We start from the raw sequence: 72,089 nt of genomic DNA, 5'->3' as shown, positions 1-72,089 counted from the left end.
TTCATATATTTATAAAAACTTTTGCTATCCGTTTTTTATATTTTGTGCTTATTTACTTTCATAGTCTATCTTCCCTTTCCTTATTTCTTGTTTAGTTTTTCTTTGTTGCTTTTTAAAGTTTTCCCAATCCTCCAGTGTCCCACAACTCTTTGCAACTTTGTACACATGAGCCTTTAATTTGATCTTTTATTCCCTTAGTTATCCAAGGCTGGCTCTCCCCACCCTTATTGTCCTTCCTTTTGACTGGAATATGCTTTTTTTGAGCACTGTGAAAAATCTCTTTGAAAGTATTCCACTGTTCCTCAACTGTCCTACCAAATAGCCTCTCATAATCTTATAAACCTCTATCCGATCTCCACTCCAGAGAAAACAACCCAAGTTTGTCAAAGCTCTCGATATAACACACACCCGCTAATCCAGGTAGCATCTGGTTAACCTCTTTTGCACTCTCTCCAAAGCCTCAACGTCCTTCCTACAACGGGGCAACCAGAACTAAATCTCCTTTCTGCACGCTTTTCGAGTGCTTAAGGCAACGTGAGTTGATTATTAACCCTGCTAAATGCCAGTTTCAGTTGTCAACCACTGACTGTTTCAGCCATCACATCTCCCAGAAGGTGTGCAACCCCTCCCATCAAAAGTAGCTACTATTATGGATTTCCCACTCTCCTGCACTACAGGAGTTTTTAGGCACGGTGAATTTCTATCATCGCTTCATACCGCGAGCTGCTGAATTTATGCTCCCCCTGTATAGTGCAGTTAAAGGCAATACCCCAATCAAGTGCTTGACTGGTTAGCGGACATGACCAGGGCATCTGATGATACAAAACGTGACTTTCTAACGTGACCCTACTGGTGCACCCACTCCCCAACGCACCCATAGCCATTAGGGTTTGACCGTGAGCTTCTCGGTCTCTATCTGGCTGTCCACCATTTTTGTTTTCTTCTAAATGGTTGACATTTCACAGCGTTCATTGACCACAAACCCCTCGTGCAGACAATGGCCAAAATATCAGAACTTTGGTCTGCCCGGCAGCAACGCCACCTGGCCTACATACCTGAGTTCAGAACTGATACACAACATATCGATGGGAAAAATAATGCCATGGCTGATTGCCTCTCATGGCCAGCCGTTGAGGCCATACACATAGGGGTTGACTATGCTGGCGTGCCAGCAACCAAGATACTGACCCAGAGGTCCAGACTTACCGAACAGCAGTCACGGGCCTGTGGTTGGCTGACATTATGTTCAGGGAAGCTGGGTTTCTCTCTTGTGCAATGTCTCAACCTGTCGCCCTCGCCCCAACATGCCTGCCAACTGGAGATGGACTGTTTTCAACTCCATACATGGCCTCTTGCACCCAGGCCCAAAGGCCTCACAGAAACTGACTGCACTAAAGTTTGTGTGGCACGGCCTCAGAAAGGACTGCATGATTGGACTGCAGCTTGTGTGGAGTGTCAGCGGGCAAAAATTAACCAACATGTTCGGATGCCATTGGCACCTTTTGAAGTCCCTGAGTGATGGTTTGACCGTGTCAATATGGACTTTATTTGTCCTCTTCCCCACCCCCGCAGCGGTTTCTCACACCTTCTTACCATGGTGGACCGTACCTCCAGGTGGCCAGAGGTCATCCCCCAGCATCGACGATGGCTGCAGACGTTGCTCGGGCGTACATCAGCACCTGGGTTGCTTAGTTTGATATTTCCCCTTACCACAGTCCCCTGTTCATATCAGATCTCTGGGCTGTGACGGCCCAGAACCTTGATGCTTGGCTACATCACATCACGGCATATCACCCACAGTCCGATGGCCTATGCGAGCAATTTCACCGTTCCTTAAAGGCTGCTCTGAGGGCTTCCCTGACTGATGAGTGTTGGCATGATCAGCTCCCATGGGTCCTGTTGGGGCTCAGAACACCTCCAAAAGAGGACCTGAAGTTGTTCGCAGCTGAGTGGGTATACAGGTAGCCATTATAAGTTCGAGGTGATTTCATTCCTGGTCCCTGAGAGGCTGCCTGTTTGGCCTCTCAACAGCATTCCACTCTCCTCAGTAAATTCAATTCCTTTTCACCCATTCCTACCTCCCAAAAATGACGTGAAGCACCCTTGGGTTCCTGTTGACCTATGTTCCTGCTTGTTTGTTTTCGTCCACCATAACACACAGCTTAGGCCCCCTTATGATGGCCCATTACATGTTTTGGAACGAGGAGAAAAGATAAGAGATAAAAGCTGTAAACCTGAATGTATTTCGGTAGATCATGTTAAACCAACCCACCAGGTTTGGAGTATTCCACGGCCATGCCCCTGGCATCACAACATGACCATGAGTGTGTTAACTTACCGTTGGACGAGCCAGAGGCACCTGCGGTTCCTCCACCCATGGAACACAGGACTAGAGCTGAGCAATTTGGCCAGGCTCCAGACAGGCTCACAATGCCAGTTTTAGTGAATTCTGAGGGGGACCTATGTAGGGTAACGTAATTGGGAGAAATGTACATAATTCACAAGCATTAACATTGAGCTGGGGTTTCGCTTTAAGAGGCTGGTCTGACATGGTGATATTGTTACCTAAAAGATTTTTTGTATGCTTTTCTGCTTAGGTTTTGGAGTTCAATAAAATTTGCAACGTGTTTCATTAAACATAAAATGCCTCACTTTGTTTTATTTGCAAAAACTTATAATATTATCAGATATACAGGCAAGTTGTTTGAATTGATTATGCTGAAGAGTTCCACCTTGCCAACCATTTTGCTAAGGTCATCTCCCTTCTTTCTTGCTTTCTTCTCTTATCCAAGGTCCAGTAACTGTTACTAAGCTTTGCTGCATTGTATTAGCGGCAGCTGAGACTCCACAGGAATGCTTTTGAGTACCAGCCAAACTGAATTTCATATTTCTGAACATCTTTGACCAAATGTACTTACCTTTTATTGGTAGCTCTGTAAATCAATGAACCATTTGCAAAAGATAAGTATATTTTGATCCATTATAATTTAGCAAGGCTAAGAGATGCTCCACCATTCAGCTCTAGTAGATCCCACGTACTGAAGGCACTGAAAGACTGCATTCTTGTCTTCAGACAAATGCTCCAAAACTATGCACAATGTTGGACACAGCCAGCTTCTGCTCATAAATATAGTGATACTAGGCTATCTATGTAAAGAGAACTCCCTCTCTCCTTGGGCATTTCTGGATGTATACCAAGCTTTCAAACAACCAAAATTATTCATTTTCCTTCCACTCTTCCTCTATTCCTCACTCTGATCTGTCACTTCATCTCACCTACCTATCACTTCCTCCTTCGCTTTTTCCTGTTGTGCACTTTCCCTTCCTCTCCAGCCCTTTACCTTTCCCATCCACCTGGCTTCACCTATCACCTTCCAGCTAGCCTCCTTCCCCTTCCCTCCTCCACCTTTTCATTCTGGCATCTTCTCCCCTTCCTTTCCAGTCCTAAAGACGGATCTCAGCCCAAAACATCAGCTGTTTATTCATTTCCATGGATGCTGCCTGACCTGCTGAGTTTGTCCAGCATTTTGTGTGTGTTGCTTTGGATTTTCAGCACCTCCAGACTTCCTCTTGTCTAAAATTATTTCTTGCTTGAAGAAGCTCATCCACAGGGGTCGTAAGAATGATAGCAAATTTCTCATTAACATTCACAACTATAATTATGGGCACCCTCATCAAACAAGGATTATTGCTTCATGGTAATCGTCAGAGTATAAGAGACAGAAGGAGAAGGAGGTTAATTGATCCCTTGTGCCTCCTCGGCCATTTAGTAAAATCATTGTTGATCTAATCTTCGCATCAGCTTTATTTTCCTGTACTCGCTACATTATACTTGAAAACCCTTCCCCCACTTCCCCGTAGCTTAAATGTCTATCAATCTCTGCCTTGAGTTAGTTGAATCATTTGATCCCATTAAGATTCCTACAGGATTTCCACAAAACATATTCATTAAAGATATTTGGATGCACCTGCCCTTTTATAAATATCTCTAGAGCTGCAATTTCCATTGTCATGTAATTGCCAATAGGAAGAACCATGATATTTTTTATAATTTTTTAATTTTAATGTCACCTCTCCCTAAAAAGAGCAACTACTTAACTAAGTATTGACTAATAACTGTATTGACCACCAATTTTGCATAAAGCAGATGGAATACTGAGTTGATGAACATGATGGGAAAAACATTTTGCCTTTACAGGTTCTGGCATAGAGCTGCAAGCTGAACTAAAGTACTGAACATTAATACAAGTGCAAACAGCGGCTCGCATTCATCAAGGCTCTGAACAACAACTCTTCCGAGAGTGATCTTACTCATGCGGATGGGGCACAAATGTTGGAATCACATAACAGGCTGGAGGAGTAATAGGAACGAAAACAATTACTGATCATTTGACACACAAGGAATCATGAGGCTTCAAGTGAATTTTTTTGCAATTTGATTATGATGGCCGTTGCAACTCCATGATAGTACTTCATCTTAACCAAACACAAATTCTTTTTAAGTCAAGCTCTAGAATGTAAAAGCTGCACCAGCCTAGAATATGGGAACCCATCGATTTACTTCATTTATTCAGATTGGTCATCTCTGATTTCAAGGTCAAGGTGAGAGGCCTAAGGGTCTTATCAAATGATGTGGTCTATAACCATAAGGGTTAATTTTACATCTCACTATCATTTGTAGAAAGAACAAGCAATAAAACTGAAGGACATTGTGACATTTTTAAATAATGCAGCGTGGGTTGGGAGGAACAGATTCTTCCTGCTACTTGATAAGTGGAACTTGCTAAGGCAAAGCATCATTGTGGAGAGGAGTGAGAATGCATTTAAGGGAAAGCTAGATAATTACATGAGGGAGAAAGAAATAGAAAATAACATTGATGGGTTTCAGTGGGGCAGATTTACATAGTCCTGAACCATCAGCATGGATATAGCAGGCTGACAGGTCTGTTCTTAACATATTATTTAAAGCACCACATGCATTGAATCTGTGACAGTTAAAAAAAAAGTAGTTATCACTGTTTGTTAAATCTCTTTCACAGTTCATTGAAATGTTGAACATGGAAATATTATAGACACAAGAGATTCTGCAGATGCTGGAAATCCAGAGCATCACACAATAAAAGCTGGAGGAACCCAACAAGTCAGGCAGCATCTATGGAGGGGAATAAACGGTCGACCTTCTGGGCTGAGACCCTTCATCAGGACTGGAAAGGAAGGGGGCAGAAGTCTGAATAAGAAGTTGGAGGAGATAACAGAGTACAAGCTGGCAGGTGGTAGGCAAAGCCAGATGAGGAAGGTGAGTGAGTGGAGGAGGGGGAATGAAATGAGAAGCTGAGAGGGGATTGGTGGAAGCAGGAATGGGCTGAAGAAGAATGAATCTGACAGAAGAGGACAGTGGACAATGGAAGAAAGGGGAGGATAGAAACTTACCAGATACTATAAATATCAACGTTCATGCCATCAGGTTGGAGAATACCCTGACGGAATATGAGGTGTTGCTCCTCCAACTTCAGTGGCTTCATAATGGTGGTAAAGGAGGTCATGGACCAACATGTCGAAATGGGAATGGGAATCAAATTGAAATGTGTGGCCACTGGGAAATATTGTCTTTCGTGGCAGGATTTAAAGCACAGAAGGTACTCAACAAATTGGCCCCCAATCTATGACAGGTTTCCCCAAGATAGAGGAGGCCGCACCAGGAGCACCAGATAAAGTAAATGACTCAACAGACTCAAAGATGAAGTGTCCTTTCATCTAGAAGGACTGTTTTGTGCTCTGAATGGTGTTGAAGGAGGAGATGTAGGGCCAGATGGAGCACTTGTCCCACTTGGAGAGATAAGTACCACGATGGAGATCAATGGGGAGGGACAATTAGACAAAGGAGTCACATATGGAAAGTAGAGTGGGGGGAAGAGGTAGATGTACTTAGTGGTAGTACCCTGTTATAGATGGCAGAAGTTACAGAGAAAGATTGCTGGATAAGGAAGCTTGTGGTGTGGTAGGGAAGGACATGGGAGACTCTATCCCTGTTATGGTGGTGCATGGTTGGAGTGAGGGCGAGTATGCGGGAAATAGAAGAGAAGTGAGTGAGGGCAACATCGATGATGGTGGATGGGAAACCCCATTCATTGAAAAAGGGAGGCACCACTGATGCTCTAGAATGGAAAAGCTTGTGCTAAAAACAGATCTGGCAGAAACGGATGAACTGAGAAAAGAGAATAGCAGGGTGGGAAGAGCTATAATCAAGAGAGTGTCATTAGGTTTGTAAAAGATATCTGTAGATAGTCTGCTTCCAGAGATGAAGACAGAAAGATCGAGGAAGGGGAGAGAGGTGTCAGAAAGTGAATTTAAGAGCAAGGTGGAACTCAGATACAAAGTTGATGAAGTTGACAAGTTCAGCATGGGTGCATGAAGCAGCACCAATGCAGTCTTCAATGTAGCACAGAAAGAGTTGGGGAGTATTTCTAGGGAAGGTTTGGAACATGGACTGTTCCATATAGGCATCAAGAAGGTAGACATAGCTGGAGCCCATGTGAGTGCCCGTGGCTACACATTGGGTTTGGAGAAAGTGGAAGGAAAAATTGTCAAGGGTAAGAATTATCTCCATCAGCTGGAGGAAGGCGATGGTGATGGGGAACTGTTCAGGTCTGTTGTCCAGAAAGAAACAGAGAGCTTTAAGGCCTTCCTGATAGGAGACAGGTGTACATAGTCACTGGCCGTCCAGAGTGAAAATGAGGCGATAAAGTCCAGCGAACCTGGTGATTGAACTCAAAGTTGTGAAGTGTCATGGAGTAAGAAACTGAACTAAGGAGGATAAAATGGAACAACGAATGCAGATATGAGTTCAGTGGGACAGGAGCAGGCAGAAACAATGGGCCTACTGGAGCAATTAGCTTTGTGGATCTTTCAGAGGAGGTAGGAATAGGCAGTGGAGGATATGAGAACCATGAGGTTGGTGGCAGTGATTGGGAGCTCTCCAGAGGTAATGAGGTTGATGATGGTGTGGGAGGGAGTGGCCTGATGCCCCTTGGTGGCATCCTGTTCAAGAGGTAAGTAAGAGGACATGTCTGAGAGGGGCTGTCTGCCCTCAGCAGGGTAAAAGTCAGTTCACCAGAAACATTATAGTATCCTCTCAACTCTGAATGCTTTTTAATTCCGGTTGGAAATTCAATCAGATGTTTTTGCCTTGAACTTCTATAAATTGCTTCAAATTTTAAAAGAGAAAATAATGTAATTATTTTATATACTATATATATATCAACAAAACACCGTGATACGGTACATAAATCTGTTACAGACATCCCTTGAATGAGTCATTGATTCATATAATGCTAAGCTATGCAGAGAGAATACCAGTGAATTATTTACAGATATTTCAGCCCCCTTTTTAAATAACAACATGACATGAGATGCTTGCACATCAACATTTCATGAGGCTATACTTTTAACATCTTCTGTCATGCTAATATTATGGAAATAATTTTCCATGTTTATGCTACAGATGGCAACTCATTGCTGCCATTGGAAGATGTTTCTTCCTGAAGATTCTGGTGTTCGTGCCAGTTACGAATAGTCTCCCAACATCTTTCTGCGGTGTTCCTTGCACTTGCAGTGGATGTTGGATAGAGCACGACTCATCATTGGTCACTTTATGGCTCATTTTTAAATTGTGTGAGTTACTCAACTGGCTGTTGCCAGGATACAGCTGAGAGGATAATGATGGCAATTTTAATATTCTTCTGTTTTAAGAGCAGACTAACATAATTAAGTGACATAACTGCAGCACTTCAAAGGGCAAACAAAAGTCAAACATGTTATTACAAGGCAAGAGACAAAAATAGGTCTGACAGGATAAAGGTGACAGGAGCAGATTTCCTTCCTTACAAAACAATAGTATCCAGACTTGTCATTAAAAATAAATATTTTTAACATGCCACATTGTGATTGGAACATTGTCTGGTTTTTAACTATATTTCACTAAATATATTAGCCCTGTAGTGTAACCATTATGTTGCTGTATTCAATTACTGGTGCCATTATTAAACTGACAGTCTCATTTAATAGCCTTTTTAACCACATCACAAGCTGTGCTATGGTCTATATGGCACCGTCACTGAGCATTGAACGTCTGCATTACACTGCTTTAAGAAACTGATGCCATAATCAGAAAGATTTAAAAAAACACACAGTTAAAAGCACAGTGTGATTAGGAGAAGACTGGTACGTAGGAATTGAAAATAAGAGCGGAAATAAATAGCTTTATGGAGAGATAACCACAGCACTGCCTGCCAGTAATAGTTTTCCCAGGCTCATCTACCTCTCCGGTTGATAAGAAGTCATACTCCAAGCCAAGCGCAATGGAATTTCTCAGCAACTGTCTGCATGAGGCACAAGCATTAGAGTTTTGCACCAGGAGTGGTGCTGCTCGACAAAATTCTTGCAAATGTAACAGCTTAAAAACTCTTTTTAAAAAAAAGATAATCAAAAATGTCGGCACAAATCATTGACAGAAACTGACTGACAGAAACATGGAATTATTACAGTACTGAAGGAGACCACTCGGCTCACACATGAGTTAATACTTTGTACCTGTTCTTTCTCTCAAGTCCCCCCTTTTTATCTCCCTTCAGAATTTACCCAATTCCATTTAAAAAGCAATGACCGAACCTGCTCCCCTCACTCTGAAACTGCATGAAAAAGGTTTGCCTCTTGCTCCCCTGCTAACTGAAATCTGTTGTTTGGCTCTTGAGCCTCCCATCAGTTGAACCGGCTCCTCCTAGTCTTTGGGAACGCAAGAGATTGCAGATGCAATGAAGCAACAGGAAAACAGACTGCTGGAGGAACTCAGCAATCAAGTACCATTTGTGGAGGCAAAGGAACAGTCAGTGTTTCAGATCTGAGGAGGCAATAGGGTATTTGATGCCTTGTGTCTAAAGAGGCGTTGGGAAAGTCCAGTGTCTTCAGCCTTGTCTTTCTACTTATCACTTTCCAACCTCTGTGTCTACCTCCATCCTCCCCTTCTACCCCAATTTTTCACTTTCCTTATCTATCTCTACTCTTGACCACCAACCACTACCTCCCAGTGCAACCCATACCCCTTCTGCACTTGACCCCATCTGCCCATCATCTCCCTCCTCACCTGGTTCCACCTTTCACTTGCCAACCCCCGACTCCCCGTCCCTCTCACCTCTTTATACCGGCCACCTTCCCCGTCCACCCACAGTCCTGAAGCAGGGTATCGGCTCGAAACATCTGCCTCCTCCTAGTCTTTGCTTATATTCAATCCCTGAAAAAGTAAGAAACTATGCATACATACTTAAAAAGAATTCCAAGAACTTCCAACCTAAGATAAACCTCAAAGTTTTGTTCCATGCCTTTATAGTTGGTTTGGAATTTATTTGAAGATGACCATAGTTCATAGGATTGCATGTAGCATTGGCCTTTGTTTTCTTTCCTAATCAAGTAGCCAGGAATAAAGCAAGAAGCTGGAAATGAATGCCTTGCATTACTGGCTGTGGTGTCCCATGGGATTATCTGAGAGTGAGAAAGAGCCAGAACTTTAAAAACTTAAAAATTGCTTGACATTAATACATTTTGGCTGGAAGTTTCTACTCTATGAACATCATTAGAGAAAAATGGGTTTCATTATAACATTTACCCTTCATTCACAGATTTGTGCCAATTCTGCGCTGGCAGTAGCACTCTCAGTAGGAAGCTCCGTGTTCAGCCAGCTGCCCTCTTTACAGTTGCTCAAGTTCACAGGAAATGTATGCCTAATCCTGAAGGAATCTGTCCAGACTTCAAAGGTTCTGGAATGAACCAGTCACTTCCAGACAAGGGACATGAGTAAGCATTCCCCTGAAGCACTGCATGACCATAATGAACGGAGAATATGCAGAGCAGAGCAAGTAAGTGGATGACAAGGAGAATTAGCAGTCTGGCAATGAACCTCAGCAGGGAACAGAGTGGGAGAAACTTGACCTCCATAAAAACACCCTCTGAACGGCTCTACCAGTTATAGTCAGAGGCGTACCCTCAATGGGAAGTAGTGTAATTGCTGCCAAAGGCACGGTGGTCATACACCTATGCTCCTTTTCAGGCTGCCACTGGAGATAATCACAAAGTCTGAACGAGCAAAGTCACTGGCAGTCTCAATCCCAAGCATTTCAGTTTTATCATTGAGCAATAGACAGAACCAGAGAGTATCAGAAAGGGATTTCACACTTTTTTTGCACAGCTGGTGAAGAATTCACATGTCTGACATCGCCTGATGGCTTGGCAGCAATCGTGTTGTGTGCATTCTGTGACTCTTCGCTGTATTCTACATTTCAGCTATCCCATCAAATGAAAGGATCACTGCCAAGTGCTCTAGACAAGCTGCTTATGCTATGGTGCCATCTGCCCCCCAGGACAGAGGGGCATCTGCTTCTCCATGTGGTGCACTGTTTTGTCCTCATGTTTGAATAGTGTGTGCAAGCGGTCATGTGCTGACGTAAGGCTTGCAGCCTTGCTAAGTGTATGAAGGTCCTGATGACAAAGGTTGTTGAGAGAGTAATGCATTAGTCGGCATGTGAGGCTGTCAGTGCATTTGGTAGGATATGTCCTTTGACAGTGTTGTCACTCACAACCTTTGCAGCTCCTCACTGATGTCCACTGGACTTCCTCTGACATTGACCACCTGAGCTTTTGATCTTTACTTATTTTATTTTTTATTTTATACAGCACAGAACAGGCCATTCCTGCCCCTCGAGCCACAGCGCCCAGTTTAATCCTAACCTAATCATGGAACAATTTACTGTGACCAGTTAACCTAACTAAGCTACAAACCCACTCGGTCACGGGGAGCAGCGGGAATTGAACCCCGATTTGCTGGTACTGTAAAGCATTGTGCTAACCACTGTACTGCTGTGCCACCCAGCAAGGTTTGTCTGGAAATCTTCCTTAGATTCCATGGATGGATTACATACTGTCATGGTCCCTTCTGGCAATCACCCACCTTGCTATTTACTTCAGGAATTGGGCCTCAATCCCCTCGTTTAGTTTCCAATCATTCCCAGGTTCCACTAACTACACACACCTGCTTTCCATCAGAGAATGCAGGATAAAGAACCTGTGATCACAACAAGGAGCTGCCAGTTTGTTGGTCGACTCCAGTGTGAGTAACCTCGTTTCATGTTTCTTTGGACTACCAGTTCTAAGTCTAACATCGCTCCTGGATACCGATTCCATGCTCGCTACATCAATAACACCTCCCAACTCTGTCTCCGCGCCCGTGTTCTGCACTTGGGTTCGTCCACCGCCACGCTCATGTAACACATACCTCCTACCTTGCAGTTCCTCTACCATGCCCACATATGCAGAGTTCAGAAATCACAGAATCTCTCTCTCTTTGTCTGTGTCAGACTTCCACTGTCTACTCCAGTCAAAACTACATCTCCCACTTCAATGGCTAGTCTACAGACTGCCAACAGCCAATATTGGGCCCCCTGCAGAGGCATGTGGACTATGTGCTAGACTGTATGGCAAACAACAGGCTTATTCTTTAGGTTGAAGCAAGTTAAGGATAATTCTTGTTGTGAAGGTTCTGGGGTCATTGATGAGGCCAACATCGAAATCACAGACTCTTCCTCATGTAGGACAAGAGCTGCTGATAGGTGTTGTGACCTTAGTCCAGAGATTCTCACATAATTAGTAATCGGTTTATTATTGTCATTTGCAACAAGGTACAGAAAATAAAACTTTATGTAAGGATGTTACAATTCTTCAAATAAGTTTTGAGAACAAAATGGGAAGCTCATCTAGAAAGCCATGAGGCACAGGAGCTGTGGAGACTTGGCAGTGCGGATTCAGATTGGTTTGCCCAGAGAGTGGTATTCGATGGAGTATATTCTGCCTGGAGATCAGAGACATGGTGTTCCACGGGGATCTGTTCTGGGACTTTTGCTCTTTGTGATTTTTGTAAATGACTTGGATGAGGAAATGGAAGGGTGGGTTGATAGGTTTGCAGATGACTCGGTGGTTAGCGGTGTTATAGATATAGTGTTGAAGGTTGTTATGGGTTACAAAGGGATATAGACTGAATGCAGAGTTGGGTGGAGAAATGGCAGGAGGCGTTCAATCTGGAATAGTGTGAAATGATACCATTGGAAGGCCAAAGAAAAGCAGATACAAGGATAATTGCAGATTCTTAGCAATGTGGAGAAACAGAGAGATCTTGGGGTTCACATCTATAGAGCCTGCAAAGTTGCCATGCAGATTGACAGGATGGTGAGATGACATTTGGTGTTTGGCCCTCTTTAGTCGAGGGAGGGGGATTGTGTTCAAGAGCTGTGAGGAAATGCTGCAGTGTCAGAAAACTCTGCTTAGGCCACCCTTGGATATCATGTTCAGCTCTGGTCATCTCATTATAGTAAGGATATCGACGCTTTAGAAAGTGTACCAAGGAGAATTCGAGGATGCTGCCTGGATTCGAGAGCGTATCTTATGAGAACAAGTTGAGTTAGCTACAGCTTTTCTCTTTGGAGTGAAGGAGGATGAGAGGTGACTTGATAGAGGTACAGAAGATTATGAGAGGCATAAACAGGGTGGACAGCCAACAGCTTTTTCCCAGGACAGCAATGCCCAATTCCAGAGGGCGTTCATTTAAGGGAGGTGGAGGGAAGTGGAGGTTGTTGTTGTGGCATCACTCAGCCTGATTTTCAGTCTCCCTCCTAAATGCTGATTCATCACCTCCTTTGATTTAGGACAGTGATAGTGTCAGCAAACTTAAATACAACATTGGAGCTGTGCTTAGCCTCACAGCCGTAAGTATAAAGTGAGTAGAGCAGGGGACTGAGCACACAGCCTGTGGCACAACTGTGCCAATGGAGGTTGTGGAGGAGATGTTGCCAATACAAACAGACTGGGGTCTGCAAGTGAGGAAAGCAAAGTTCCAGTTGGACAAAGAGGTATTGATGCCTGGGTCTTGAAGCTTATTGATTTGTTTTGAGGAGATGATAGTCCTGAATGCCAAGCTGTAGTCAATGAAGAGCATCCTGACCTTAGCTGTCCAGATGCTACAGGATTGAGCAAAAGGAAATGAAATGGAACCTGCCAGTGATCTGTGTGATGGTAGGCAAACTGAAGTGGATCCAAATTGATATGTTGCATCACCAACCTCTCAAAACTCTCCATCACAGTGGATGTAAGTGCTACTGGATGATCGTCATTTAGGCAGGTTACCACGTTCTTGTTAGGCACCAGTATAATTGAAGGCTGCTTGAAGCAGAAAGATAACTCTGACTGCCAAAGGTTAAAGGTATCAGCCACAGAGACTGAGATCACAGCGTCATTGGGGGCTGTGGGAATTCACAAAGTTGCTTCCAGGTTTTGATGATCAGAGCAAGGATAACAGGCATTGAGCTCACCTGGGAGTGAAGCCTTGTTTTCACCTACGTTGCTTAGTTTCACTTCTAGGAGGTGATGCCATTCAAACCCTGCACAGCTGTCAAGCATCCTTCAGTGATTCAAGCTGGGTCCAGAATTGATACTTTACACATGAGATAGCTTTCTGGAGATCGTACCTAGACCTCTTGTCATCAGATCTGAATACTGCTGATGTGGCTCTCAGTTTCTTAAGTTTAATACTTTTTCATCTTGACTAAATTCATCACCTCGCTCAACATCCAAGGTTCTCTTACCTTGCTATCTTCGTCCTTCTTTCTGACTGGAACATCCCTGTCCTGTAATCTATGAGTTGGTCTTTAAACACCCTCCACATATCGGAAGTGGACTTTCTCAAAAACAGCTGTTAACTCACCCTAACAAGAGAAAATCTACAGATGCCGGAAATCCAAGGCAACACACGCAAAATGCTGGAGGAACTCAGCAGGTCAGGCAGCGTCCATGGAAATGAATAAACAGCTGACGTTTTGGGCTGAGACCTTTCATTAGGACTCTCTCTACTGTTACAGCTGTCCATAGTTCCTGCTTAATGCTGTCCTGATTTGCCCTGCTGCAATTTAATACCCTCCCACAAGGTCCATACTTATCTTTAGCTATCTGAAAATGTAAGAAGTTATGGTCACTGTTCTCTAACTGCTCACCATCTGAAACGTAGGTCACTGGACCGGGCACATTATCCAGCACCAGGTCCAGTACAGCCACTCGACTATCTACACAATGATTTAAGAAACCCTCCTGGATTCCCCTAATAAATTCTGCCCCATCTAAATCTCATGCTCTAAGATTTTCCCAGTTTACTGTACATTAGGAAAGCTGAAACCCACCAACCCCCCACGACAACAATTTTATTGTTTTTACATCTTTCTTTAATCTGCCTGCCTGTCTGTTCTTCAATGTCCTGGTGACTTTTGGAGGGTCTGGAGTGTAATCCCATCAGAGTGTTTACACCCTTCCAAGTTTTCAGTTCTACCCGTATAGACTCAGAGTCTGACCTTCCATTATGTCCCCACTGAGTGCAGCTGTGATATTGTCCCTGATTAGTAGTGTAACTCCCCCACTTCATTTACCTCTCTCTTTATCTTTTCTAAAACATCGAAACCCTGGGGACATTAAGCACCCATTCCCGTCCCTCTCTCAACGAAGTCTCTGGAATGACCACAACATCAGAATTCCATGTACTAATCCATGAACGCAGTTCATCACCTGTACCCATAATACTCCTAGCATTAAAATACACACACTTCAAACTATCCATCCCATCCCATTCATCCCATTGCTCCGCCCACTTGCCTTTACTGGCCCTGACTTCTACCCTCCTCTCCAACACTTCGGTGTCTGACCTGGTGCTCTGGTTACCACCCCCCTGCCAAGCTAGTTTAAACCTTCCTGAGTAGTATTAGTGAAACTCCCGGCCAGGGTATTGGTTCCCGTCCAGTTTAGGGGCAACCCGTCCCTCTTGTATAGTTCACCCCTGCCCCAAAAGAAGACACAACGACCCAAGAACCTGAAGCCCTGCCCCCAGAACCAGTTCCTCAGACACTCACTGTCTGTCCTGCCCTGACCAGCATGTCACATCGAGAGTAATCCAGAGATGGAAATCAGAGGGCCAGCAGGGGCTGAGGGAGTTTGTGAGGGTGACTCCATGTTTTGATGGTCAAAGAGAACATAAAAGCATTGAGCTCATCTGGGTGCAAATCACTATTGTCACCTAACGTCACTCGGTTGCACTTTGCAGGAGCTGATAGTATTCAGGCCCTGACACAGTTGTCCAGCATCCTTCAGTGATTCAAGTTTGGTCCGGAATTGTCACTTCATGTGCAACATGGCTTCCAGAGATCATACCTGGACCTTTTGTATTTCACTTATTCGCCAGACCTGGCCCTCGGCAGATCGCGGATCTCATGGTTCATCCAGGGACACACTCATCGACGACTGTTTTTATAGAGTCCAAGCCATGGTGTGTTCACTCAAATCACCTGAGGAGTCCTTGACCACGACCCAGTCCACTGACTGAAATAAATCCCGGAACCACTCCTCAGCCTCCTGCGACCACCTCTTTATTGTCTTTACCTCTGGAGCCTTGCCCTTTAGCCTCTGCCTGTATGCAGGTAGGAGCAGTACAATCACGTGATCAGACTTCCAGAACTGCGGCCTAGGGATTGAACAGTAGACATTCCTAACACTAGTTGAGCAATGATTGAGGGTGTTGGGACCCCTGGTGCTCAGGTGATAAGTAATTCTTTACAAACAATAAAATTACCTGATACAATAGGAATGTGAAGCTGGGTCAGCATTCTAACCTGACAACTGACACAACTTGGTTGTTTCAATGGGCAGGACTAATCACAATATTTGTGTTAACTGTTGAATTCCTGTTCATGTTAAGGATTAAAAGAATAACAGGAAATGTTTGATGGTTTTCCACTAGAAGTGATACACTAATAAATTATTCAGTAATTAACTTTTAACTGAAAAACAATTCATTTCCCAGGCAAGCTAATGGTATGTATAATACTTTTTTCCAGAACTTGTTGTGTATAATGGGACTATTGTAAATGTTTAATGAGAAAAGAGTTTGGAATTAAATGAAGGCAAGTTGATAGTTGTTCTGTTCAGCAAACAGCAATGTTTTCCTTTCAGCACACACAAAATGCTGGAGGAACTCAGCAGGGCAGGCAGCAACCATGGAAATGAGTAGAGTTGCGTTTCAGGCCAAGACCCTTCGGCAGGACTGGAGTAAAAATGATGAGGAGTAGATTTAAATGGTGGGGGGGAGGGGAGAGAGAAACACAAGGAGACATGTGAAACCGGGAGGGGGAGGGATGGAGTAAAGAGCTGGGAAGTTGATTGGTGAAAGAGATACAGGGCTGGAGAAGGGGGAGTCTGATAGAAGAGGACAGGTCCATGGAAGAAAGAAAAGGGGGAGGAGCACCAGAGGGAGGCGATGGGTGGGCAAGGAGATAAGGTGAGAGAGGGAAAAGAGGATGGGGAGTAGTGAGGGAGGCGTGGGGGGTGGTGGTGTATTACCGGAAGTTTGTGAGATCAATGCTCATGCCATCAGGTTGGAGGCTACCCAGATGGAACATAATATGTTGTTCCTTCAGCCTATGTGTGGCCTCATTGTGACAGTACAGGAGGCCGTGGATAGAATGGGAGGTGGAATTGAAATGGGTGGCCACTGGGAGATCCCACTTTTTCTGGCGGAAGGAACGTAGATGCTCGGTGAAGCGGTCTCCCAATCTACGGCAGGTCTCACCAGTATACAGGAGACAAAACTGGGAGCACCAGACACAATATATGACCCCAACAGACTCACAGGGCCACACCAGGAGCACCAGACACAGTAAATGATACCAACAGACTTACAGGGCCACAATGGGAGCACCCATCATATACCATATCCAGTGCTCCTGGTGTGGCCTCCTGGATATCGGTGAGGCCCGACGTTGATTGGGAGACTGCTTTGTCGAGCAACTGCGCTTCATCCATCAGAAGAAGTGGGATCTCTCAGTGGCCTCCCATTTTAATTCCACTTCCCATTCCCATTCTGATATGTTTATCCATAGCCTCCTCTTTTTTCCATAGATGCTGCCTGGCCTACTGAGTTCCTCCAGTATTTTGTGTGTGTTGTTCAGATTTCCAGCATCTGCAGAGTTTCTAATGCTTTCCTTGTTATGGCTAACAATAATGTCATTATGTTGACACCAGTCTACCAAGTCTATTAATAATTTAGCAAATAGTAATTCAGCTTAAAATGTATTAACATGGATGCTAATAATGCATTTCTACTGATGTGAAATCATCTCGTTGTCTGTCTTAAACCACAGCAGAGAAAGGAGAGGTTGAGTCCAGCTGCAGAAAACACAGCAACTACTGGAACCGGCAACTACACGGGGAAACATTTCCACTTCTTCCATGATTCTGCATTGTAGCCTCTACATTCGATCAAATTTGCTTTCTTGATTTCTTAATAGAATGGTGTGATGATAATGAGACCAATGTTCATTACAACAGAGGGGTACGAATGATGATTGTCCATTTCCGTTTTTGTTTTCTTATGCCCTTATTGGAATGTGAACATTTTATGATGTTCAAAAACTCTTAGGATCAAAATAAAAACACATGATTTGATCTAATTTCTCTGACTATGTTAATAAATCCCTTTCAGATACTCCCCATGGCTTTAACTTCTTAAAGCAGGCATTCTAGCACTGAATTATCCAACACAGGCCTGACCAGTGTCCATAAAGGTTTAGCATAACTTCCATTCTTCTGTACTGTGCATTTCCAATATAGGTTTTTTTTTTACAATTTATCTTGTTTCAAAGTTGAAAAGTTCTAAGTTTATTATTAAAGTACTTACTGTAAATGTCACCATATACAACCCTGAGATTCATTTTTTTGTGGGCATACTCAGCAAAGCAATAGAATAGTAACTATAGCAGATCAACCAGAGTGTAAAAGACAACAAACTGTGCGAATACAAGAATAGCAATAAATAATGAGTACGTGAGATAATGAGATAAAGAGTCCTTAAAGTGTTTTCCATTCAAAGCCATTGGTATTTCCATACCAGGCCATGATGCCACTAGTCAACATCCTCTCCACTACACACCTATGGAAATTTGTCAACATTTAAACATCATGCTGAATCTCCACAGACTCCTAAGGAAGTAGGGGCACAAAGTTCAGGGCAATGCCTCAAATTTCCCTGACTCCAATCTGTAGAAGGAAAGTGCAAGAAAACTTATGCGGAAGAAACCGGACACGGCTAAAATCACTCTTTTGAAGTAGAGAGGAATCTGGAGAATAAAGTTAATATATAAGAAACAGACTAATTGTAAGAAGCATCAAGATGTAGGGAGGGTCGAACACAAAACTATTTGATTAAAATAATGAGTAGAATAGATTAAACAAAGTCAGTTACAGCTTTTGCTGACCACAACTTTAGCTTCCTACTTTAGGGAGCGGCGTCTCAGGAAGGCAGCGTCCATTACTAAAGACCTCCAGCACCCAGGGCATACCCTTTTCTCACTGTTACCATCAGGAAGGAGGTACAGAAGCCTGAAGGCACACACTCAGCGATTCAGGAACAACTTCTTCCCCTCTGTCATCCAATTCCTAAAAGGACATTGAATCTTTGGACACTATCTCACCTTTTTTTAAATATACAATACTTCTGTTTTTGCACTTTTCTTTAATCTATTCAATATACTACATAATTGATTTACTTGTTTATTTATTATGTTTAATTTTATTTATTATTATTTTCTCTCTCTCTCTCTCTCTGCTAGATTAAAAGCTGCTGCTGCTAAGTTAACAAATTTCACGTCACATGCCGGTGATAATAAACCTGATACTGATTCTGCTGACACACAGCCTAAGAGTAATGAATGTAAAAAGATAATCCCATCTCATAGACAGGGGAAGATACTCTATGTTGTTGCAGGTATTTGCACTGCTTTAATGAGTTTGTCAAAATTTATTACTGAAGGTTAACAAGAAGTCAGACAAACAAAACGTGTTGAGGGCATTACTTCCAAGGCAAATATTTAATGTTCATCCCTCGCAGTCTTGGAGGAGGAAGCCTTTAGACAGTCAGGAGACAATTCCCTCTCTAAAGTATTTGATCTGTTCTTACAAGCCGTTTAATTTTGTCAGTGAACTGGTTATTGTTCAGTGTTGGCTGACAGTGAGTGATATAACGATTCTTTTAATCACCTGGAGTGTACACCAGATTGACTGAGGATTGCACCTAGGTTCTCTCGCAGTGACTGGTTTGGATCATTGCCACGTCAATGACAGCAAATGCTGCAGTTTAGTTTTGGGATTCGTGTGCTGACTCAAGTGTTTCTGAGGACGGGGATATTTATAAAAATTCCTTCTTGCCTTCGTTGCTCAGATCTATGCCGCCAGTCACAGCTGGGCAGAGCAGGACTACGGAGCATTGGTCTGGTCCATCAGCTGCAAGATTGCTTTGTTCTGCCTGCAGTGTGTAATTTCCACTGTTTAGTACACATGTGATCCTGTGCTGTTTGTCAGATTGGCCCTCCATTGCTAGGTATCCGTCCTGTAGCTCTTGTTGAGTTCCTCTAGGCTCTGCTTAAAGCTAATGACAGGAAGATTGACGTAATGGGAACAAAGGTTACAAATTACAATGGAGCTCGATTCCCCAAGTGCCTCAACAATGCAGCTTTCAGTAGCTGGGCATTCTCTGAATCCATTGCAATCAAGAGGACCAAAGTTCAAAGTAAAATTTATTATCACCACATACAACCCTGAGATTCTTTTTTCTGTGGACATACTTAGCAAATCTATAGAACAGTAACTGTAAACAGGATCAATGAACAACTAGCTGTGCAAATGCAAATATAAATAAACAGCAATAAATAACAAGATAAAGAGTCCTTAAATTGAAGCCATTGGCTATGGAAACACCAGAAATAGAATGAGTGTGGTTATCCCCTTTTGTTCGAGAGCCTGATGGTTGAGGGGTAGTAACTGTCCTTGAACCTGGTGGTGTGATTCCTGAGGCTCTTGTATCTTCTTTCTGAAGGCAGCAGCAAGAAAAGAGCATGGGCTGGGTGGTGGGGATCTCAGATGATGGATGCTGGTTTTCTACGGCAACGTTTCATGTAGATGTGTTCAATGGTTGGGAGGGTTCTACCTGTGATGTACTGGGTCAAAGCCACTACCTCAAAGGCATTGGTGTTCCCATACCAGGCCATAATGTAGCCAATCAGCACACTTTCCACCAGACATTTATCAAAGTATGTCAAGGTTTTTGATGAAATGCTGAATTTCTGCAGACTCCTGAGGAAGCAGAGATGCTGTCGTGCTTTCTTTGCAATAATATTTATATGGCATGTCCAGGACAGGTCCTCTGAGATAGTGACACCCAGGAATTTAAATTAACTGACCCTCTCCACCTCTGATCCTCTGATGATTACTGGCTCATGGACCACTGGTTTCCCTCTCCTGAAATCTACAATCAGTCCTCTGGTCTTACTGACATTGAATGAGAGGTTGTTGTTACTACAGAACTCAGCGAAATTTTCAGTCTCCCTCCTGTATGCTGATTCATCACCACCTTTGATATGGCTCACAACAATGGTGTCATCAGTATATGGTGTCAGAGCTGTACTTAGCCACACAGTCAATAGGTGTAAAGCGAATGGAACAGGGGCTAATCACACATCCCTGTGGTGCTCCTGGGCTGATGGAAATTGTAGAAGAGATGTTTTTGCCAATAAAAACTGACTGGTGTCTGCAAGTGAGGAAATCCAGGATCCAGTCGCTCAAGTGGGTATTGAGGCCCAGGTCTTGGAGTGTACGGATTCATTCTGAGGGGATGTTGGTATTAAATGCTGAGTTGTAATCAATAAACAGCATCCTGATGTACAATATTCATCTTTGCTTTTACAAAGCAAAGCTGAGATATTGTCCCTACAAGGATTCTGCGATGGATATTGCAAAGATTACTGTGATGTTAAGGTACATTTGTAACAAGTAGATTTATAGAAATAAATGACGAGAACTTCTCACATGTCTCTCTCATCGATTGGCTTGGGTTCTGTGAGGCAATTATGGCCTTCAAGGTTAGTCAGTCAAAAGGGACTGAAACTATGGAGACACTTATGTATTTAATATTTGAGTAATAGCTGAGTAACATTATAAGTATTAAATATCATAAACAAGAGAAAATCTGCAGATTCTGGAAATCCAAGCAACACACCCACACAATGCTGGAAGAACTCAGCAGGCCATTCCAATTTCGATCCCCATTCCAATATGTCTACTCATTTTAATTCCACTTCCCATTCCCATTCTGATACGTTTATCCATGGCCACCTCTAGTCATGATGAGGACACACTTAGGTTGGAGAACAACACCTTATATTCTGTCTGGGTTGCCTCCAACCTGATGGCATGAACATCAATTTCTCGAACTTCCAGTAATACGCCCCTTACCATTCCCCATCTCCTTTCCCTCTCTTACCTTATCTCCTTGCCCACCCATCACCTCCCTCTGGTGCTCCTCCCCCCTTTATATTCTTCCATGACCTTCTGTCCTCTCCTATCAGACTCCCCCTTCTCCAGTCCTGTATCTCTTTCAACAATCAACATAGCAGTTCTTTACTTCACCCCTCCCCCTTCAGGTTTCATCTATCATCTTGTGTTTCTCTCTCCCCTCACCCCACCTTTTAAATCTACTCCTCATTTGTTTTCTCTCCTGTCCTTCCAAAGGATCTCGGCCGAAACCGTCAACTATACTCTTTTCCATAGATGCTGCCTGGCCTGCTGAGTTCCTCCTGTATTTTGTGTGTGTTGCTTAAATATTATAAACATTGCTTGATTAAGCATTCTTTGGTTATTTACATAATCCATTACAGATTATATGTATGAAGTATGAGAATGGCATACGTCACTGTGCCAACATATCGTGATTACATGCCTCAATGATAGTAAGACAAGCTACGAAACACTGGCTCCATAATGTTGGGCTTGAAATTCTGCCCTGTGTTCGTTTAGGAAGAGAGACAACTTACACCGGAATATTACAAAACGTGGCTTTATTGCAGAATTTGTAACTGGCACAGCGAATCCACGGAGTCGCTGGAGAAGGCGTTCTGTTTTCCCCTTACAATCTGCTCTTATTTATACCCCTTTTCCCCCCAGCACAACCCCCGCTACATATTAGGTAATATCGGGCACTTGTGTCCATCTTATTGGCCCGCAGCCACATGCTCACGAGTTACCTGTTTCTTTTGTTTACTGAATCGCGTGACACTAATAGTATCGGTGTAGCGGGGTCCCCAGTTTCGCTCCCCCTCCCTCGCATTCCAGCCTCCTAACATTATGTGTGTTACGTGAGCCACTCCTGACCTGTAATGGCAGTCCCGAATTAACCCCAACACTCCCTCCCTTGGCCTCCCAGAGGCCACATCCCCACATCCCTTACAATCTTTTCCGCGGCTGCCGGGATCAGGCAGAGAGGTGAGCGTCCCCCGGCACTCTTTGGCGTGTCCTCCCTATTTGCTTATCCTGATTTGTCCGACCTAGGGTCACAAAATATGGGTAGGGGTTCCCTAAACATCCGCAATTTTTACAAGTAGCATGCAACATTTCAGAAAACTTATTCAAGAACAAATTCACAATCCCCCCCTTGCCATGGTCCATTTCAGTCCGTGTCCTCACATAGCGCGTCCGCTTTCCGGGAGGGCCGTGTCCTCCCCTTCCACCGGGAACAAGGGTGCCTGGTACGCCGGTGGAGGTCCATTCTTTCCAGTCAAGGCTCGATCTATAGTCCGGATGACTAGGGTCCTAATACAGGGTATGCAACAACAACCACACGTGATAAAGATAGCAATTGAAATAGACAGTCCTAGAGCCGACTGTCCCAGAAACGCTCCCCACCTGCCAGAGGTCTTATTTAGCCAGTAGAAAATGATGCCAGTTATTGTCCCCCTCCCTTCTTACCTTTTAATGCCCTGTTGGAGACCTCGGCGACAGGGTATGGACCATGCCACCGTTTTCCGTTCCAGGTGAGCTTCCCTGGGCCTCGGAGGAACACTTCCACTCCTACCTTGATGGTGTCCGACCCCTGCGGCTGCTCACTGTTAGATTATTGAACTCGCACAGTTATCAATTTTACCATATTTCTAAAAACTCTCATATACTCTGTTACTCAACACACCAATGTCTGAGTTTTGGTAACTCGAAATTGAAGTGCTCCATGGCTCCCAAGTACACAGAGAGGATCAAATGTGGGACGGTCGCCTTTCAAAACCTGACCTTCGCGTGGGAGATTTCTCCTCTTAACAACCAGTCTAAGGTAGGCGCCGTCAGTATCCCTGTGTACTACGGTGTCCCGCGACTTAATTCTCCTCACTCCTGAGACTTTTATGCCCATCGTGGGCGGCGGGTACCCTCACTCAGAAGACTTTTCCACGGGCGGAGAATCTTCCTAAAAACAGATTAAGAGTTAGTACTTACCAGTCACGATTCTGCACCGGGAATGATCTCTCCCAGGGTAATTTGGGGTTGGTGAGGATCCGTCAGCAGACAAGATCTAACTCAGTGATTTAACTATCTAGTGGAAGTCTTAGATATAACAGGCACTTCCTGACCTTAGTCGAGCTTGCGGCCGCAAGTTGTCTGCCGTCGGACCCGCCAGCCTGTGTTGTCTCTCCCTCCCCACGTCGGGGTCACCAAATGTTGGGCTTGAAATTCTGCCCTGTGTTCGTTTAGGAAGAGAGACAACTTACACCGGAATATTACAAAACGTGGCTTTATTGCAGAATTCGTAACTGGCACAGCGAATCCACGGAGTCGCTGGAGAAGGCGTTCTGTTTTCCCCTTACAATCTGCTCTTATTTATACCCCTTTTCCCCCCAGCACAACCCCCGCTACATATTAGGTAATATCGGGCACTTGTGTCCATCTTATTGGCCCGCAGCCACATGCTCACGAGTTACCTGTTTCTTTTGTTTACTGAATCGCGTGACACTAATAGTATCGGTGTAGCGGGGTCCCCAGTTTCGCTCCCCCTCCCTAGCATTCCAGCCTCCTAACATTATGTGTGTTACGTGAGCCACTCCTGACCTGTAATGGCAGTCCCGAATTAACCCCAACAATACGCAGAATAAAGTATTAATGGCAAGACTCTTGGCAGTGCAGAGAATTGATCTTGGATTCTGAGTCCATAGGACACTCAAAGCTGCTACGCAGGTTGACTCTGTGGTTAAGAAGGCATACGGTGCATTGTCCTTCATCAATCATGGGATTGAGTTTAGGAGCTGAGAGGTAATGTTGCAGCTATGTAGGAACCTGGTCAGACCCCACTTGGAGTACTGTGCTCAGTTCTGGTCGCCTCACTACACTAAGGATGTGGAAGCCATAGAGAGGGTGCAGAGGAGATTTACAAGGATGTTGCCTGGATTGGCGAGCATGCCTATTGAGAATAGGTTGAGTGAACTCAGTCTTTTCTCTTTGGAATGATGGAGGTAGAGGTGACCTGATAGAGGTGTATAAGGTGATGAGAGGCATTGATCATGTGGAAAGTCAAAGGCTTTTTCCTAGGGCTGAAATGACTAGCACCAGAGGGCACAGTTTTAAGGTGCTTGGAAGTAGGTACAGAGGAGACGTCAGGGGTAAGTTTTTTACGCAGAGTGGTGAGTGCGTGGAATGGGCTGCCAGCGACGGTGGTGGAGACGGAAACAATAGGGTCTTTTAAGAGACTCCTGGATTGGTACATGGAGCTTAGAAAAACAGAGGGCTATGGGTAACCCTAGGTAATTTCTAAGGTAGGGACATGTTTGGCACAGCTTTGTGGGCCGAAGGGCCTGCATTGTGCTGAAGGTTTTCTATGTTTTTATATTTTTCTATTGAGTAGTTTTATATTTTGGAGTTACAAAGCATAACAGCTGGTTTTCAGAGGTTGTTATCTACCTCTTGAAGCACAGCATGGTTTTTTTCCCTTCACGAAAAGCGAGAAATGGTCAAGTAAAATTAAGAGCAGCACATGGTTTCTTCAGAAAAGGAGAGAGAGAGATGGTTGAGTTGAATATTTTTAATGTAGCTGCCTTTAACAAAAAGGCAGAAAATGGATGAAATTCATGGATTCATAAAAAGCGAGTAACAGATTATGATAATAATAAATTTGTTTAAAGAAAAAGAAGAAAAGGCTGGCTACATCAGAAAAACGCATTTGACTGCACAACACGTAGCTGGAATATGAATTTTGAGTGAATTGAACAATACTTTGAAGCAAATGAAATAGGAAAGAGAAACAAGTGCCAGTTCTGCTGAGTGCAAAAGGTGGAAGAGCATGCAGTTTGCTTAGAAGTTTAACTGCTCCAAACAAGCCAGCCAAAATAAGCTTTGATTATATTGTTAAAGCAATGCAAGAACATTTAGAACCAAAACCATTGTTGACTGCAGAATGCTTTCGGTTTCATAAGCAGATTCAAAAGGAAGGGAAGTCCATTTCAGCTCACGTGGCTGAACTGAAGAAATTGTCTGAAAATTGTCTTAATGGGCTTAACAATGTACTGAGAGATTGTTCAGTTTGTGGAGTCTTACAAGAAAGCATTGAAAAATGGCTCCTGATCAAAACACAACTCACATTTAAAAGAGCAGTTGAATTCACTGTTTCAATGGAAACCACAGACAGAGATCCAATTGAGTTGCAGTCAGAAATGAAAGTCAGCATAAACAAAATTGCAATGTCTAAACAGAAATCTACCTGACTGAACAAATTGAATTACCATTGCAGCAGGGGGTCATGTACACCAGACCAATGCTGTTTTAAAGGCAAAACTTGCAGAATTGCAATAAAGTAGGACACATACAAGGAGCATATAGGGCAGACTAAAATGGATGGACTGCAAAGGGAAGAGAAAAAGCTAAAAAGTCAAGTTGCAGTTTCAAATAGAGTATTAATCTGGCTTACACCAGAAATGAATGGCAAATTAATTAAGATGGAATTGGACACTGGCTTGGCTGTTTCAGTCATTCCACAAAATAAGTTTGAACAGCATATCAAAGATTCTGAACTGAAGCCTGCAGACATCCAAATAAGGCTGTATCCACACTAGACCGGATAACTTTGAAAACGCCGGTTTCACGTAAAAATGATAGGCATCCACACTATGCATTTTTTAAAATATCTCCGTCCACATTGAGATGGAGATTTTGGCGAATCTCCTCCTACTGCGCAAGTGCAGGACACATCTACCGAAAACAAGTGACACATTTGGTGTTGAATCTCGCTGTGAAAGTGCGCGTTTGTGTAGTTACAGACTAGAAAAACTTAAAACGACGGACAGCTGTTGGCTCTCATGCAGGAGAACTTAAAAGTAAAAAAAAACAAATACTGGAGCGTACAGAGGCAACCGACAGGGAGTTCATGGACAGATTGACCCGGCTGATGACGAACATTGAAAAACTGACTAACTCTGTTGCATTAATAAAGCACCTTGTTAAATGTATAAAACATGTCTGCATCAGTGTTATCTTGTATTTCCATACAATGTTACATTAGGCTGTTACACATCAATTGTCAGAGAAGTACTTGCATAAATAGGTAAACCACCTTCATACGAGCAAGGACAGAAAACAGGGCAAAGTGAGTATACTTATTTATTCAGTAAGTTATGGGTCAAAGTATTTGGTGAGTACATTTCTAACTCTTCTGGCGTCAGTCTCATTGCCGTCTGTTCTGAAATTGTTAGGTTGCGTTCAAGAAAACAATAAAATAGCGCACTGCCATCTGACAGTGTTTTCAGATTTCTCCGGTTACCCCGTCCACACAGCTCCGGTCAATCCGGCATTTTCAAAATTACACACTTTGGAGAGCGTTTCTGAAAAGCTCTGGTTTCGGGGGACGAAAATGCCATTTTAGTGTGGACGGAAGGTAAAAACAAAGATAAAAAGCTTTGGTTACAGATTTATCCAGTGTAGTGTGGACATAGCCTAGGTACTTATGCTAGAAAAAGAAGTTAACTCCTGTGGAAATGACATTCGTAACAGTGACATTCAACAACCAACAAGCCACACTGGGATTGTTTGTGGTAAATATGGGAGGACCGGCATTGTGAGGACATGAATAGCTGAGACAACTACAACTTGATTAGAGATCCATCCACTATTTGCATGTCACAACCCCTGCAAAAGAGTCAACTGAAATCAAATTAAGAAAGGTACTGGGTGATGTCGCAGCTGTGTTCAAGAACAGCACTGGAAAACTCAAACATATCCAGGGTAAAATAGTGTTAAATGAAAATACCAAACCCAAGTTTTACAAAGCCTGCTCAGTTCTTTATGCCATCCGTGATAAAGTAGACCATGAGCTAGATTGTATGGAGGCTGAATGAACTCTTCCCAAGGTTGATTGGAGCCCATGGGCAACGCCAACGGTCCTAGTAGCCAACAACAATAGGTCTGTGGTGTTTTCAAGGTCACCATCAACCCTGTGCTGGAAGTAGATCCCTCTGCCCACGATCTTTCCAAATCCTTCTGCAGGGAAACAGTTCCGCAAAGTGGACTCATCTAAGGCCTACCTGCTGATGGAAATGGAAGAAGAGTCCAAAGTATTTCTCACCATAAACACTCATAAAGGATGTCATCGCTATAACAGGCTTTCTTTTGGAGTAGCATCTGCACCTGCAATCTGGGCAAAAGCTCTGGACAAAGTGCTCCGAGGCACTCAGTGTTACCTGGATGACATCATTGAGGATGACAAGAAACATCTCTGAAACTTCAAGGCAGTGTTGAAAAGACAAGAAGTTACAACTTGACACTGGGGGCACGTGATTGACGCACGAGGATTACACAAGTGTGATGAGAAAATTCAAGCTGAATGTCCCAGCTGCAATTCTTTTTGGGATTTGACAATTACTATAATTAGTTCCTGCCCCACCCCTTGAAGTCATTACTACAGATCGGGAAGAAATGGCAATGGACAAAGCAGTGTGTTCTGGTTTTCCAAAGACAAAGGAAATGGTGACGTCAGACACTGTACTCACACATTATGATGCACATCATCCAGTGAAGCTTGCCCGTGATGCCTTACCATATGGTTTAGGTGCTGTCATGTCACATGTTATGAGTGATGGAAAAGCCTTTGCATCATGTTCCTTTATCACTGTACAGAAAAAATACACAATGATTGGCAAAGAGGCCTTGAGTCTGGTTTGGGATGTGAAATGTTTCAACCAGTACCTGTGCAGGAGAGAGTTCACCCTTATTACTGATCGTCAACCACTGGTGTCCATTTTCAATCAACAGAAGAGTGTTCCACTAACAACAGCATCACAAGTGCAGAGATGGGCTCTGTTTCTTGGAGGACGCAATTACAAGATCAAATTCAAGAGGATGACTAATCATGGAAATGCTGACAGATTATCCCGTTTACCTTCGGAAAACAAAATACCTGAAAAATCTACAAAAGAGGACACTCCTCTTGGTGTATTCTCTCCAATGTAAGTTGAAAGTTTCCCTATTATGGCAGTGATGATCCAAAGAGAAAACAGAAAAGACCCCACACTGTCTCAGGTCTTCAGAGCAACCCAAATTGGCTGGAACGTACAGCAGAAATTCTAGTTCGCCCATTTTTTTTACCAGCATTGGGATGAACTTGACCTGGGCAGAGGTTGCCTTATATGTGGATTTAGACTTGTTGTACCATCCAAGATGAGAGCTAAAGTGTAAGAGGACCTGCATGTCGGTCATCTAGACATGATCAAAATGAAAGAGCTGACTGGAAGATTTGTCTGATAGCCTGGAGGTGAGTGGATTGAGCAGCTTGGCATACACTGCTTAGGATGCCAACACGTCCAGAAGATGCCAAGATCATCGCCTCTCCATCCCTGGGAATGGCCTGCATTGCCCTAGCAAAGGATTCATGTGGATTTTGCCAGACTATTCATGGCATAAGTTTCTTGGTAGAAGTGACTACAGCTACAAAGTAGCCAGGAGTGTTCCCAATAGCCTCCATGATAGCCTCACAAACTGTTGATTTGTTGAGAAGCCTCTTCTCAAGGACTGGTGTTGCAGACCACTTAGTCAGTGACAATACACTGCAGTCTGTGGTGGACTAGCTTCACCCATCTGTGGACACTTTCTGGAGGTCCAAGATCCATACGTTCCACAACTGCTGGACTAAGTGTGTAAATGTAAGAGAGGACTATGTTGAAAAATAAATGTTCTAGGTTTTCTGAAATTGACTCCTTCTACCTTAGGCCTCGAACATATCAATCACTGTGTGTGTGTGTGTGTGTGTGTGTGTGTGTGTGTGTGTGTGTGTGTGTGTGTGTGTGTGTGTGTGTGTGTGTGTGTGTGTGTGTGTGTGTGTGTGTGTATATGTGTATGTATGTCTGTATACATATATGAAATAAGTTGAGATGAATTCCATTTTGAGTTGGAGTTCATAGCTAAGCAGGGAGGGGTATTTAATATTTAATATTTTAGTAATATTTGAGTAATATTGCAAATATGTTGATTGATTATGAATTCCTTATTGTTTACATTATTCATTAAGGGTTATAGGTACAGAGTACAGGAATGACATACGACATTACACCACCACGTTATAAGTGCGCACCTCACTAAAAGAAAAATGAACTAAGGGCACATTATACCCAGCTCCATGGTTTTCTTTTGATTAGTTTTATATTTTGGAGTTACAAAACATTACACCACTTTTGCTGATAAAGGAGTTCAGGATATTCAACTTCTTCCTCCTAAGATGAGTCCAGTGTCTGTTCCATCTAATTCTCAACGTACTGTCTCATTGGCTGTTGGGTGGCACGTGTTGTTGGTTCTTGCTCAAGTATGAAGAGTCAATATTGAAGACGCCAGAGGCTACTTTCTCCTGATTGTGACACTGATTCTCTGCCATCTGCCAACCCTGCAGTACAGGGAAGAGCTGGAGCAGTTTGGGACATTAATTCTGTGAATATGAGCCTGACTGAGGAATTATCCCGCTCCGCTTGGGAAATAGTGCGAGAATCGAGAAGGCAGGAGACGGGGGGAGGCCAAGAGAAATATATCAGGAAGAGACCGGGAGTTTCCCAAAGACAGTCCTCACCCCCTTCAGAAGAGCCATAAAGTTTGGCTAACTTTAAAAATGGTGAGAAGCCAAACGGAAGCAAAAGTAGATGGTGATATACCTATCTCGAGAAATACTTATTATAATGTGGATTTTATATTACTCAGTTATTCTTTATTTGCTCACTTACTCCTTTTTCCCCACCAAAATGAGAATGTATATATGTGTACAAACGTTTGTATGTAATATATGTGTGTGTATATATATATATAATATTTGTGTGTGTGTATATATGTATATATATTACACAGGGAAATCTTTTCTGTGTAATGGATTTGTTCACTGACTCTTTTATGAATACTGCAATGGGGGTCCTCAACTCACAAGTAGGAGGGGTTATCCCCCACAGCTAGACATTTCCTCTAGCTCAATGCAGGGTCATCTACTAGAGACCTCAGCCTTGGAATCACACGTACATTGCCATTTTTGTTATTATTTGTGTTTCTTGGGTCTCATTTGTTCAGGGAGTAGATCGATTAAGTTTTATTCTAATTTCAATGATACATTGACAGATAAATACAGATGGCTAAAGACAAGGTAAAATTCATTTCTTTTAATGTCAATGGGCTATTAAATCCAATCAAACGTAAGAGAATTTTATCCAATTTGGAACAATTTGATTCATTCTGGGAAAAATGGTTTAACTACATAATGCTTCATAAGCCTGATTTTATTCTCACAAATTAATCAATCTGTTGTAAAAAAAAGATCACTCCCTACTTGTACATAGTTCTTTCCTTTTGCTTGTTTTTTCTTTCCACTCTTTTCTGTAAGTGTATACCCCAGATAAATACTTTGTGGAGATTTGTGATATATATAATTATATGATATATATGTACAATGTCTGAAATACATCATATGGAAATGTTTGTTTGATTATGAACTTCAATAAAAAAATAAATTACAAAAAAATTCTGTGAATATGACTGTCTCTGCTTGTGACTTAGTAAGTCCATGGGAAGAATCTCACAATTTTGGCACAGGTCAGCCTCGGCTTGTGGGGAAGACTTTGCAAGACAAATTAACATCTGTTTTTATTTATATGACAGAATGTCAAATGTATTGCTATTGGATCTCAAATTACTTACAGCATATACCACCCTGGTTCAGGACAACAGACCTCCTTCCCTAAAAGAAGGAACCAGTTGTTCTTTTAATAAACTGGTTTCATGCTCAAAAAATTGATTTATTTAATTAATGAAATCTAAATTCCACAACATCCATAGTGAAATTTGAGCTATCATTCCAATTCAGTTAATCTTCCCAATTATCCATCTAGCAATATAACCATTTTACCAACATTCTCATATACAGCTATGGCCATTTTGTTGCATGTTGGCAGTTCAATGCATTGTCAGTTTCCAATTAAACAGTTAAAAAACTGAACTTCTGTTTGTTGCATTCCAAACTATCATTTAAGGATAGATTTTAGCTGTTCTCTGGAATACTTAAGAGATAATATTACTTAATTGCAGCTTTTGTTTTGTCTCTGTAATGGGAATGTTTCTAGAAAGAAAGAAATACATGTGGAAAATAACTTTGTATTAGAAGAGAATGAAAATGCTCTTTACATTCAGGACAGAAATTAGCAAGAGTGAAAAGAGTGACAAGATTCCCAGACACACAGATGAAGTCATTAAACTTTCATAAAGTCTGTACACATATTGTCCTCTGCCACTTGCTACTTCCAAACCGATGAAATAAAATCCATGTTTTTAAGAGGAGTTTTACAAATTGTTAACTGGAATTTTACCCAATCCAACCAACTGGCTCAAAGTACTGTGTGGATTAATTAGATTCTTTAGTCAGTGAGTATATTGTCAATATTCTGAGCAAGGATTGAGAAACAAGGGCAGAGCACTGGGATTCGGTACCATATTTCAGAAATCCATTTCTCTTTGGGTGGTCCACAGCCTGATCGTCCATCTGCATCATCGAGTTGAGGATTGTGTCTGGTCGAGGTGCTGACCTTCCAGAGAGGTTCCGCTGATTTACTCCTGTGGACCTCATACAGATGTTTTCCATTTGAATGTGGGAATAACTAAGCCTGCACAATTCATTACTCCCTTCCCAGCTGAGGAAATTCATTTTAATATTCAACACCAAGGAAGGCTTGGCCTTACCCAGCAGAGTAGTTTAAACCAGGGTCCTCAGGCTGCATTAAGGGCTGGTGGGTGGTCTGAGGCATGCATTGGTATTTCCCCAATCAGGTCTCTTTATAATTTAGGATGACGTCTCATTCTGTTGTCATGACATGACCTAAAACATCACACTTAAGTCAGCAAGAGCAGCTGAGTGGAATTTAAGTGCCTATCTAGCTTTCAGTTGAGTTTACTAATGCCAGAGAACGCCACAGTTTCCACATTAATGCTTAGCACCTCCTTTCAGAAGTGATCAAAGATTCAAAGACGCGAAGTTCTCAAATGTCTTTTGAGCTTTCCTTTTCCAGGTTTGAGTTTAATTGGCAAAGGTTGTGTTATATCACCGGTATTTGCTTTATTCCATGTGAATGTAGCCCATGCATTGTTTCCTTGTGCACAATGAGTCTGTAACGATATATTCGATGAGTCTAAAACAAGCCACTACATTCGTCAGGAGGTAGTCACATCCATTAAATTAACTACTTCAAATTCGGTCTGTGGCCAGGGTGTGACAGGTAGGGGATCCAAGTGGTCATGCGAGGAGGAGCTGCAGCATTAGAGCTTGCCAGCAGGATTGAGATTGTTGCTCCCTGTGAGGACAGTGGGACAGCAGGATGGAAGAGCAACTGAACTGTGGCCCTGTGGTTTGGGGAGCCATTGCCCGGTACCTGGGAACGTCTCATCCAATCTGCAGAGGAACTTGGAGTGTGAGGGGAAAGATCCAGTTGTTGTGGTCCACATGGGTACCAACAACTAGGAAGAACAAGGAAAGAAGTTCTGCTGAGAGAATTTGGGCAGCTGAGGGCTAAATTAAAATGCTGAAGCAAAAAGCTAACAATCCCGGTGTTATGTGAAAATTGTTTGCGGGTTAATAGGATCAGAGAGCTAAATGCGTTGCTCAATTGGTGTGAGAGAAATGGATTTGACTTTGTGGGACATTGGTATGTTTTGGGAAGGAGGGAGCTATTCCGATGAGATGGGCTCTATTTGAACCATGCTGGGACCAGAGTCACAGTGATCACGTTATAGGGTAACATAATTGGTGGAAATGTACAAAATTCACTGACATTAAGTTGGGATTTCATTTTAAGAGACAGGTCTGACATGATTATGTAAAGGGTTTTTAGTGTGTTTTTGTCTTCAAGTTTTGGAGTTTCATAAAAGGTGTCATGCTTTTTCTTAAACATGGAATGTCTCACTTTGTTTTATTTGTGAAAACCTGCATTGGTGACCACAATGCTCCAGGACGATTCCAGGGTTTTGAAGATGTTGACCAATGCAGTAACTTTGAAACTGCCAGAGTTTTGGGAGCAAGATGGCGTCGCTTGCTTCATATAAGTCAAAGTTCAATTCGCGCTTCGAGAAATCTCTGCTGCCAACACAAAACATTTCTATGTGGTAGCGTTGCTCAGTAATTCCATGACTGTGAGAGTGGTGAGCCTACTAGAACACCCAGCTGAACACAGTTTGTGTTTAGGTGTTGGAGTTCAATAAAAGATGTAACACTTTTTTTCTTAAACATCGAACGCCTCACTTCATTTTATTTGTGAAAACCTACAACATTACTATGTCTGTGGATAGCACCTTAAACTAAATAATTGGGGCTGTGTTCAAAAGTTTGGAAAAGTGAGGATATAACAAAAGGGAAGGAGAGAGCAAGAGAGGTTATTAAATTCTCCACAATAAATAAAGAAAAAAAATTTAGAAAAGGAAAAGAATTTAACTTGAAAAGAATGATGAATATTGGACTGAAGGTGTTCTATTTGGATGCACATAGTATATGAAATAAGGTAGATGGTCCTGTAGTGGAGTTAGAAATTGGCAGGTATGACGTTTATGGCATCAGAGATTCCTGGAGAAAGAAGTTCAAAGCTGGGAGCTAAATACTCAAGGATATGTATCCCATTGAAAGGATGGGCAGGTGGGCAGTGGAGGTGGAGTGGTTTTGTTGGTGAAAACAGTTAAATCAAATCCTTAGGAAGAACAGATGTGACATAGAATCAGAAGATGTAGAATCCTTGTGGGTAGAATAGAGAATCTGCAAGGATAAAAAGATCCTGATGAGAGTTAGATACAACCCTCAAAAGGATAGCCAAAATATGGGGTACAAATTAAAATGGGAGATAGAAAAGGCATGTAAAAATGGCAATTTTACAATAGTCGTTGCGGATTTCAATATGCAGGTAGACTGGAAAAATCAGGTTGGTGCTGGATCCCTAGAGAAGGAATTTGTAGAATGCCAACAAGTTGGCTTTTTCAAACAGCGTATGGTCGAGCTCTTTAGGGAAGAGGCAAATTTTGATTGGGTCCTGTGTAATGAACCATATTTGATTAAGTAAAGGAACCTTTGGGAGTTAGGGATCATAATATGATAGAATTCATCCTGCAGTTCGAGAGAGAAAGAAGCTAAGATTTGATATTTCACTATTACCGTGGAGTAAAGGGAACTACAGATCATGAGAGAAGAGTTGGCCCAACTTGATTGGTGGGGGACATTAGCAGGGATGACAGAGGAGCAGCAGTTACCACTTAGACCAACCAATTGTTGACCGACAACAAGAAATATCTTGTGCTTTCTGAACAGTCTTTTCAGATCTCATAATCTTAGAACACAGGGTTGTTCTAAGATGGTCAAATAAATAAATGTACGTAACATTTTGAACAATCCCAATGGATTTTAATAAAAGTTTGCTCCAATACACAATTTACTTCATTTTAAATTACAGAAAATAGGTTTGTTTTAAAAAATTACTAAAGCATTCACAACCAACAGTGGAGTACAGTAGTCTGTTTCATTGCGAATCACAAGATATATGTAGATACGTAGAAGTTTCCTTGCATTTAAAATTATTCTTGCTTAATATAAAAGTTTGCATGTTCTCAGACAGGCAAAAATGTCTTTATAAAATCTCATCAGATTTCAATATATTTTGATTCATCGGCATTGTGAAGGAATTAGTACAAAAAGGGCTCAACCCAGAACTACTCTTAAGTAATTTAACTGGTAAGTTTTACTTTTGTTACTCATATCAATGCCGAATTTTAATTACTTACTTTACCTTTTATGAACTATAAGTACATCTACAACAGTGTTTATATGTGATGAATTTAGCACAGAAAGTTGGCATCAGGAATAAAGCCTGAGGAATGAACCTCCTTTGTCAATAGATGAAGCTTCACAAGATAGTAATCCATAGTGTAAACAATTACTCATTCATTGGAAGCACCTTGAACCCATGTGCATTAATGTAAGTGAGAAAGATTGTTGCCCTCCTTTCAATCACATCAATCAGCTTCTCTATTCCTCTGCGACCACCCTGGCTCTCCCAGTACAGCTTGTCCAGGAATAAAGACTGAAGAAGCCTCGCTCGAAGAAGTCCATTCTTCAAGATAGAGATAGCAGACTCTGGAAATCTACAGAATTTAAAAAATAAGGAATCGTAATGCTGTTCATAACCTCCTTCCTAAGTGCACATTATATGGAAGTAAACCGTATCATATTTTGAATTACAGGATGAGCCAGCTGCCTCCTAAATTCCATTGATTAATTGATTTACTTAGCTATTTATTTATTTATTGAGATGGAGGACAGAATAGGCCCTTCCAGCCCTTCAAACTGCGCTGCAGACAATACCGACTTAACCCTAGCCTAATCACTGGCCAATTTACAATGACCAATTAACCTATGACTAGTACGTCTTTGAACTGTGGGAGGAAACCGGAGCACCCAAAGGAAACCCACGCAGTCACGGGGAGAACATACAAGTTCCTTACAGACAGCAGTGGGAATTAACCCTGGATCACTGTACTGTAAAATGTCGTATTAGCCAGTATGCTATCGTGCAGCTCCAAGCTTGCCACATCTAATCACAGGATCTTCAGTATCCTCCCATCCAAGTTATCACAATCTCTGCTGCTTACATCCAATTGTGTTTGTCTCACTTATCACCATTGCTAAACTAGATCCCCAGCCTCCAAAAAAATGAAATTAAAGTTCTTGGCTGAAATGTTTAGCTTTAATCAATGCTGACCCAATAATTGAATGACTCCAAATGGCAAGTTTACTCAAAATTGCTCTTTATCTCCCCACATCATGGTTATAACTGAAATTAAATTCTTCCGTGAGGCAGTATTTTGGAATGCAATTTGCTAAGAAATTTTTGCAGTAGAAAATTTACCGTGACATACAACTGATGCAGTTTTGTTTATTTGCCTGAAAATCACCATTACGCAAGAAATACATTTTAGTGATTAGCTCCATTTTACAGAACTGAAAATAAAATCTGTGTCGTCAGTGTAATAACAGAAACGTTTACTAATTTACTGGAACACTGTTGTTTGCATCTGAGTAATATAAACACACAGCTCTTTCGAAAGTGGGCATTAGATTGTGCAACACACATAAAATGCTGGAGTAACTCAACGGACCAGGCAGCATCTATCAAAAAGAGTAAATTGTCGACATTTTGGGATGATCGCTTTGTACTTCTTCCTCCCCTCCCCCACCTTCTTACTCTGATTTCTCCCCTTCCTTTCCAGTCCTGATGAAGGGTCTCAACCTGAAGCGTCGACAGTTTACTCTTCTCCATAGATACTGCCTGGACTGCTGAGTTCCTCCAGTACTTTGTGTGTGCTTTGGATTCCCAGCATCTGCAGATTTTCTATCGTTTGTGATTAAATTGTGCAAGCTGGTGTTTTGTTCAGGTTCAAAATATTCTCCATTTTAATGCAAGAAATAAGAGTAAAACCAAGCCACAAGACTTTTTGAGCATTTTTTTTCAGTAAGAACGTAGTAAATATTGGCACATTTTGCTGCACAATACCTATATGCCTTGGTTACCCAAAATATCCTGTGGGACAATTCCAAGCATGTACAGAAGTTCTATGTATAGTGGTCAACACTTATCCCTCTGCCAGCTGATTATCTGGTCAATATTATGATGTTTCTTGTGGGAGCCTGCTACCTGTATTTCCGCCATTACAACAGTGACTACATTTCAAAACTAACAATCTTACACTTTGCAAGGTAAGACATGCCGCACAAATGCCTCCTTTCCTTAGCATGGCAAACAAAAATTAATTATTTTGGGTTTTCCTGTAATTCTCAAAACAGTAGAAATATGAATAAAGTGAATTGCTTCTTTGTTTGCTCTTGTCAATAACAAAAGTAAGCAAGGGCAGGAATTTGGGATCTGAAAACACTCTGGATTTCAGATCTGATAATGGCCAGGATCTACTGTGTTTCCCTGGGAATTGTGAGACTGCAACCGAATTCTCCTTCTGAAATTTATCATTTTAAGGGGATTCATATTCTAATGGTATAAAGCATTTGTCCTAACTATTGTGGAAATTTATGTACATACGTCATAACCATCTGGGCTACTTGCATGCTGGTTAATCATCGCAGCTTTTCAGACAATCTGCAGATTTCCCAATCTCAATGGAATATTTTATCATGAACATGGACATAAACACATTCCATTTTGCAATATTTCTTCCCCAGATGAATGCACAACTTGGCATAGATGAAATAGACTGAATATATTCTTTTTCCCATATACAGTATTAAGGGCTTAAGGCAATTTTAAGATGCTGAATTTAGACCAAGGACTCACATCTGTGCCATTAACTATTTCCCACCACTATTAACTTAACTATTCCATTAACTATAAAAACTACTCTCTGCAATCCGCTGTTACTTCCAGAATGATAGTCACCCACCTGCTTTAACCTCATAAACTATTTTATGGTGAGATGCTGCCCCTGGTCAGTAAATTACTCCTCCTTCAATGCCATCACTTGGTTAATGGTCCATGCTGATTCTCTGTCTGTCCTACTTTCATTCACCAGCCCACTCTGAGATTTTCCCTAACTTTTCCACTTAAAGTCCTTGTTCCTCCTGCTGTTGGTTATCTGATTAGTTTGAGTCTCACCCCTTTTGTTTTCAAAATTACCACACTGTCTCTGAAGCGTAATACTCAGCAATGTCATACTTAACTGGGAACGAGGAAATCTACTTTCCAAGCCCCTTGACGTCACACATTTGGGCTTATTGAATCTTCGCATTAGGTAATTATCATGTGATAGGCAAGCTATGAAGACCTTGTCACTGGTTGCCTTACAGGTCTTCTGGAAAGTGACTTTACCTGGAAACTGACTAAGGATCAAGATACTATGTAAATATAAATATGTTGCAGCAATCATTACTCCAAAGTGGAATTATAAACTACTGCTAGACAGGGCATCTGATCAATGCTTCCCTCCATTAGCTACATCAGAATGCAGACCTGCTAATTTTGATCATAGGTAATATGCTAAGACATCTAAAACTTCTAACAAACTTCTATAGATGTCTCGTGGAGAGTATATTGACAGGCTGTGTCACAGCCTAGTATGGAAACACCAATTCCACTAAACAGAAAATCCTACAGAATGTAGTGGATATGGGCCAGTCCATCATGGGTAACATCCTCCCCACCGTTGACCACATCTATATGAAACACAGTCACAGGAAAGCAGCCTCCATCATCAGGGATCCCCACCACCCAGGACAAGCTCTCTTCTCACTGCAGCCATCAGGATAAAGGTGCAGGAGCCTCAGGACTCACATCACCAGGTTCATGAACAGTTATTACCCCCACCCATCTAGCTCTTGAACCAAAGGGGATAATTTCACTCAACTTCACTTGCCCCATCATTGAAATGTTCCCACAACTAATGGACTCACTTTCAAGGACTTTTCATCTCATGTTCTCACTGTTTTTAGTTTATTTATTTATTTATTATTTATTTATTTGTGTATTTACACAGCTTGTTGTCTTCTGCTTTCTGGGTGAATGCCCGAGTTGGGCAGTTTTTCATTGATTCTGTTATGGTTACTATTTTATTGAGTATTCCCACAAGAAAAAGAACCTCAGGGTTGTATATAGTGACATATATGTACTTTGATAATAAACTTACTTTGAACTTTTGAACTTTTATACTTGTTCGATCCAATACATCAATAAGACTCAACTATGCTTCACTCTCAGTAAAAGGCACCATGCACAATTTGCCATATATTTATTCAAAATTAAGAGGTACTGAAGATAGAGTTCTATTTTAAATAAAAATGGTCTGGCATTCAAATGCTAAACATTTTGAAGAATCAAAGCTTACATCATATTCACATTCACGATAATTTGATCATGTTATACACCACTTATAAATACTTTTGTCATTACATACTGTGTCCCAATGATGAATGTATTTGAAATTTATTGTTTAATAAAAAGCTGATGTTACTCCAATACTTTTCTAGTCTCAAATTTCAAAACATCAGATTGCTTTAAGCTATGGGAAAAGACTTACAAGGTTACTGCAAGCATCTCTAGGCATTCTGTATTGCTCTTTGGTAAAGCAAGTAACAAGGTGGAACTACTGAATTAACATCTTTTATGAAATGCAATTAACACCCTACAATTAGCAGCAAACAGCATATCGAAAGTTATAGTCCTTGAGGATGTAAAGTACTGTATACACATTCAGTATATACAGTACTTCAGCTATTTATGAGTGCAAAATTAAAGTTCTCTTTGATGAACATAATATTGAAACTTCCTCATTTGCTTTGTTAAATTTCCAGAAGGATGCATGAAGACTTCTCCAAACAGAGCATTAAAACAATTTGAATACCAAGCTGTTTGAGTGTCAGGAGGCAAGGATGGGAAGGAAGAAGAGAATATTCTGAGTAAAAAAAATTTCTAGCATTAATTAGAATGTCTCTCATGACTAGGATAGTTTTGGATATTAAATGCACTTGTTGGCACGCCACATCAGCATACCACTGATATTTAACGCCAGAGACTGAAATACTGTTTCTAGACAAGTAAACAAAGCTGAATTTCCAACGTGAAGAGTGTTGTATAACACTGGCTGCATGCCTCACACTATACCAGTGAGGGTCCTCAGTAATTATCCAAGAAGTCTAGCAAAAAGTGAGACTGGGCTCATTATTAGTACAAACCTAGTGTCTATATGCTGTCAGATCACTTTCCCATACAGGACTCCAGCACTTGTGTACCACTGTAACTAGGGTAAGCTAAGAATATGGAGCCAAAAGGGATCAGGACTTTCTCTCCTGACCCTGAGTGGACAGCAGGCTGCTGCCGTGTACCACTTATCTCCTTCCTGAAACTTAAAGGCAGCCAATACCTGTTACCCTATTTCTGCCAACCTGATTCATGAGACCTTTGCTGTGCATACCCATTCTAACCAACCTCGCTCTTCTTTGTAATAAAAATAGAAAATACTGGGCACACTCAGCAGGTCAGGTGGCAACCATGTGGAGAGAAAACAGTATTTATTTATTTATCGAGATACAGCGCAGATTAGACCCTGCCAGCCCTTTGAGCCATGCTGCCCAGCAACCACCGATTTAACCTTAGCTTAATCACGGGACAAGTACAATGACCAATTAATCTACCAACTGGTACGTCTTTGGACAGTGGGAGGAAACCGGAGCTCCTGGAGGAAACCCATGCATTACACGAGGAGGGCGTACAGACTCCGTACTGGCAGCAAGGGGAATTGAACCCTGGTCACCTGTACTGCAAAGCGTTGTGATAACCACTATACAACCCTTCTTCAGAACTGGAATAATAAGAAAAGAAAGAAGGAGAAGAGGTGTAGAGAACAAAGGGTAGAGACCAAGTTTGTTCAAGTAATACAGTTACTTTTGGTGCTGACTGGTTAATCTAGAGGAGTGGAAAAAGTGGGAGATGAAGGAGAGGCAGAAAGAAAATCAACATGCTGGAACTCTGAGGTGCAAAACACAGAAGATGCTGGAAATCCCGAAAATAAAGAAATACTATAGTGCTGGAAGTGCACAAAAAATCAGGTGTCCCTGTAAAGATGGAAAAATAGAGTTAATTCACAGGTGGGTGGTCTTGCGTCAGAAATTTGCAGTTTCAAGATACACAAGAAAGGCTGGTTGTTTAAAATGGTTGAATTAAATATAGACTGCCAAAAGCGGAGGTGTTGCCAGCCGGAGATGTGGAGCTGCTGCCTTGAGTTTACATTAGACTTCATTGGCACAGAGCAGGGGGCCAAAAATAGAGAGATGGGAATGAGAAGGGAATTGAGAATTACAGTGGCAAGTGACTAGAAAGCTGTCATCCAAGCTGAATCTGGATTCTCTTAAATAGGAATCTCATCATGAGCACCCAATGCAATGCATTAAACTGTAATATGTGCAACTGAACTGCTGCTTCGACTTGAAGGATAGCGCGAATCGTGAATTATAATTCCCGCAAAACATTAACTCGGCATTTCTATCTCCGCAGGGGCAGCCGGATTTGCTGAGTATTTCCTGCATTCTCCGTTATTTCAGCTTACTAGCACCTGGTTTGCTCTCCCTCTCCTCGTTCCAGAAGGATAGTTTCTCTGCCTCCTGCCTTTATTCATCTCCCTGTTCTTCAGACAGATCAGCATTGATTTCCCAGATGGTACTGAAAACAATTGTATCACCTGAATAATCTTTGTCCCCACCTATCATGGAATTACCTTTGTTTTCTCCACCCACACCTCCGAGACGTAGAGCGTTCTTTATTTTCTCAACTTTCGTTGACCTGTAATACTGATTCTGATTCTTGCTTCACAAATGCTTCGCAACTACTCGATTTCCCCGGTACGGTCAGCAGAACGTTTAGGGTTTCACTATCTTCAGTTCCTAACTTATAAATCGCTCTCTTTTGTGACCAGCATGTTGAATCTTGGAGCATAATCAGCAATGTGGGAAATTATTTTGTGTCAGGGAACCCAAGTTAGAAATGCTCAAAAATTTCAGCATGGCAGTTTATGTATGTCATTGTGCTTGGACCTAAAGACAATGCCACACCACAGTTACGTTAATATCCAGGGCTACTTTTTTTTAAATGACTACACACTGCTTACTAATGGAATATATTCTTTTTTTTTTATTTTATTTAATTGCATTTGGAATATATTCTTGAGATCAATCCCATTTCTAAATCATGTCCATAACTGGTCGCAATGAAGGGGCAGAACATTCCGGTAATAAGGGTCTTGAGAAAAACAAGGATGCACACTGCGATTCCATCCACAGCTGTTGTCAGTATAGTATAACTAATAAACTCAGCAGCAGAGGTACAGGAGGCAGCAGGTGCTGGGATCTGGAGTGAACAACAAGCTGCTGGAAGACCTCAGCAGGTCAGGCAGCATCTGTGGAAGCAAAAGGATAGAGACGTATTGGGGTGACACCCTCAGTCTGGCCTGGAAGTGTAAAGGGGAAATAGGGAAGACGATTTGATGGGTTGTCAGGAGGGAAAGGGAGGGATGGAAATTAACGACACAAGCTGGCAGGTGCTCCATGAATGCAAAAAGGGCTGCCGATGTGTAACTTGATTAGAAAAGAAGGTGTTGAGTGGAAACAAGGAACGGAGGGACACGGGACAGAAGGGGAGGAGGGAGAAACCAGGTGAGTAGAATGCACAGGTGGTAGGCAGAGGGATCCAGATGAGGGAGGTGGGAGGACAAGGGACAAAACTGGGAAATGGCCTGCTGGGGTGGGGGGGGTAGGATGGTTAGGAGGAAGTGTCTGTGCCAGAGGACCTGGGTGGATCAGGAGGAGAGAGGTAGGAACTGAGAGGCTGTCTGTACTTGAAATTGGAGAGCTCAATGTTCATGCTGTTGGGTTGTTAAACACCATCACCATTGTCACCTCCCAGCTTCTGTCACTAATTCCACCTGCCTATCAATGCCTCCTCACCTCGAACTGCCTATCGCTTGCCATTTCCTGCCTAACCCCTCCCCCTCAACTCGTTCTACCGGTTACTCTCACAGTCCTGATGCGGAGCCTCGCCGTTAAACATCGACCATCCCTTTTCCCCCACGGATTCCACCTCACCCACTAAGTTCCTCCAGTTCCAGCAGCAACCTAATAAATTGGTAGCAGTGTAGAATGTACTTATAAATGCCCTCCTTGCATGTCTACACAGAGCAGAAAGACAACACAGAGTTTCCACACTGAAGCTGGTAAGGCTCTTGTCCAGCAACTCCTGTTGACCACCAGTCCCATACAGTAGCCTCTACACATGAATTCTGGTGTTAATACCCATGATCTGTGCCTGTAGTGTCAAACTTCGCATAATATCCAGTGAAGATTTTTGAATTAATTGTAGATGATTTGCCAAACAAAGTGAAACAACAGCAAAGTGTGAGATTGTTCTGCAGTTCCTCCACAAGACAGAGGCTGCTTCAGCTAAATGGGATTAATTGATATAAAATGTTTTGTTAGCAAAAATACAAAAAAAATGCTGCAGATGCTGGAAATCTGATATAAAATCTGTAAATGCTAGGAACAATTAGTAGGTCTGGAGAGAGAAACAATGGTGAAGGACCTCACATCTGAAGTAGGAAATGATAGAAATATTAGAAGTGGTGAAGCATTGCTGGTAGTTGGTCAAATATTTATTTATTTATAGAGATACAGCACAGAGTAGGCCCTTCCAGCCCTTCGAGCTTCACCACCCACTGACTTAACCCTAGCCTAATCACAGGACAATTTACAATGACTAACTAACCTACTAACCCATACGTCTTTGGACCGTGGGAGGAAACCGGAGAACATAGAGGAAACCCACTCGGTCATGGAGAGAACAGACAAACTTCTTACAGACAGCGGTGCGAATTGGACCCCGGTCACTGGCACTGTAAAGCTTTGTGCTAACCACTATGTTGCTGTGCCGCCCCGGTCTGGCCTGGTTGAAATCCCCCGCAATGATCGGGAAGCCACCAGGGTGCGCTGTTCCGCGGCTGCTCAGCTCCTCCAGTGCCGACATGATGTTGGCCAGGGCTGGAATGTACACTGCCACCAGGATGACAAAATAAACTCCCTCAGAGGATAAAATGGATGACACTTGGCCACTAGATGATCTAGGGTTTGTGAGCAGGGCTGAGAGAAAACAACCACGTCTATATACTGTGTTGAGTTTATCTCGAAACATAATCTGTCTCTACTACCTGTGTTACCATAGCATGATCACTATGGTGTATCTATTTGGCTTCGACACAGTAAATCATCACTCTGAATAAGATACTTACTCAGTTATTCCTTCTAGTACTTTAAAATTTAGGTTATCCTCATTTCTGTCAAAATAGCCTTTATTGTCTGTGAAGACCAAATGCCGCGGATCACGTTCTCTGTACAATATGTGAAACAAGTTGATGTCAGCTTGATTGCCACATTTCATTTTCAAGCCATTTTGAACACAGGTATCTTCCTTTCTGGGCCGGAATCCGCAGCAGTTTCGGTCCAGTCGATTATATACCTGGAAGAGAAAGTCTCCCTGAGATTATACTGAAGCTACAGTTTACCAACTATAAACATAGAAATGAAAAAAAAACAAACCTTGTTTTGTAATCCCGTGCGTGTACCATTAGAGCACAGAGTGATCATTTAAAACGCGTAAGAAATGCTGACTATGCCTCTGGTAAATTGAACTCAAAATAAAAATGCATCAGCGATATTGTAACCCTGTTACTTTAAAACAACAGTTCACATTGGGATACATTGCACTACTAAGCTGATTTTAAAATTAATTTTCTAGCCATTGTTTATAGTTCCTCCAGTAACTGGAGCATCACTGAATAAACAATGATTAATTTCACTATCAGTGTTTGCAAAGAAAGTAAACTTGATTAAAAAAAAACAGGTTTTGAAGTCATACAGGTGGCTTGAAAATGCCACACTTTGAAATCTTTGAGGAAAATGATATACACATTTAAGAACGATAATGAGCATCGATAATGGAATACCAATAACGATTCTTGAACTGCATTTTGATTTCAGATCTTGACTGTTTCACAGTAATGTTCAATGCTTTCTTTGGACACTTAATTATGGCATCATTTGAGTACTACATTACTGAGCTAAATTTTGCAATGTTGATCTTAAAGATATTTATTTTCAAGAATCAGATGAAATGTGGAAATATTATTTCAAGTATGGTTGAAACTGTACTTGTTCTTGTTCCCCTGACCTGGAACAACTAATGATTAAGTGCCAACTGTTCTAACTACCAAGAGATTTCTCCTCCGTAGTCCTGACCACAGTTTACATACCACCAAATGCCAATATTAATCAGGCCTTCAATATATTGAAAGCTGCCATTCATAAACAAGAAACAGCCCATCCTGATGCATTTCAATTTGTAGTTGGGGACTTCAATCAGGCTTATGTGAAGGAATCTCTGCCCAGTTATCATCACAAATAACCCGCACCAGGGTTCCCAACACACTTGACCACACTATACTACGATAAGGAACACCTACTGTTCCATGCCTGGACCACATTTCAGGAAATCTGATCACTTGCCTTCTTTCTCCTACCTGCATACAGGTAGAGGTTAAAGAGCAAGGCTTCAGTGACATAAGGATAACAAAGAGGGGGTCATGGGAGACAGAGTAATGGCTACAGGATTGCTTCAAGTTTATGGACTGGGCCAAGTTTAAGGATTCATCAGAGGATCTGAATGAATACACTAGGATCATAACAGACTTTATAAAAAGTCGTAGATGATTGTGTTCCCATAAAATCACTCAGATACAAAAGATCCAGGTCTGATCTCTGGAAAACAGTCTCACGTGATCAGAGGCAAAACCAGATCAAACTTGAATCATTGAAGGATGCTCGACAGCTGTGATAGGTTTTGAATGCTATTACCTCTTACAAGGTGAAACCAAGCAACATATTGTAAGTTACAACAAGGCTTCACTCCCAGATGAACTCTTTTCCTGCTATGCTCGCTTAGACCATTAAAACATGGAGGAACCTTCAAGAACTCCCACAGCTCCAATGACCCTGTGATTTCAGCCTCTAAGGCTGAGTGAGAGCATCCTTCAAGGGATCCACAGAAAGCAGCCAGCCAAGATGGGGTACCTGGCCAAATACTAAAGACCTGTGTTGATAAACTGTCTGGAGTGTTCACCAATATTTTTAACCTTTCAGTTCGGCAGTATGAGCTTCAATCAGCTTCAATTGTATTGGTGCTGAAGAAGAACATGGTGACCTGCCTGAGGGATAACGTGCTTTGAGAAGTTGGTAATGAAACATATCAAATCCTGCCTGAGAAACGACTTGGATCTGCTCTCATCAGTACAACAGGTCAACAGCAGATGCCATTTCATTGGCTCTTCACTCAGCCCTGGAACATCTGAACAGTGAAGATACATACATCAGGATGCTCTTCATTGGTACAGTTTGGCATTTAATACCATCATTCCCTCAAAATTAATCAATAAGCTTCAAAACCTTGGCCTCAATACTTCCTTTTGCAATTGGATCCTCGATTTCCTCACTTGCAGACCTCAGATAGTTTGGATTGGCAACAAAATCTCCTCCACAACCTCTATCAGTACAGATGCACCTCAAGGCTGTGTGTTCAGCCCCCTGCTCTATTCATTTTATACTTATGACTGTGTGACTAGGCATAACTCCAATGCCATATTCAAGTTTGGTGATGACTGTCAATGGCTGAATCGAAGGTGGGGCCAATCAGCATATAGGAGGGAGACTGAAAATCTGACTGAGTGGTACCACTGCAACAACTTTTCAGTCAATGTCAGCAAGACCAAGGAGCTGATTACTGGCTTCAGGAGGAGGAGACCAGAGATCCATGAGCCAGTCCTCATCAGTGGATCAGAGGTGGAGAGGGTCAGCAACTTTAAATTCCTCAATATTATCAGTTCAGGGGTTGTGTCCTGGGCCCAACATGGAAGTATAATTACAAAGAAAGCAAGGCAGTCCCTCTACTTTCTTAGAGGTCTGCAAAAATTCAGCATGGCATCTAAAACTTTGACAAGCTTCTAGCAATGTATAGTGGAGAGTATATTGACTGGTAGCACCAGAGCCTGGTATGGAAACACCAATGCCCTAGAATGGAAAAGCGTACAAAAAGTACTGGATATGACTCAGTCAGTCACAGATAAAAACTCCCCACCATTGAGTAAATCTACATGTAGCGATGTCACAATACAGCAGCATCCATCGTCAAGGACCGCCACCACCCAAGCTATGCTCTCTTCTCGCTGCTGCCATCAGAGAGAGGGTACGGAAGCCTCAGGGCCCACACCAGGAGCAGTTATTACCCCTCAACCATCAGGCTCTTGAACCAGAGGAAAAAACTTCACTCAACTTCACTCGCTCATCACTGAAACTATGGCCTCACGTTCAAGAACTCTCAATCTCATGTTTTCAATATTTATTGCTTACTTATTTATTATTATTATTTCTCTTTTTTTCCTTTTGTACTTCCACAGTTTGTTGTCTTTTGCTTATTGGTTGTGCATCCTTATGGGTGTGGTCTTTCAATTATTCTGTTATGTTCTTAGGTTAACTGAGTATGCCCACAAGAAAATGAACCTCAGGGTTGTATATGATGACATATATGTATTTCGATAATAAATTTACATTGAACTTTGAAACTGCAAACACTGATTGTTGAAAATACCAACAGAAGCCAACAATCTGCATCTTGGGCAACAAGAGAAAATTATGCACTAGGGCACTGTTATATTGACACTGTTGACTCTCCTGTCAAATTACATGAATTGTGGTTGCATTTATATTGTAAGAAGTCTGAGCCAGGTCTTCTATGTACTTCCCACTGCTGCCAAATAATGTCCCTTCACCATAATGTTCCATGACAAAGCTTTGTGAAATCAAACTACAGCCAAATCCCCACTTCATTCATTATTGCAGATTGCAAGATTGCATGTACTACTGAATCTTTGTGAAAACTCTCCTGATTCACACTCAATTCCGCTGCAGGAAAAGAAACCACAGTTTCTTTCCATTCTCCGAATCAAACAATTTATTTAAACTATGTTTTTTTTTCTTTTCAGTAATTCCTTTCCTTTATGGCTCTCAAAAACCTTGTGGGGGTCTGAGAAACATCATTCTAATATTCTTCACCCCACTGAAATATTTAGCACATTAGACTTCTTACTCCCTTACACAAAAAAAAAATCCTATTTTCAAACATCTCTAATTCACTGGCATACTAAATCAAAGATCCCTATGATCCCTTTTTAGACCCCCTTAATTCCTTATTTATTCTTTTTTTTCTACTTTCTTTTTAATGGGTCAAGGGCCTTGACTATTTCACCTTCCTAAACGTTAAGTATGCTTCCTTTTCTTTTTTGACTAACTTATAATATTTCTTATCAACCAAGGGCCTCGATCCTTGCCATTTTCTATCTTTCATGCTCACAGGAACATGATGGCCCTGAACTCTAATCAACTGGACCTCAAAAGTTTCCCACATGTCAGCTGTGGATTTTCTCTTAAACAGCTGCTCCCAATGTACTCTCTCCATTACAGTCTAATCAGCTTTCTCCCAAATTAACATTCTTATCTGAGGGCCCATCTTATCCTTATCCACAACTATTTTAACTATGGTAATTTTTCCCAAAATGCTCCCACCCCTGAAACTTTGATCACCTGGCCAAGCCCTTTCCCCAATATATAATCTAGAAGACCCCCATTCCTGTTTGGACTTTCTACATGGTGTTTCAAGGCCCAAATTTTTAAACAGTTCAACTAGCAGAAGTGATCAGAATGTCAAGTTTTAGCCACTAAGCATCCAAATAATTAGTCGAAAAATGTCAAAGGAATTATCACAACTATTAATTACCCACCCAGAATTTCCTGGTTTTTAAATTTTAAGAATATATAATAAAGTATCACCACTCTGCTTTCTATGATATTTTAACTGTTTTTCTCCTCAGAAAATGCTCTTGAACAAAGCTGGGGAGTACAGTTTATATGCTTTATGCAAAAAGGCATCTTGGAATCATGTTCTATAAAACTCAGGAAAGGGAAAGGATAGGGAGATTTGAAAAGCTGGAAGTAGAAACTACTATAAAAGAATGTAATCTAGAGGGAGATATTGCAGTTCTTAAATGGTGTGCATATGACTCGGATTTTACACCAAATAAATTGGGTGCTAGATTTAAGGACTGGACAGCTAAAGGAATAACAGCTCTGTGTAACATAATGAAAGAAGGAACACTGTTCAGTTTTGAAATGCTTAAAGAGAAACACTTATTAGAAAAACAAGATTTTTATCGGTATTTACAGATGCGACAATATGTTAATAAGATGCTTAAAAATGTAACCAAGGCAAGTACATGCTTGATAGAGCTCGTTAGAAAAGCATATAATTCAGATAATGGTAGTAGAATCATTTCAAGCATGTATAAGGGGTTGTCAAATCTTAAAACACATTCGACTTCATACATTAAAACAAAATGGGAGAAGGAAGGAGGGATAATTATATCTGAAGAAGAATGGACAACAATATGGAGATATCAATGGAAGTGTACCAGTTCACAGAAATGGAGGGAGTTTGGATGGAAAAACTTGATAAGATATTTTATTACACCCTCTCAGAAATCCCATTATGATAGTAACCCCCCTGTTTGCTAGAGAAATTGTGGAAATCAAAATGCAAATCATTATCATATTTTTTGGGACTGCCCTGTTATCAAAAACTATTGGATGGGGATACACAATGCCCTACAAGACATCTTTAAATGTGAAATACCCTTAGAGAGTAAGACCATACATTTTGGATATATACCTCAAGAATGGTTGAAAAGAGATAAATATTTAATGAATATATTGTTGGTGGCTGGTAAAAAAACTCTTACTAAGAAATGGTTATCACAGGAGAGCCCAACTTTAAGTACATGGATGGAAATTACAATGGACATTTACAAAATGGAGAAGATAACAGCATCTGTTAACCATAAGCTGGAACAATTTGATTCATACTGGGAAAAATGGTTTAACTACATAATGCCTCACAGGCCTGATTTTATTCTCACAAATCAATGAATCTGTTGTAAAAAAAAAAAGACCACTCCCTACTTGTACATAGTTCTTTCCTTTTGCTTGTTTTTTCTTTCCACTCTTTTCTATAAGTGTATACCTCAGATAAATACTTTGTGGAGATTTGTGATATATGTGATTATATGATATATATGTACAATGTCTGAAATACATCTTATGGAAATGTTTGTTTGATGATGAACTTCAATAAAAAAAAAGATTACAAAAAAGGAAAAGCTGGAAGTACTGATTAGTGGAGCATTTAACACAGACTTCCACTCTGAATATGCCTGAAGCGCTTGAAATTTAACATTTCTTGTAACACAACTTATTTGTTACTTATCAGAAAGGAATTCTTGCTCAACCAATTTACAGCATATACTATGTACAGTACTTTTTGGCCTTATTTTGTTCTCTAGTTTCCCATTGCCCTACTGAGAATGCAGAAGGTTAGCTTGGAATGCAAACTAAGAGTGGGTGGGGCGAGCTATTTTAATGTGCCTACTCAATCCTGTAGAAAGTTAAAATTGCCTAGATCATAAACAAGAGAAAATCTGCAGATGCTGGAAATCCAAACAACACACACAAAATGCTGAAAGAACTCAGCAGGTCAGGCAGCATCTGTGGTAAAGAGTAAACAGTCAATGTTTTGGGCCAAGTCCCTTCTTCAGGACTGGAAAGGAAGAGGGAAGATGCCAAAATAAAAAGGTGGAGAGAAGGGAAGGAAGCTAGCAAGAAGGTGATAGGTGAAGCCAGGTGGGTGAGAAAGATAAAGGGCTGGAGTGAAGGAATCTGATAGGAGAGGAGAGTGGGCCATAGGAGAGAGGAGGGGACCCATGGGGAGGTGATAGGCAGGTCCCTGAGCAGAGTGGGGTGGCCTTAGAGGAAAGGGAGGGAGGGAAATTGTTCTTTACTGGAAGGAGAAATTGATACACATGCCATCAAGTTGGAGGCTACCCGGACAGTATATAAGGTGTTGCTCGTGCACCCTGAGGGTGGCCTCATCTTGGCACAAGATGCATGTCTGGAATTTCTATTGATCTGCCATTGAAGTTATGATTTATTATCATTGCAGATATTGAGAGTAATTCTATAGATTCAACACATAATCCAGCATTCTTAATAATTGCTTGGAGTTACACTAACCTGGATAGTCAGCAGCTCAGCTATTGGAACTACTGTCTGGTAATACCAGAGATCTGCATCCTGTGTGGGGAGTTTGCACATTCTCCCTGTGATTGCATGAGTCTCTTTTGAATGCTCTGATTTTGTCCCACAGCCCCATGACATGCCAATTAGTAGGTTAAGATGCCACTATAAATTGTCCACAATGTGCAGGTGAGTGGTGGAATCTGAGTGGAGTTGAGAATTTTTAAAATCAGATTAATGTAGGATCAGTGTAGGTGGGTGGCTAATAGTCAGCATCACTTGATGGGCTGAAGAGACTCTTCCCATGCTATATCTCTCTGTGACTCCTGAGAATTCCTATTCGTCTTTTTGTTCAGAATGGGAAAAGAGCTAGTTCACTCAGCAAGAGTTACTCAGTAACAACATTGGAAATCAGAATCGAAATCAGGTTTAATGTCACCAGCATGTGTTGTGAAATTTGTTATCTTTGTGGCTGTTAGAGTAATTTTTGGGTTTATGTCATTCACACTTAGCAAATGGCTTCAGCCACCAGTCTTCTGTTCCTTAACAATGCATTTCCTAAAAGCTGTGAATCCCAGTCCGTTTGTAACAGTGCATTTCCTAAAAGTCGTGAATACCGGAATTCCAGTCCGGATGCTACTGGTGCCTGTGGGATGGATGTAATCGGGAGGTGTGAAGTTTGTATGCAGCTTCAATAAAAAGTCTATACTTTGTAAATATGGAATTGTCCTTTGTGTGTGTAGCAACTAAATATCGAGCCCCACGTTGGGGAGCAGCCCTTTCCACTGAAAGCGTCTCCGTATGATACCTTGTTTTGTCGAATAAAGAAGCTGCTTTGTATCTACCAGTAACTCTCGCTCCAGTGATTTCATTCACGCAACAACTGTGGCAGCAGTACAATGCAATACGTAATAATGGAGAAATAATATGAATTACAGTATTTATATCAAATAGTTAAATTAAATAAGTAGTGCAAAAACAGAAATAAAAAAGTACTGAGGAAGTGTTCATGGGTCCAATGTCCATTCAGAAGTCTGATGACAGACCTGAATTGCTGAGTGTGTGCCTTCAGGCTTCTGTACCTCCTACCTGATGGTAACAATGAGAAGAGGGCATGTCCAGGGCGGTGGGGGTCCTTAATGATGGACGCCGCCTTTCTGATCCCTTTATGAGGATTGGTTCGTGTCCCCTTGTCTTACCCTTCCTGAAGTCCACAATCAGCTCTTTGATCTCACTGATGTTAATTATAAGTTTGTTGCTGCAACACCACACAACTAATATATCTCGCTCCTCTGCTCCCTCTCGTCACCATCTGAAATTGTGCCAACAATGGCTGTGTCATCAGCAAATTTATAGATGGCATTTGAACCGTGCCTAGCCACACAGTCATGGTATACAGAGAGTAGAGCAGTGGGCTAAGCACACAGCCCTGAGGTGTGCCAGTGTTGATCATCAGTGAGGAATGGGGATATTACTAATCTGCACAGATTGTGGTCTTCTGGTTACAGAGTTGAGGATCCAGTTGCAGAGGCCCAGGTTCTGTAGCTTTTCAAACAGGACCGGTGCATTGCAGTTTAGCAGGAGACTGATGGAACACTATGTCTGGCTAGACATGGCTCCCATGCAGCATGTCTTAAGGATTTCACTTACACTGCAAGACCAGAAGACTGCAGAAAGCAAAAGCCTAAACGTTTGATTTGCTATTTGTACGTTCTTGCCCCCACATTCTTATCATTTGCCCAGGCAATTAAAGATTTAACTGAGGAAGAAATTGGTGCATAGGTGACATCAAATATAAATATTGACCTTTCTGGATAGAGCAGTAACTCTGTATAAAATAAGTAAAATAGACAGTATATTACTGTGAAGTTGTACCTTACCTGCAGTAGAAAATCAAAAAGAGCTAGCTTGCACCACTCATAGTGGTGAATATTTGTACACCTCCAATCTGGCTTAGGAACTTTGCCATGGACCCAACACTTCCATTTTAGTAATTGCTGGTAAGACATCCAATCCAATTTGACTGTAGACTGAGTATCATTATCAGTCACTAGCAAGGAATCATCCCAGAGAATAACAGGGCGAAGTAAGTCATCTTTTGAAAAGAGAAAAAAAAGATTAGCTTATTTGATTTCCCCAAAATCAGCTGATTTATGAAATAGTTCAATACAGTCTAGTTCACGAGCACGATAACTGGATTGAGGAATTAGATTCAGATTAAAGAGTGGGGGATTCATTAATAATGAAAAATTAAAGGGCTACTTTGTCTGCAAGATGATCAATTCCTTGGACTCTAGTTTGAGCTTCCCCACTAAGACTTGCTCAAATGTTCAAGGGTCATATTATTTGCTGTCTCACACTGTATGCGCTTTTAAAATTCTGTTCCAGTGGTGTCCAGTAAGTCTACAGATGCTGGAAATCTAGAGCAACACACACAAATTGCCAGAGGAACTCAACAGGTCAGGCAGCATCTGTAGAAATGAATAGATAGTCGACGTTTCAGGCTGAGACCCTTCTTCAGGATTGAGAAGGAAAGGGGAAGATGCCAGAATAAATAAGTGGGAAGGGGAAAGAGGCTAGCAAGAAGGTGAAAAGTGAAGCCAGGTGGGAGGTAAAGGTGAAGGGCTGGAGAAGAAGGAATCTGATAGGAGAGAAAAGTGAACCATAGGAGAAAGGGAAGGAGGAGGGGACCCAGGGACAAGTGATAGGCAGGTGAGAAGAAGTGAAAGATCAGAGTGGGGAATAGAGGAAGGGAGGGGGAAGTTTGTTACCAGAAGGAGAAAACAATATTCAATCCATCAGGTTGGAAGTACCCAGATGAAACGTAAGGTGTTACTCCTCCACCCTAAGGGTGGCCTCAACTTGGCACAAGAGCGTATCATAGACCTACACATCAGAATAGGAATGGGAATCAGAATTAAATGTTTGGCCACCAGGAAGTCACACTTGTGGCGGATGGTGTGGAGGTGCTCAACGAAGCCGTCCCCCAATTTTCGATGGGTCTCACCAATGTTGTTGTTGTTCGAAGGCACACTGAAAGCTGAGCAGCCTCTGAGTGAGCACGTGCATTCTGAACACTAAAGAATTTTTCAAAAATATGTTGGAACCACTCATCAGGTCGGGCAGCAACAGTGTTGAGAGAAACAGAGTCAATTTTTCAGCTTTGCAACCTTTAACGAGAAATATTAATTTTGTTTCTTTCCCCACAGACATTAACTGAGTACTTTCAGTATTTTTTGGGTTTTATTTCAAATTTCTAGCATCTGCAGTTTTTTTGCTTTACAGTAAGTACTGGACAAAATTAAAAGTATGTTATCTACAGACCAAATAAGCAATTACTCAAGAGTATTTTTTATTCATGTTAATTAGATTACTGCATAAGGACTTCATGCCATGGGAGAGGATTTCAAGATCACCTACTTTCATCAAATAGGCCACAAGTTTACAAGAACAATTGAAGAACTCATATGTATCCTGTGGAATACATCCTGTCTAACTGTGTTCCGGTCAATTATATTGGAAAGCCAAGCTTCCTGGGCGTGAGTATAAACACACCAATGCATCCTTAGATAACCTTCTGTATAAATCTTTAATGTAGAAACCATCATGCTGCTGGTTCTGATGTCATGTGACACTAGAACTAAATTCTCAGCAATTGAGGCTGCAATTATATCGAAGGAAACAGTTAACGTCAGTGAACTTTGATTGGGAATGCAGAATGAGCTCACTGAAAGATTATTTAAGCTGCTGACAGGAAAAGTACTAAACATATTTCTTATAAAGATACAAAAGGAAGCTATTTGGGTCATCGAGTCCATCTCAGCTTGCACAGGAATAACCCCACTTTTTCCTTTATTTCCCATGTACTCCTGCAACTTGTCCCTCTCACACATTCTCTTTGATTCATTTTAGACCATAAGACCACAAGACACACAACCAGAATTTGGCTACTCGGCTCATCGAGTCTGCTCCACCATTCCATCCAGACTGATTTATTTTCTTTCACAACCCCATTCTCCAGCCTTCTCCCTGTAACCTTTGACACCCTGACTAAACAAGAACCTACCAACCTCTGCTTTAAATATACTCAATGACTTGGCCTCCACAGCCATTCGTGGCCATGAATTCCACAAATTCAGCAGCCTCTCATTAAAGAAATTCCTTCTCACCTCCTCTTCTCAATGGACGTCCCTCTATTCTGAGGATATGCCCTCTGGTTTTAGACTCACCCATTACAGAAAACATCCTCTTCACATCCACTCTGTCTTGGCCTGGAATGAGCTGTTTGATGTGGGGGAGGGGGGATTGTGTGTGGAAGCAAATGCAACAGGGGCATTCAAGAGGCTTTTAGATATGTGCATGTACAGTATGTGTGGGAGATAGAAGGATATGGACATTGTGTAGGCTGAAAGGATCCATTTAGTTGGGCATTCAGTTACTAATTTAGCCTTGCACAACATTGTGGGCTGAAAGGCCTGTTCTTGTGTGTACCGTTCAACATCTATTTCAATCTGAGCAAGCCATCTAGTGAATAGTTGTTTCAGTTTGTATACTTAATCTATTAAGTTTAAATATACAGGTATATTTACCTTTTTTAAAACTTTTCCATTGATAGTTTTGAATATCGTAGGTTAAGACAATTGTGACCAAACTAACCATGCTTCTGAATTTCTTTCCATTTTAACCATAAAATATACAGGGTTTTTTTTTTGCTTTTATTCTTTGAAGTGTCAAACCAATCTAAACAGTTCATTGGCCATTTTTAGTTGCTCTTCGCCAAGGTAAGTGACCCCTCTGGGGCTCCATATCACAAACAGATTTCATTTAAAAGTCACAGAGTTCACTCAGAAATCTACCATCACCAATCTCTATCACTTGGTTTAACTCCTTACATTGAACAACTTCATTGACTCTGTCGAAAGCATAGCAATGGGAATACACTGGAATTTAGAAGGATGAGAGGGGATCTGATTGAAACATATAAGATTATTAAGGGATTGGACACGCTAGAGGCAGGAAACATGTTCCCAATGTTGGGGGAGTCCAGAACCAGAGGCCACAGTTTAAAAATAAGGGGTAGGCCGTTCAGAATGGAGTTCAGGAAAAACTTTTTCACCCAGAAAGTTGTGGATCTATGGAATGCTCTGCCTCAGAAGGCAGTGGAGGCCAATTCTCTGGATGCTTTCAAGAAAGAGTTTGATAGAGCTCTTAACGATAGCAGAGTCAAGGGATATGGGGAGAATGCAGGAACAGGGTAGTGATTGTGGATGATCAGCCATGATCACATTGAATGGCGGTGCTGGCTCAAAGGGCCGAATGGCCTACTCCTGCACCTATTGTCTATTGTCTATTCCCAGAGTATGCCTGTCCCTTTGCTAAATATATGTTTTTAATTACTTAATTTAAAGCGACACACACAAAATACTGAAGGAGCTCAGCAGGTCAGGCAGTATCTATGGAGGGGAATAGACAGTCAACGTATTTTGTGTGTGTTGCTCTGGATTTCCAGCATCTGCAGAAGCTCTCATTTTTAATATATCTCATTCTGATTTGGAGTGTGTTTTACAGTATGGCAAGATAGAACATGCCCGACAATATTGTGCCAACCTTTTAACCTACTGTAAGATCAATCAAACCTTACCCTTCTACACAGCCCTCCATTTCTCTATCATCCAAATTGTTGTATATTTAATATGTCAATAAGATTTGAGCAATCGTGTGTGTGTGTGTGTGTGTGTGTGTGTGTGTGTGTGTGTGTGTGTGTGTGTGTGTGTGTGTGTGTGTGTGTGTGTGTGTGTGTGTGTGTGTGTGTGTGTGTGTGTAGTATGATTAAGCATTCTTTCTCTATTAAATAATTCATTACAGGTTGTATCTATAAATAAGTGAATTGCACACACTATCACAAGATATGTTATGCCTCACTTAAACTAGAAATTAGAATCACATTTCATACTCCTGCGTCTTCCTTTGAACTAGCTTAATGCTCTGAAGTTACAAAGTATAACGTGCGCTGTACCTATCTAAGAGTTTTTTAAATACACCTAATGTATCTACCTCCACTGCCACCCTTGGCAGGGTTTTCCAAGCACTTGGCACTTCCTGTAGTCTCCATAGACCATGAATTTGCACCTTGGAAAGTTTCCAGGGCGCAAGCCTGGGCAAGGTTTTTTCTTTATGAAAGACCAGCAGTTGCCCAAGCTGCAATTTTGCCCTCTCCACACCACCGATGTTGCCCAGGGGAAGGGCATTAGATTCCCTTCCCATGGTACAGGGAACAAGACAAACCTTCCAGCCAAACAATGATTCACTTGACATTTCAATTTGGTGTACTGCAGTCGCAGCTCATAATGTGGAGAAATCAAACACAGATTGGGTGGCCAGTGTGCAGAGCACCTCCATTCCGTATGCAAGGTGACCCTGAGTGTCCACTTGCCTGCTGCTTTGACTCCCTTTCCCATGCTCGCTCTGACCTCTCTGTCCCTGACTTTCTATTTGATGCCAAACGTAATACAAGGAACAGGAACTCATCTTCCATCTGCATAATTCACAGCTCTCAGGACTTAATATTACATTTAACAATTTGAGGTATTGTCACACCTCAAACCGGCCACCAAAGGGAGGCAGAGATGATTCTTGCTCGCCTGCTCATTAGGCTAACGATTAGTTCACTGTTATCACGTGGATCTTGCTTGTAGCCCTGTACAAGTCCCTTGTCTTTAGTTTGTTGCTCAGTCTTGGAATCATCTTCTGTAGGTGAAGTCTTGCCTTTGTCTTTAAGAATATCTAGTTTCTGAAACAAGTTAATTTTCGTGGGGTGGGGAATCTTGATTTTGTGGACACTCTGCCAGTTCCTTGCCTACTAAGGACCAGTAAAGCCTTGCTGGATTGCTTCCTCTAATTTTGCGTGACTTGCCTCTGCAATTGGATTCACTGCTTATTCAGTGTGAGGGAAGTTCAAACTGAGTAAGTTACCTAGTCAGCAGTGGCAGGTATCATTGCTTCATTTACTATTCATTGACAACCTTCACTATTTTTGACTTCTTTAGTCTCAAATAATCCCTCTGCTTGCTCCATTCACCCCTTCTTTCCACTACTTAAGTGCCCTTCATTTCTCATTTTTCTGGTTCTGATGAAGTCCTTGAGCTGAAATGGTCAGCTTTGTCACTTGTTCCTTGAAACATGCAAACAATGCATTTCACTGTATCAAATCAGTGAAGATCGTTCTGGGCAGCCTGCAAGTGTTGAACTGCTTCTGGCACCACATAGCAAGCCCACAACTCACTAACCCTAACCTGTACATCTTTGGAATGTGGGAGCAAACTGGAGGAGCTGAGTGGTAGAGGCAAATACATTAAAGGATTTTAAGAGAGGTTTAGATATTCTCATGAATGTGAGGAAGATGGGGAAGGGGGATGGACATCATGTGGGTAGGAGGATTAGGTTTTTGGGGCTTTTTGATTTGCTCTTTAGCTGGTTTGGCACAACATTGTGGGCTGAAGGGCCTGTTCCTGTGCTGTACTGTTCTGGTCTAAAACCTTTGAGTCTACATGATTAAATGAAACACTACAAGCAGCTTCATCCCTCATTTAAACAGTGAAGTGACCTATGCGACTTTCCAAAAGCAATTACTGAATCAAATGAACTTTGGAAGATTGTAGTTTAGGATTGTGCAACAGTTTTCACCAGCAGCTTTAAAAACTTTGTAAGCAAACTATCTAACCCTGTGAAACAACTGCTCTGTGGCATCATTACTTGTTATTGTTTGTACTTGTTAAAGTTCCAACATTATTTTCTTTGGTTTGTCCACTTCCTCAATCAGTAAATGCACATGTAAAGTAGCAATTCAAAATGTATGGTATTTTGTTTTTCATTTAACATATTGCTGTCAATTTCTATGGGAAACACTGTACAACAAACAGAGAAAGTCAGAGTGCAGATACACCAAATATTAAGAAAGCAAGTGAAACATTGGCTTCTATTCTAAGGGAATAATCATGAAAGCAAGTCGAAGTACAATTATTACTGGGAACAAACCTGAAATACAGCAGTCTTGATTTCCAACTTAATGAAAGGTTATGTTAGCTTTGGCATGGCAAAGTGGTTCTGGATTGATTCCTGAATATGTGGGGGGGGGGAGGGATTGAGTAAGTGAGATCAGTATTCTCTGAAAAGTACAAGAATGAGAAGATCTTGTTTGAAATGTATAAGATCCTGGCAAGATGCTTCCCTAGATGGGGGTACTGCAAACAAGGGTCCTTTCCCTCAAAATAAAGGGATGTCCAGGTAAAGATTTCTGTCTCTAAAGAAGGGTTGCAGATTGTTGGAACACTCTACCTCAAAAAGCTGTCTATAGTCATTAAACATATTTAAAAATGGAAGTAAGAATATGAAAGGTAGTGGAAATAGGAATGAAAATTGCATCCAGATCAATGATTTAATTAGAGATTATCATACTGAAGCAGGCTAAAGGGTTTCACATGTTCCTATCTGTTATTTTAAATTCTAGTTCGTCACCTTTTGTTCTTTGTATCACTCTAAAGTCCCTGATTAATTTTTCATTGTTTGCTACTTTTCATCTTCAATTGTGTTTTAAGATGCCTATAGCTCTGGCAACTCTGGCTGGGTCTGCAAGACATTACTTCCTACAAAGTGAAACCCAGTAGCATGAATGGCAGTGATACTTCACTACCAGATGAACTCAACACCTCTATGCACGCTTTGAAAGGGAGAACACAACTACAGCTGTGAAGATCCCTGCTGCACCTGATGACCCTGTGATCTCCGTCTCAGAGGCCGATGTTAGACTGTCATTAAAGAGAAACCCTCGTAAGGCGGAAGGTCCCAATGGAGTACCAGGTAAGGCTCTGAAAACTTGTGCCAACCAACTAGCGGGAGTATTCAAGGACATTTTCAACCTCTCACTGATATGGGCAGAAGTTCCCACTTGCTTCAAAAAGGCAACAATTATACCAGTGCCTAGAAAGAATAATGCGGGCTGCCTTAATGACTATCACCCGGTAGCACTCACATCGACAGTGATGAAATGTTTTGAGAGGTTGGTTATGACTAGACTGAACTCCTGCCTCACCTGGACCCACTGCAATTTGCCTATCATCACAATAGGTCAATGGCAGACACAATCTCCACGGCTCTTCACATGGCTTTAGACCACCGAGACAACACAAACACCTACGTCAGGATGCTGTTCATCGACTATGGCTCAGCATTTAATACCATCATTCCCACAATCCTGATCGAGAAGTTGCAGAACCTCCCTCTGCAATTGGATCCTCGACTTCCTAACAGGAAGACCACAGTCTGTGTGGATTGATGATAACATATCCTCTTCACTGACAATCAGCACTGGCACACCTCGGATGTGTGCTTAGCCCACTGCTCTACTCTCTGTGTATATATATGACTGCATGGCTAGGCATAGCTCAAATACCATCTACAAATTTGCTGATGATACAACCATTGGTGGTAGAATCTCAGGTGGTGACGAGAAGGTGTACAGGGGTGAGATAAGCCAACTAGTGGAGTGGTGCCGCAGCAACAACCTGACACTCAACGTCAGTAAGACGAAAGAGCTGATTGTGGACTTCAGGAAGGGTAAGACGAAGGAGCACGTACCAATCCTCATAGAGGGATCAGAAGTGGAGAGAGTGCAGCTTCAAGTTCCTGGGCGTCAAGATCTGAGGATCAAACCTGGTCCCAACATATTGATGTAGTTATAAAGAAGGCAAGACAATGGCTATACTTTATTAGGAGTTTGAAGCGATTTGGCATGTCAACAAATACACTCAAAAACTTCTATAGTTGTACCGTGGAGAGCATTCTGACAGGCTGCATCACTGTCTGGTATGGAGGGGCTACTGCACAGAACCGAAAGAAGCTGCAGAGGGTTGTAAATCTAGTCAGCTCCATCTTGGGCACTAGCCTACAAAGTACCCAGGACATCTTCAGGGAACAGTGTCTCAGAAAGGCAGCGTCCATTATTAAGGACCTCCAGCACCCAGGGCATGTCCTTTTCTCACTGTTTCTCACTGAGGCACACACTCAGCGATTCAGGAACAGCTTCTTCCCCTCTGCCATCCGATTCCTGAATGGACTTTGAAGCTTTGGACACTACGTCACTTTTTTAATATACAGTATTTCTGTTTTTGCACATTTTTAAATAATCTATTCAATATATGTAATTTACTTGTTTATTTATTATGTTTTATTTTATTATTTTCTCTCTGCTAGACTACGTATTGCATTGAACTGCTGCTGCTAAGTTAACAAATCTTACGTCACATGCTGGTGATACTAAACCTGCTTCTGATATTTTTGAAAGTAGAATTTTCTTTGTTGCGTATTTTGTTGGCTTTCAGATTAAGTTCTGTTGGGAAAACTTCCTACTGGCTAGCTGTCATGTTATCTGTTTACATATCTTCCCAGTTTACTGTCTGAAATCAGCCTTGCCCAACTTAGAATATTAGAGCTGCTTCCTGTTTTCCCCCCTTCAATTATCAGTTCAGACTTCCTCACATGTTGGTCTCTATATCAGATAAATGTTCACAGACTATGAGTATGTTAGCAAAGTCTTGTTCATTAAACAGCTAAATCTAATCTGACCTGACACTTGTTGGTTCAGAGACGTTTCATTACAGAAAGCTACTTTGAATACATTCCAGAAAAACACTATCTTTCAGACATTAGCTAATTTGCTTATCTCAGCCAATACTGAAATTGAAATTTCCAATAAAGATAACTGTTTTGCTTTGAGCATGTCTAATTTCTCTAACACATTTGTAGAACTGTGAAAGCGGCTAGATTCCATTCAGGAATGAGAAGAACAAAGAAAGCAATTATAGAAGTGTGACTGAGTAAAATTAAACATTTTCATTCCATTTTTATTGCATATTAAATATGTATGCAATAAAAGAATACCTTAAATAATCCTTGTAAATTTTACATCTAGTCCTGTTGACTTTTAACACTGGCATTCAGGAAATACCATATTTCAAACTAATAATAAATTCTGTATCTTTTTTATTTTTCACAGCCAACAGTGTAACATTTTGTTGCTGAGTATCTGTGGTAGAAGCGTCATCCTTCTATAAACTGCTGGAAGAGCAGTGAAAACTCAGCAAATAGTTTAAAATTTCTTGGACTTTTACCAAGCCAGAGCAAATAAGGACAGATCTGGGAAATTATTTGTGATCAACTTTAAAAAAACACACACACTAAATAAATGGGGTGAAGGCAGGGGAGTGGGGATGACTGGAAGAATTGGGTCAGCCCGTGATTGAATGGTGGAGTGGACTTGATGAGCCGAATGGCCTACTTCTGCTCCTATGTCTATAGTCTTATGGTCTTGATGGTTAATAAACTCCCTTTTATGGATAAGTTGTTCCTTGGTGCATTAATTGAATTGAATGGAATCGCCTGACAGTATTCCCATTTGAAGTATTTCAGTGTGGGATGAGCATTTACAATTCTCAGATTTCTGGATTAATGGTGTATGCAGTGACAATGCCAGTCAAATTCCACTGAATTGGCTGAATCCCCCTTGGGTAATGCAACTAAAGATGTATATACACCCACCTTGGAAAGGTTGGAGTCTAAATAAAAGAAGCCTGTTGAAACTATTGCCAAGGATCCTGTAACTGTGAAACTCCCTCATTATCTCCATTGGCAGATTAAAGCGCCAAGGAAAATTAAGCACCAAGGAAGATTAAAATTATAGAGGCGAGTGCAGAGATCAGGTGTGTTCAGTGCTGTCTACCAACCTCTTGCCCGCTGCTGCCGGTGGAAGATGTCTGAGTGTGACGGTGTCTCTCTCCCTCTCTCTCACTACCCCGAAGGAAGGTCCCTGTATTCAAATGATCTCGCTCTCACACTCTCTCTGTTAGAAGGATGGTATTGGAGCAAGGTTTAATCGATGAGGATTGGATCCGTATTTCATGTTGGCTTTTGGTCTCGTTACGGGCAATTCCGAATCTGGACAGCCTGCAGATAACAAACACTGAGCATAATCAAAGTATGCCTGGACTCTTTCGATGTTTGTGTTTTCATATTCTGTGTTTTTTAACCTATTTTGCAATTTGTGCGATTTGTTTTTTAGCATGGGGAGGGAGGGGTTGATTTTTCTTTGAATATGTCCCATAGTATTTCTTTGTTTCATGGCTGTCTGTGGGGAAGACTAATCTCAGGGTTGTATACTGCGTACATACCTTGATGATAAATATACCTTGTATCTTTGAATTGTAAGACTCACCTATACACAAGGGAACAATTTCCAATTTCCAGCCAGCACCTTTGGGATATGGGAGGAAGCAAGCACAATCTGCATTTAAATCCAACTTTACGAGCTGTGGAACCAAATCACCCACAACGTAAATGACATTTGAACTGTGAATATGCCCTGGGTTGCTGGGGCAACCGAGATCGACGGCTGGGGCCAGTCCATGGTCATGGGGTCTCGCCCCGAAATGTCGACAGTGCTTCTCCCTATAGATGCTGCCTGGCCTGCTGCGTTCCACCAGCATTTTGTGTGTGTTGCTTGAATTTCCAGCATCTGCAGATTTCCTCATGTTTGACATTTGAACTTTAGGTTTTACAAAAAACTAAGATTTAGTCAAAAACTGAGGGTTTGTGGTTGTGTCGTTGACGAGCAATCCTTGATGAAGGTATCATAGTTTATTTGTAAGAAAATTGGTCACTCTGCATTCCTATTTTAATGAGTTGTCTATTACAAGCCTATTATAAGTGCACATCCAAAGAATTAGGATCCCAGATGATAAAAAATGTGCAAAAACGGGACACAAGGGAAACAAAATTCCACATTTTGGAAATTAAGGTCTGTAGTTTTCATAAACTATGCAATCAGTATCGAAACAGATACAAATTCTAGATTTCCACTCGGTATAGCCAGTATAACAGACTGTTTTGAGTGGATTTCAGCTATGCAATGTTGATCTTTTTAAAACATCAACTATCCAGAAATAAGCACTGTAAATCCTTTAGACATTCCTTACCCAATATGGAGAGGCTTTTTCTATTCATTTATATGTTGAAGATTGTGTCTGCCAAGGCCAGCATTTATCGTCTGCCCCTAACTGCTCTTGAAATATTGATGGCGACCAATGCTTGAACCTGGAAATGAAAATGTCAAAGATCCTTCCACACTGGAGCTACAGGAAGATCTCCAAGATTCCAAGTGACAATGAAGGAAAAGTACGGTGTATCGATCAAAATGGTGTGTGACGTAAAGAAGACCAAAAATGGTGGTGTTTCCATTTGATTGCTGCTCTTGTTCACCTAAAGGTAAGAAATCACTGGCTTGTGGTTCAGTCTGGAAGAAGATGGCGCCAACGAACAACGCGACCATGGGTGGCACACTCCAGATGGTTCACAAAACTGCTTCTCTCACTACCTTTAAGTCTTTTTTTAGCAAGTATGGACCTGCTACTGTTGGAGACTGATCTACATTTTACTGTCTCTGATAGGGTTCCCTGAGGTTTTGAGCAAAGGATGCAACCTCGAGGCTAAGAAGCCTGGAGACAGGGCATGAGCTGATGATGGATTCTTTCTTGCTGATTAAAGTGTTGAGGAAGATTGAAGGCATCGAAGCAAGAGCAGAAGGCCAGTGGGTGTTCAGCGCTGTCTACCATTCTCTCACTGCTGCCAGAGGAAGGTGTATGCGTGTTAATGGCCTCTCTCTCCCTCACTGCTCCCACAGCATATCTGACCTAATACTATGAAACCTCATGCAATCTGGAGTTGATGTGAAGGAGCCTGAGCATCATTCACGCTGGCCACTATGACATCGGCAGTGTTGCATCTTTCATTCTGGTGGTAAAGTTCAAAACCATAGGCTGTGATTGTGGAGACTGGATTCCTTCTACTGTCCATTATGCTGCTGGTGTTTAGGGCAGCAATGAAGGTCCTCCATCTCTAGTGTTCAGTGCTTCCTTCATCACATCAGTAGCTTAGTTTTCACCTCCAGCAGTCATGCAAGTTCTGGGTGGAGACCCAAGAATTCCACTCTATTCAGATGTAGAAGGATTCTTCATTGCTGCTTCCGTAAGTTTTGTTTTACCAGTCACAGTTGTTAGCCTTGTGCTGAACCCCCATACCTGGAAGACCAGTGGACCCCTCTTAGTCTGTCCTCTACCCTTTGTATTTTGCATGGGTGACCCTACCAAGAGCCAAAGCATAAAGCCTTGACTCCAGCCAACATAGCTCTCTGGCTCATTGAGGTGTACAAGCTTCCAGCCCCTACAACAAGGTGGTGGTCCTCTTGGAGGTTGGAAACTAGGAGGTTGGCTAAAAGGTGTGGCTTCTTCACTAAAGCTACGCTAGGCTACAGATGATTGGTCTGTGTAGACAGCTCTCTCAATTCAACTAAACCTCATCTCTGATGGAATTAATTTGTAAGATTGATCAGGCTGGAATTTTCTTTGATTTTCGTTCATGTTATTTTGAATGCTTCGTTTAGTTTTAATGTCACCTTGTGTGAAAATATAGCGCAGCTCGGTGACTACCTGGACAATGAACACTTGGGTTCCTCTAGGTTAGCCCAGTTAAGAACATCAAATTTCTTTGCCCAGAGGCCAATAGTGAAATAACGAATGTTGGAGATTGAATATGAAAGCAGATTAGTAAAGTGCCTTTTGGTTGCTACTGAGCTATATATCAAAGCTCTGAACCATTGATCCAGAATCACAAATCATAATCCCATCATGCAGCTGGAACATTTGAACTGTAATGGTAAAATAAATTTGTAGTACACTATAAAGAACAGCTAGTCTCAGCTACCAAGATCTGAAAACCACTAGATTTTCATTTAAAGAAAAGTCAACTAGTTCACTCAGAAGGAAATGAGCCATTTTAGCCACTTTATTTTCAAAACAATCAACATAGTTGAAAACTGCCTCTCATTTTAGGGGCAAATTAAGATGGGCAATCTATGCTGGCATTGTCAGCAATGACTACATCTCATAAACAATTCATGACAGTGCACAGCAAACTAAAAAGCTGATGTCCAGGGCTACAATAACATTTTTGCAATTTATGAATTAAAATCAATGAAGAGCACCAGCTTGCAGCAAACCACAATACAAAAAAAAATAGATAACTTAAAATAATTGAAATCCAGCTTTCAACAAGCAACCGCAACGGACTGGTCTCAACAAAATGGTGGATGAACTCCAAGCATTTTATGTCAGTCCTCACTGAGGAAGATAACAACAATGTGTCAAAAATTCAAGAGTGTCAAGGGACAGAAGAGAGTGTAGTTGCTATTACCAAGAAGGTGCTTGGGAAGCTGACAGATCTGAAGGCATACCAGTCACTTGAACCCGATGTACTACACCCAATGCTTCTGAAAGAGATTATGCAGGCATTAGTAATGATCTTTCAAGAAGCACTAGATTCTGGAGTGGTTCCAGATGACTGGAAAATTGCAAACATCACTCCACGCTTCAAGGAGGGAGGGAAGCAAAAGACAAAATTGTATGCCAGTTAGCCTGACTTCGGTGGCTGGGAAGATATTGGAGTCCATTATTAAGGATGAGGTTTTGGGGTACCTGGAGGTGCATGATGAAATGGGCCAAAGTCAGTATTGTTTCCTTAAGGAGAAATCTTGCCTGAAAAATCTGTTAGAATTCTTTGAGGAAATAACAGACAGGATAGATAAAGGAGAGTCAGTGGATGTTGTTTATTTGGATTTACAGAAGGCCTTTGACAAAGTGCTGTACATGAAGCTGCTTAACATAAGAGCCTGAGGTGTTACAGGAAAGATACTAACATGGATAGAAGGTTGGCTGATTGCAGGAGTCAAAGTCAGAATATAGGGGGCCTATTCTGGTTGGCTACTGGTGAAAAGTGGTGATTTGCAGGGGTCCTTATTGGGACTGCTTCTTTTCACATTATACGTCAATGATGTGGATGATGGAATTGGTGGCTTTATAGCCAAGCTTGCAGACGATATGAAGATGAGTGGAGGAACAGATAGTTTTGAAGAAGCAGGGAGTCTACAGGACTTGGACAGACTGGGAGAATGGGCAAAGAAGTAGCAGATGGAATACAGTGTATGGTCAGGCACTTTGGTAAAGCAATAAAGGTGTAGACAACTCTCTAAATGGAGAAAATTCAAAACTCAGGTGCAAATGGACTTGGGAATCCCAGTGCAGATTCACTCCATCAGACTGAGTCAGTGGCAGGGAAAGCAAACATTACGTTGGCATTCATTTAAGAGGACTAGAATAATAAGAGTAAGAATGAGGCACTGGGGCCTCACTTGGAGTATTGTGAGCAGTTTTGGAATCCTTGTCTAAGAAAAGGTGTGCTGACAGTGGAGAGAGTCCAGAGGCACATGTTTCTACATTGTTTCAGAGGCCTGAACTATGCTCCATCTTCAAGTGCAGCCCAGTCAGGGCACTGTTCAGTGTCAACATGATCTCTGGCTAGTTATCTCACACTAGTTAGACACTGGGCAATGAATCAACTTTCACTTTGTCACGTTGTAATGTTTTGTACCATTAACACTTCAAAGTTTATTTTAGATTTAAATGATATCCATTGACCTTGATTTTGCAATCAGCAATAACGATAGGAACACACCCCTGATCTCAAAGAAAGCTGCCATAATGACAGGGTTGGTCTTCCTCCACCATTCTGCCTCCGTGCATTTTCCTTCATTTTCATGGTCATCTGCCAAACCCAGAGCAAAAAATAACCACCAACGAAGTAAATATTTCCTGGTGTGTCAGCAGAGAGACCAATGTGGACAAGGCCCAGAAACTGACAATCAAGTAGAACAAGCCACCAACTAGCCCGCATTAGACACGAGCCCTATAAGTGACATTCCTAAAGAGCCTTGCTAAGTGTAGATATGTTACTTTACTGGGTGGTTTATCATGTAATTAATGAACTGCCAGGATAGATCTAATTCAAGGCTAAACTAATAGCACAGGTGTCATAAGAATGAGATTTTTTGAACACTATCTTCCCGCCAGTTGCCTGTAAGGGAGTTTATATGCTCCCCGATGACTACATGGGTTTCTTCCCACAATCCAAATTGTCCTGCAGTTAGGCTAGGGTTAAATTGGGGGATACTGGGCAGCACAGCTCGAAGGGCCAAAGGGCCTATTCCACATTTTTTAATTTTATTGAGATGCTAGAAATCCATAGTAACACTGAATGCTGAAGGAATTCAGCAGATCAGATAGCATCCACAGAGAGGAATAAAGAGCTGACATTTTGTGCCATGAGTGGGCTCTTTACTCTTTATTCCTCTTCGCCCACTACTCTACTCCCTCGATACCCAAGACTGTGTGGATAGGAATAGGTTAAATGCTATCTATAAACTTGCTGATGATACAAACATTGTCGGAGGCATCTCAGATGGAGAAGCAACCCGCCACGATTTGAAAAGTAATTGCTCTGAGCAAGGGCGCCATCAGCAGGCGGGCAGGAGCATCCAGTTGGAAACTTCAGCCAGGACACACAGACTGCAGATGGGTTTCTCGCACAAGTACTCTGGAGGCTACTTTCTAAAGCATCCCAAAGTAACCTGCCGCTCACCTTTAACAAAACGAACCCTTCTGGCCACGGCGGGAAGAGTCCTGTTCAACCCCAAGATGCGGTCCAGATGGAAAGCAAACACTTCGCTGACATCCACGGGTCTCTTGAGAACCCCGCACGGCTGTCGGCAGCTGGACGCTTTTGGAAGGTCCCGGCGTCCAGCATCGACCACTCGCCAATCAACGGGGTGCTGATCTCTGCCGATTCCTTCAAATAAGATCAGAGGTGGACGTCCAGTTCGGGGGACCTTGTGGAACTGAGTGATGCTGGAATCGGCTAGGAAGCGCATGGCATTGATGTCCGCCGTGCTGAGCCAGAAAGGAGCGCTATCGCTGTAAATCCTAATATTGCTCCCAGTGTCTGGATTCTCCGCTTGATGGGATCTCCTTTCTCCCGTTTCTTTTGAACTTTTCGACCTACGTTCCACCTTAACTCTGGCGAGAGGTAAAAGGGCCGAGTCCTCCGCTTCCCCCAGTCTGTGGTCTATCGGTTCATTGTCCCGACCAGTGAATAAGCTGGGATCACCGTACTGCGCAGCTTGTGCGCGTTTAGTTTTCCACTTCTTCCTGAGTTTGGGCCTCACTGTTCCCCTGATATTGGCCGGTTTTATCCTTTTTGATCGGAGTGTTATGTACACCACATTGGGGTTGGAGGTAATCCTCTCTTGCTCGCTTTCCCCGGCTCGGAGGAGGCCGGGGAATCGACTAACGGGCTCGGCATCCCTCTTGCCGTCATATTCAACGTCCCAGACCTGGAATAAAACGTTGCCCTGCATCACAACGAAGGCATAAAGCAAAAAGGCTGCGGCGATCACCAAACCCCTCCTGATCTTGGGACGTCTCCCACTTGCTATCCGGACACAAGAGGCAGCGAACAAGAAGCAGGGTTTGCCGGGTTTGAGAGAAGTCATCCTGTCGGCGTCCCAACATGATGGACAGAGCTGCAGGAGACAGGCGAGGGGGTTCCAAAGATCAGGTAGCCAGCATACTCCTTAGCCGTTCTTTCAACTGCCCGCACCCAGCAACCTGACAGGCAAATAAGGAAACGTGAACACCCACAGGCTTGCGCCTCTCTGTAAATGGTATAAAGCGATTCACAGCGAATGAATGGAGAAAGTGAGCAGACTGCTCCCACTCCGCACACAGAGACGCACTGAATCAGCAACAGTACTACGCCAGCTGTGGAGGGCGTTCTCTTGAGTTCCAGAGGGTTGGCTGAAACTGTCACCTTTTCATTCGAAACAATATTCACTGCAAATAGTTTTAGCCGTTCTATTCCAACGCATTGAACGTCCTCTTTGAATAAAATAATCGCAGGGAATCGCGCACGTTTGGCATGATCCGCTCTCTGACACTTGGAAAAGATTCAATAATAATATGAGAGCTGAATTTTCTCAGTTTGCTCGCCTGTTTGGAAGAAGCTGGTAGGAGATCGTGTAATTTTGTCAAACGGTGTAAATCTGATAGGGTCATCTGTCACTGCTAAAATTGATAGCCCCAAAACATCGCAAATTGGGCCAAAAAGGGGGGGGGTCAAATGGTAGGTTTTGCAAGGTTAGTTAATATGTATCAACGACCAGGGAATGAAACCACACGCAGGTCATGTTTTACATTTTCGGAGAGACACTGCTGACGTTCGACAAACTAGTATTTTGGGAGAAAGCATCGGAACAGCGATTTCCGATTTAGTAGTTACAGTCACAGAATTCCTCCAGCACAGCCATTTGCCAAAACTGCAGAAACGGAGCAGGAGACTGCGGGAAAAATAGTAAGGATTCTTTCAAACTGACAACTTTGTACTGACATCATTACCGCTTCGAGGAATGCGAAAGATCCCGTTTATTGAAGCGTTATTCGTAAATCAACATCAGACGCAATCTGCAAGGAAATTAAATGCAGCTGAAATGAATAGCTTGTGCATGACTAATAAGATGACATCTTGCACACCGACCTGGCAATTATATCGAGGACTCTGAGAAACACGTCTGAACCAGCGATCTGGCGCACGGAAGCGCGGGATCTTTGCTGCTCGCGAGAAAAATATAGTAGCCACAACAGGTGGAAACATTTCAATTTAATTAAACTGGAACTCGGAGCTCTTTAACAAATAACAAAATCTGAACATTGGGAGAAACCAGCACATTTGCGTAAGCCCCGCGTTAGCGCAGGTTAGCGCCTGCCGGAGATAATTTCCGGGTGAACTCACCCGCATCGGGAAACTGGCCCCGGCACTCCTCCTCAGGACAGACAACGATCCCCGGCACTCCTCCTCAGGACAGACAACGATCCCCGGCACTCCTCCTCAGGACAGACAACGATCCCCGGCACTCCTCCTCAGGACAGACAACGATCCCCGGCACTTCTCCTCAGGACAGACAACGATCCCCGGCACTCCTCCTCAGGACAGACAACGATCCCCAGCACTCCTCCTCAGGACAGACAACGATCCCCGGCACTTGCATCGCTATTTGTTCCGCCTTGTTTCCTCCCTGATCAACTGAATTTGGAGTTTTTGAATGGTTTAAAGCATTTGTTGGAAATCGCTGGGGGTGGGGGGAGTAAGAGAAAATCTGCAGATGACAAATCCAAGCAACACACACAAATTACTGGAGGAATTCGGCGGGCCAGGCAGCATCTATGGAAAAGAGTGAACAGTCGACGTTTCGTGCCAAGACCTTTCGTAAGGGCTGGAAAAAAAAGATGAAAGTCAGGAAAAGCAGGTGGAGGCGGGGAAGAAGAAGTACTGGGTAGTAGGTGAAACCATGCACCAGTCCTCATTTGGGGGTCGGAGGTGGCGAGTCAGTAATATTTGGCATACCAGAGGATTCCTAGACTCAGCTTGTAAACTCCAAACATAACAGGTACAACAGCCCCTTAGCAGTTCGTGTAGATTCGCCATGTCATGTGAAACATTGACAAACATCTATAGATGTGCAGTGGAGAGAATCCTAATGGGTTGCTTCATCACCAGGTATGGAAACACCAATGCCCCGAAAGGGAAAAGGCTGCCGGAAGTGGTAGATAACAGACCAGTCCCTCACAGGCAAAGCCCTGCACATTAACAAGGAGTACTGCCACAGAAAAAGCAGCGTCTGTCATCAAGGATACCTATTATCCAATACCTGCTCTCTTCTAATACCATCAGGCAGGAGGTACAGGAGCCTTAGGTCCCACACTACAGCAGTTTCAGAACGGTTATTACCCTACAACCGTTAGGTTCCTGAACCTGTGTAATGTCACACACCTCAATGCTGAACTGACACCACTCTGGCTCA

The 72,089-nt window shown here is 42.1% G+C and overlaps 1 protein-coding gene and 1 long non-coding RNA gene across 2 annotated transcripts; both read right to left on the bottom strand.

Annotated features, from left to right (window-relative positions):
- Positions 1-22,171: 22,171 nt before the first annotated feature.
- LOC140726518 (uncharacterized) lies at positions 22,172-23,869 on the bottom strand. Its single transcript, XR_012098657.1, has 3 exons — positions 23,440-23,869; positions 22,924-23,060; positions 22,172-22,767 (listed from the first exon to the last, which is right to left on the bottom strand). It is a non-coding gene; the product is annotated as an uncharacterized lncRNA (long non-coding RNA).
- Positions 23,870-34,851: 10,982 nt separating this feature from the next.
- Positions 34,852-71,272, bottom strand: gask1b (golgi associated kinase 1B). Its single transcript, XM_073043012.1, has 5 exons — positions 71,021-71,272; positions 68,816-70,692; positions 53,119-53,333; positions 44,299-44,525; positions 34,852-35,610 (listed from the first exon to the last, which is right to left on the bottom strand). The coding sequence occupies exons 2-5, from the start codon at positions 69,723-69,725 to the stop codon at positions 35,403-35,405; spliced, it is 1,560 nt and encodes a 519-aa protein (XP_072899113.1). The 5' UTR covers positions 69,726-70,692; positions 71,021-71,272; the 3' UTR covers positions 34,852-35,402.
- Positions 71,273-72,089: the final 817 nt, after the last annotated feature.

The sequence above is a fragment of the Hemitrygon akajei genome, chromosome 4 (assembly GCF_048418815.1).
Source record: "Hemitrygon akajei chromosome 4, sHemAka1.3, whole genome shotgun sequence".
Classification (NCBI taxonomy): domain Eukaryota; kingdom Metazoa; phylum Chordata; class Chondrichthyes; order Myliobatiformes; family Dasyatidae; genus Hemitrygon; species Hemitrygon akajei.
This window is presented reverse-complemented; position numbering and strand designations above follow the sequence as displayed.

Bases quoted from the DNA above. Each gene is read 5' to 3' on its own strand.
- gask1b (XM_073043012.1), bottom strand. From the start codon at position 69,725: ATGACTTCTCTCAAACCCGGCAAACCCTGCTTCTTGTTCGCTGCCTCT. The intron at 53,334-68,815 runs GTGAGCGGCAGG...TCTTTTCAAAAG, and splicing joins AAGGGTTCGTTTTGTTAAAG to ATGACTTACTTCGCCCTGTT. The intron at 35,611-44,298 runs GTAAGTATCTTA...TAAATTCTGTAG, and splicing joins GTACTAGAAGGAATAACTGA to ATTTCCAGAGTCTGCTATCT.